Source organism: Bufo gargarizans, chromosome 1 (genome assembly GCF_014858855.1).
Source record: "Bufo gargarizans isolate SCDJY-AF-19 chromosome 1, ASM1485885v1, whole genome shotgun sequence".
NCBI classification, from domain to species: Eukaryota; Metazoa; Chordata; class Amphibia; order Anura; family Bufonidae; genus Bufo; species Bufo gargarizans.
The window spans coordinates 496,415,673-496,487,761 of record NC_058080.1 but is presented as its reverse complement, the minus strand read 5'-3'; the positions used below and the strand labels follow the sequence as shown (position 1 = coordinate 496,487,761).

At 43.3% G+C, this 72,089-nt stretch overlaps 1 pseudogene and 3 gene segments (V, D, J or C); all 4 read left to right on the top strand.

Annotated features, from left to right (window-relative positions):
* The first annotated feature begins 24,650 nt into the window (after nt 1-24,650).
* LOC122923650 lies at nt 24,651-25,216 on the top strand. The segment is given in 2 exon segments: nt 24,651-24,717; nt 24,804-25,216. Coding segments are annotated over 2 exon segments (441 nt in total).
* Nucleotides 25,217-31,804: 6,588 nt separating this feature from the next.
* LOC122928082 lies at nt 31,805-32,488 on the top strand. The segment is given in 2 exon segments: nt 31,805-32,043; nt 32,130-32,488. Coding segments are annotated over 2 exon segments (525 nt in total).
* A 30,782-nt stretch (nt 32,489-63,270) lies between these two features.
* LOC122923641 lies at nt 63,271-63,890 on the top strand. The segment is given in 2 exon segments: nt 63,271-63,370; nt 63,457-63,890. Coding segments are annotated over 2 exon segments (462 nt in total).
* A 6,419-nt stretch (nt 63,891-70,309) lies between these two features.
* On the top strand, nt 70,310-70,834 carry LOC122928074 (annotated as a pseudogene).
* The last annotated feature ends 1,255 nt before the right edge of the window (nt 70,835-72,089 follow it).

Sequence of the window (72,089 nt, the reverse complement as noted above, 5' to 3'; positions counted from 1 at the left end):
AATGTGCTTTGACGGACACTAAATAACTTTCCCAGCTACAACAGGACAGCGGTAACGAGAGATTTAGCGGGATATAAATTTGAGGCCTAGTATTTAGGCGCTGGGTGACCGGTATGGATTTAGTGACAGAATTAGACTTGGAAATGCACAGAAGCGTGTGTGTGAAGTTATTCTGAATGACCCTATGTGCACCTTGAATATTATATACCCTTTTTGGGATAGATTTCAAATAGCTCTGATATAGCAGGAACCACTAAATTATGAAATTGCTAAATTGGGAATTGTACTTCAACCCAGAACAAAAAATGTGCTTTGACGGACACTAAATAACTTTCCCAGCCACAACAGGACAGCGGTAACGAGAGATTTAGCGGGATATAAATTTGAGGCCTAGTATTTAGGCGCTGGGTGACCGGTATGGATTTAGTGACAGAATTAGACTTGGAAATGCACAGAAGCGTGTGTGTGAAGTTATTCTGAATGACCCTATGTGCACCTTGAATATTATATACCCTTTTTGGGATAGATTTCAAATAGCTCTGATATAGCAGGAACCACTAAATTATGAAATTGCTAAATTGGGAATTGTACTTCAACCCAGAACAAAAAATGTGCTTTGACGGACACTAAATAACTTTCCCAGCTACAACAGGACAGCGGTAACGAGAGATTTAGCGGGATATAAATTTGAGGCCTAGTATTTAGGCGCTGGGTGACCGGTATGGATTTAGTGACAGAATTAGACTGGGATATGCACAGTAGCGTGTGTGTGTGAAGTTATTCTGAATGACCCTATGTGCACCTTGAATATTATATACCCTTTTAGGGATAGATTTCAAATAGCTCTGATATAGCAGAAACCACTAAATTATGAAATTGCTAAATTGGGAATTGTATTTCAACCCAGAACAAAAAATGTGCTTTGACGGACACTAAATAACTTTCCCAGCCACAACAGGACAGCGGTAACGAGAGATTTAGCGGGATATAAATTTGAGGCCTAGTATTTAGGCGCTGGGTGACAGGTATGGGTTTAGTGACAGAATTAGATTTGGAAATGCACAGTAGCGGGTGTGTGAAGTTATTCTGAATGACCCTATGTGCACCTTCAATATGATCTACCCTTTTAGGGATAGATTTCAAATAGCTCTGATACAGCAGAAACCACTAAATTTTAAATTGCTAAATTGGGAATTGTATTTCAACCCAGAACAAAAAATGTGCTTTGACGGACACTAAATAACTTTCCCAGCCACAATAGGACAGCGGTAACGAGAGATTTAGCGGGATATAAATTTGAGGCCTAGTATTTAGGCGCTGGGTGACAGGTATGGGTTTAGTGACAGAATTAGATTTGGAAATGCACAGTAGCGGGTGTGTGAAGTTATTCTGAATGACCCTCTGTGCACCTTCAATATGATCTACCCTTTTAGGGATAGATTTCAAATAGCTCTGATACAGCAGAAACCACTAAATTTTTAAATTGCTAAATTGGGAATTGTATTTCAACCCAGAACAAAAAATGTGCTTTGACGGACACTAAATAACTTTCCCAGCCACAACAGGACAGCGGTAACGAGAGATTTAGCGGGATATAAATTTGAGGCCTAGTATTTAGGCGCTGGGTGACCGGTATGGATTTAGTGACAGAATTAGACTGGGATATTGCCAAAAAATAACCACACTATTGCTGGTTAAATGCACTTGGTGATGGGCGCAGCTTGCCCCTGATGTAGTATATGGCCAAAAAATGAACAGACTATTGCTGGTTAAATGCACTTGGTGTCACAGCTTGACCAACCACACTACTGAGGGTTAAATGCACTTGGTGACGGGCGCAGCTTGCCCCTGATGTAGTATATGGCCAAAAAATGAACAGACTATTGCTGGTTAAATGCACTTGGTGACGGGCGCAGCTTGCCCCTGATTTAGTATATGGCCAAAAAATGAACAGACTATTGCTGGTTAAATGCACTTGGTGTGATAGCTTGACCAACCACACTACTGAGGGTTAAATGCACTTGGTGACGGGCGCAGCTTGCCCCTGATGTAGTATATGGCCAAAAAATAAACAGACTATTGCTGGTTAAATGCACTTGGTGTGACAGCTTCACCCTGATGTAGGCTTTAGCCAAAAAACAAACGCACCATTGAGGGTTAAATGCACTTGGTGACAGGCGCAGCTTGCCCCTGATGTAGTATATGGCCAAAAAATAAACAGACTATTGCTGGTTAAATGCACTTGGTGTGACAGCTTCACCCTGATGTAGGCTTTAGCCAAAAAACAACCACACCATTGAGGGTTAAATGCACTTGGTCGCAGCTTGTGCTGGCGCACCACAAGACACAAAATGGCCGCCGATCACCCCAGAAAAATGTGACTGACAAACGGTCTGGGCAGCCTAAAAACAGTGAGCAATTGAGGATCAGCAGCTCAATGATCCACAGCTGCAGATCGATCAGTTAATCAAGTCCTTTGGAGGAGTTAATCTGCCTAATCTCGCCCTACTGTCGCAGCCGCAACCTCTCCCTACGCTAATCAGAGCAGAGTGACGGGCGGCGCTATGTGACTCCAGCTTAAATAGAGGCTGGGTCACATGGTGCTCTGGCCAATCACAGCCATGCCAATAGTAGGCATGGCTGTGATGGCCTCTTGGGGCAAGTAGTATGACGCTTGTTGATTGGCTGCTTTGCAGCCTTTCAAAAAGCGCCAAGAAAGCGTCACAAAAGCGCCAAGAAAGCGACGAACACCGAACCCGAACCCGGACTTTTACGAAAATGTCCGGGTTCGGGTCCGTGTCACGGACACCCCAAAATTCGGTACGAACCCGAACTATACAGTTCGAGTTCGCTCATCCCTAATAGTAACATGATAAATAACATAGAAGAAAAGTATTAATATAATCAGTAAATACATACTTTATCTGACAGAAGGGCTGACATATCATATAAGAGTATACAATTCCACAGCCTGTAAGGAGAAAATCTCATCTCTCCATTGATGCAGATAATTGCTAAGCAATATTGCTGTCGTCTTTGTTATTCAGAGACAGTGTCAACTCAATACTGTTCTCAAATCCACAAGGTTGACAATTTAGGATAACAAGTGTGACATGAATAATTGCTGGCTACAGACAGTTCCAGTTGATGTGCTCTTTGTGCATGTGCACTTAATATATTTCTTGAATGCCTTTCTATGACAACTGTGACTGATATTTACTGTAGCTGCCAGAGTGTCATGTAATCCTGCACTGCAAACACTTGATCAGAGGAGGTCCCAGCACAAGACCTATTTAACTTGATGTAGGGTTGCCATCTGGCCAGTGTCCTACCAGCCTGGCTAGTGTTCTTCTCAGATTGCCAGTACTGGTATTTTTTTTATTTTTTTTACCGGTCAATTGACTTGCCTGCGCTGTTTGGGAATCCCTGCTTTGACTCCAAATATGGCTTAGGAGTTCATGCCCTGTGTCAATATATGGAGTCAGTGCTTATAGGAGTCCCTGCCCTGCTCAGATATATATCTGCCCCTATATATAGTCAGTGCTATGACCCGGAAGCACTGTCAAGTATTGTAATTTGTCTGGCTGGATCCTCCCCAGGTACCATTATAGTCAAAGCAATGGCCTCTGGCAGGGAAAGGTAGTACCCGGCTATGCCAGATCCAATGAATTCCGGCAAGTTGTTCCTCTGTTCGAACAGCCTGCCAAAAGATTTTAGCGCACATGTGAAAGAAGACTACTACAGGTAAAAAAAATCTTTATACATGACTGAAAAATTGCTTCTGGAACCCATATATCATTTTCTATTTTGAGGACAGGTGTCTCTTCTGTCCTGCACAGTACAAACAGTGTACCAGAAAAATAAAATGGAGATGTCCTCACCTGGCAATCAAAGCTCACCTTGACAGGTAAAGAGCAGCACAAAAGATGCAGTACCACACTGTGAAGTAAAGATGAGCTACTAAACACGTGTTTTAATGGACAAGTGGATTGGCTGGAACTTTCGGTAAACAAAAAGTGCTACATGAATTGCCAGTAATCTGCAATAAAGGTCCAACTTGGTGTTAGAAGTTGGGGGGGGGGGGGGGGGGTGCTCCCTGCATAGTTTTCCAGTGCTATCTTTGTTTTGATTGTCAGTGTCAGCCTGGGCAGGTAAACCCCCAACTGCTAACCCCCAGTTGGACTTTTTTTTTTGGTCATCTACTGGCTAGTCATTTGTATACTTCTAGAAGAAATAATAAAGAAATTGCAAAATATTGAGTCACAAGAATAAATGCTCCTGAAATGTCACCGCAGCCACCACCAGGTAGGATCATCACTACATGGTTATCCCAGGGTTTGCTGGGAGAGGGTTGCCCCTTTGAGGACTATAACCACCCTCATCACCACCACCACCACTCCCATCTTCTCCCGCCATATGTGGGCATGCACAGCAGTCTCAACAAGGTATTTCAGTGCAGCTTTAAATGCTAACAGTGGGGAAACAGGGAGCAGTAGGGTAATAAAATGTGGCAATTTGATCTCCTTATCTGCAGAAATATCTGCCATCATCTTCAGTAAAAAGACTGATTTGCTGTCCTACTGCCTTGCACACCGCCATCCATCCATCCATCTGTCCACCATCAAGGGCACCACAGCCACCACTAGGTAGGATCTCCCATGTCCCGGGTACGCCCTTCTCATCACTGCATGCTTGGCCCAGGGAGTCCTTGGAGAGGGTTGCCACCTGAAGGCATACAACCACCCTCAGCACCGCTCCCACCCTCCCATCCTCTCCCAGCACATGTGCACATGGGCATCAATCCCAACAAAGTATTTCAGTGCAGCTTTAACCCCTTAAGGACACAGCCTTATTACACCTTAGGACCAGGCCATTTTTTGCAAATCTGACCAGTGTCACTTTAAGTGCTGATAACTTTAAAACGCTTTGACTTATCCAGGCCGTTCTGAGATTGTTTTTTTGTCACATATTGTACATCATGACACTGGTAAAATGAAGTCAAACAAATTTTTGACTTGAAAAATTTGCAAATTTCAAAGTTTCAGTTTCTCTACTTCTGTAATACATAGTATTACCCCCAAAAATTGTGATGACTTTACATTCCCCATATGTCTACTTCATGTTTAAATTATTTTGGGAATGATATTTTATTTTTTTGGGATGTTATAAGGCTTAGAAGTTTAGAAGCAAATCTTGAAATTTTTCAGAAATTTACAAAAACTCAATTTTTAGGGACCAGTTCAGGTCTGAAGTCACTTTGCGAGGCTTACATAATAGAAACCACCCAAAAATGACCCCATCTAAGAAACTACACCCCTCAAGGTATTCAAAACTGATTTTACATACGTCGTTAACCCTTTAGGTGTTGCACAAGAGTTATTGGCAAATGGGGATGAAATTTGAAAATTTATTTTTTTTGCCTTATTTTCCATTTTAACCCATTTTTTCCACTAACAAAGCAAGGGTTAACAGCCAAACAAGACTGTATATTTATTGCCCTGACTCTGCCGTTTACAGAAACACCCAATATGTGGTCGTACACTACTGTACGGCCACACAGCGGGGCGTAGAGTGAAAGGTGCGCCGTTTGGTTTTTGGAGGGCTGATTTTTATGGACCGGTTTATTTACACCGTGTCCTGTTTCAACCCCCCTGATGCACCCCTGGAGTAGAAACTCCCTAAAAGTAACCCCATCTAAGAAACTACACCCCTCAAGGTATTCAAAACTGATTTTACACATGTCGTTAACCCTTTAGGTGTCGCACAAGAGTTATTGGCAAATGGAGATGAAATTAGAAAATTTCATTTTTTTGCCTTATTTTCCATTTTAACCCATTTTTTCCACTAACAAAGCAAGAGTTAACAGCCAAACAAGACTTTATCTTTATTTCCCTGACTCTGCCGTTTACAGAAACACCCAATATGTGGTCGTACACTACTGTACGGCCACACAGCGGGGCGTAGAGTGAAAGGTGCGCCGTTTGGTTTTTGGAAGGCTGATTTTTATAGACTGGTTTATTTACACCATGTCCCATTTGAAGCCCCCCGATGCACCTATAGAGTAGAAACTCCCTAAAAGTGACCCCATCTAAGAAACTACACCCCTCAAGGTATTCAAAACTGATTTTACATACGTCGTTAACCCTTTAGGTGTTGCACAAGAGTTATTGGCAAATGGGGATGAAATTTGAAAATTTAATTTCTTTGCCTTATTTTCCATTTTAACCCATTTTTTCCACTAACAAAGCAAGGGTTAACAGCCAAACAAGACTGTATCTTTATTGCCCTGACTCTGCCGTTTACAGAAACACCCAATATGTGGTCGTACACTACTGTACGGCCACACAGCGGGGCGTAGAGTGAAAGGTGCGCCGTTTGGTTTTTGGAGGGCTGATTTTTATGGACCGGTTTATTTACACTGAGTCCTGTTTCAACCCCCCTGATGCACCCCTGGAGTAGAAACTCCCTAAAAGTGACCCCATCTAAGAAATTACACCCCTCAAGGTATTCAAAACTGATTTTACATACGTCGTTAACCCTTTAGGTGTTGCACAAGAGTTATTGGCAAATGGGGATGAAATTTGAAAATTTCATTTTTTTCCTTATTTTCCATTTTAACCCATTTTTTCCACTAACAAAGCAAGGGTTAACAGCCAAACAAGACTTTATCTTTATTGCCCTGACTCTGCCGTTTACAGAAACACCCAATATGTGGTCGTACACTACTGTACGGCCACACAGCGGGGCGTAGAGTGAAAGGTGCGCCGTTTGGTTTTTGGAGGGCTGATTTTTATGGACCGGTTTATTTACACCGTGTCCTGTTTCAACCCCCCTGATGCACCCCTGGAGTAGAAACTCCCTAAAAGTGACCCCATTTTGGAAACTACGGGATAAGGTGGCATTTTTTGGGGGACTATTTTTAGGGTAAATATGATTTTTGGTTGCTCTATATTACATTTTTGTTAGGCAAGGTTACCAAAAATTGAAATTCTGAAATTTCATTCAATTTGCCATTAACTGTTGAGGAACACCTAAAGGGTTAATAAAGTTTGTATAATCAGTTTTGAATACCTTGAGGGGTGTAGTTTCTTAGATGGGGTCACTTTTAGGGAGTTTTTACTCTAGGGGGCATCAGGGGGGGCTTCAAAAGGGATATGGTGTCAATAAAAAAGGCCATCAAAATCGGCCTTCCAGAAACCATGTCGGTCCTTTTCTTTTGCGGCCTCCCTTTTACTGATACAGCAGTTTACAACCACAAATGTGGCGTTTCTGTAAACTGCAGTATTAGGGTAATAAATTTTAACTTTTGTTTGGTTGTTAACCCTTGTTTTGTTACCGGAAAAAACGGATTGAAATAGAAAAGTGCCAAAAAATAGCGGTTTTGGCACAGTTTTTTTTTTTTTTTTTAACCGTGTTAATCTGGGGGGTTAGGTCATGGGATATTTTTATAGAGGAGATTCTTACGGACACGGCAATACCTAATAAGTCTATTTTTTTTTTTTTTAATTATTTAGGTTTTTGACAATTTTTTTTTTGGTATCTCTAAAGTCTAAGTTTCATTTTTTTTATTTTTTTATCCAATTATCTTATGTGGGGGCACATTTTTTGCAGGATGAGCGGACGGTTTTATTGGCACTATTTTGGGGCTATATGACTTTTTGATCGCTTGCTATTAAACTTTTTGTTATGTAAGGTGACAAAAAAAAAACTTTTTTTGCACCTATTATATATTTTTTTTTTGACCGTGTTAATCTGGGGGGTTGGGTCATGGGGTATTTTTATAGAGGAGATTCTTACGGACGCGACGATACCTAATAAGTCTACTTTTAATAAATTATTTTAGTTTTTTTGGTTGTCTCAAGTCTGAGAACCAGTTTTTTTTATCCGATGTCAGCGCTAAATTGGGATATAAATTTAGTACTCCATGGAAGTGTGATACTCCCTGAAGAAACCGTCAATGCAGAGGCCCAGATGATCGGGGCACGTGTCGCACTGAGTAGTCGTGTCCTTCCGTATCCCCCTCCTGCGACACACTCTGCACTTTTTTTGGGTTCGTCCCTTCTTTCCAGTATGGGGGACCACACCTGGAAAGTGTTGGCCAGGGACTATCCGGGCGCCTACAGTTTCCGAGGTACTCCGGCCTGCTCTTTCCCGGTCCGAAAAGATCAGGGCCTTGAGGACTGCCTCATAGAACTGGAGGAATGTCCCTGTGCTGCCAGCGCTTCGGGATAGTACAAAAGAGTTGTACATGGCAACCTGTACCAAGTAGACCGCAACTTTTTTGTACCATGCCCGGGTTTTGCGCATGGCGTTATATGGCTTGAGGACTTGATCCGAGAGATCAACTCCTCCCATATACCGATTGTAGTCGATGATACAATCGGGCTTGAGGACCGTTGCCGCGGTACCTCGCACAGGGACAGGGGTGATGCCGTTACCATGAATTGTGGACAGCATAAGGACATCCCTCTTGTCCTTATACCTGACCAGCAACAGGTTTCCAGTGGTAAGGTTGATTTTTCCGCGCGGTCCCACAAGCGGACGTGGATCTGGCGGCAAGGGACTGGAACAAAGGGATACTGGTATAAAAGTTATCCACGTACAGGTGGTAACCCTTATCCAGCAGTGGGTGCATAAGGTCCCACACAAATTTCCCGGTAACACCCAGAGTGGGGGGACATTCTGGGGGTTGAATCCGGGAATCTCGCCCCTCGTATACACGAAATTTGTAAGTGTACCCTGAGGTACTCTCACAAATTTTGTATAGCTTCACGCCATACCTCGCCCGCTTGGAGGGCACATACTGGCAGAAAATGAGTCTCCCCTTGAACGCAATGAGAGACTCATCAACCACGACCTCCCTTCCAGGTACATAGGCCTCCATGAATTTGGCCCCAAAGTGATCGATGACCGTCCGTATCTTATACAGACGGTCATGGGCAGGATCACCTCGGGGGGGACATGCTGCATTATCGGAATAATGCAGACATTTCCGGATGGCCTCAAACCGGGAGCGTGTCATGGCCGTACTGTAAAGTGGGGCCTGGTATAGGACGTCCCCACTCCAGTACAGCCTGGCACTGGGTTTCTTGACCAGGCCCATATGCAGCACGAGGCCCCAAAATGTCCTCATTTCGGATGCACTGACCGGCGTCCAGCCACCGGGCTTGGCCAAAAAGGAGCCCGGGTGCTGAGCAACGAACTGTTGGGCGTACAGATTTGTCTGCTCCACCATCAGATTTACCAGTGGGTCACTGAAAAAATGACAAAAAAAAGTCATATTCAGTGTAGCCCATTGTGGAAATCTGGATTCCTGATTGGCCTACAAAATCAGACCCCTGGGGGGTCTAGGGTCCCACAGCTGTGCTGTGGACCACAGACACCCTAACTTAGGGTGATGCAATCAAAGTTCACAAACTAACTTTCCCTTTTTTTTCCCTGCCTAACCCAAACTTTCCCTATGCTGTCCCTATGTACCTGATGAGGAGCGCCTGCCTCTTTTGAATCTGCTGCCGGACCGCCCACAGACCAATCAGAAAGCGATCCTGAGTGGTGATGTCACCATCACCACTCAGGATCGCTGGATGGTGATTGGTGGGGTGAAATCACACCACCATCACCATCCTGTTCCGGGTTATCGGGTCTTCAGAGACCCGAATAACCCGGAAACGCAGAAAACCGCAGGTCTGAATTGACCTGCGGTTTTCTGCGATCGCATACATGGGGGGGTCACCGGACCCCCCCGGCGCATTTGCCCCAAGTGCCTGCTCAATGATTTGAGCAGGCACGGGGTCCCGATCACCGCCCACCGCGCGGCGGTGATCGAAAATAGTCCAAGATTGGTTAACAGAGGAATCAAGGATGTTGTACATAAATGAATATACTGTGGAGGTATCTCACACACTATGGGGCACATTTATTAAGAGGCGCTGGCCTTATTGTCTTATATTTAGACCATTTGCTATGCCTAAACCCCACCCATGCCAAACCTTTTTTGAGACCTGGAGTGAGCGGGGAAGAAGTCACAGATTCTGCCGCAACATGGTGTGTGACAGAATCTGCACCAGATATACACTAGAAAAGTAGACATATGGGAAATGTTAAGTAATAACTGCTTTATGAGGTATCACTGTCTATCTTAATAGCTGAGAATTTCACATTTTCAGTACATTTTGGATTTTTTTTATAAAAAATTGTGAAAAATATCGACAACATATGTGCCACTGACATGTAGTACAATGTGTCATGAGAAAACAATCTCAGAATGGCTTGTATAAGTGTAGATTGTTTAGGTTGATACTTAAGTTAGCTTTCTTTCCAGACCTGTGGGTTGAAGACCTGGTTCCAGCCAATGCTTCAGGGCCCTCTGATTTGCTCAAGTCACATAAAAACGAATAGGAATGGTTACAGTCTAGGTTAAGTACCAAGTCACTGACTATATAGTTTTTAAAAATTAACTTAACAAATCTTTATTAGTATATCCTTTAAAAATAAATTGATGCCTTTCCATAAATAAGCCAAATCAATGCTGGGATGGATAGGTATACAGCATGCGTGCAGTATCGTAGTGCTGCCTGCTAATCCTGTTTAAATACACTCGGAATTGTGTATTTCCCTATTCCATCTCAGAAGTGATGTCCTGTGGGGCTTTAATTCCTGTATAGCCCCACTGCACTACATCACAGATAGCAATTCATTCTAGGGTCCCTATGTAGTAGTATTGTACTGTTGTTTGCCAGATCAAAAGCGGACCCTATTTACCGCTAAGCTAACATCTGGTTTGTCTATGCTAACCCTACTCTATGTGTTTCCAAGACCCTATTGCGGGCTTTTCAACAGGAGTATATTTGGGTAACACTTTAGAGATTGAGCATTTTAGCCAGACACTTGCACGTGGAGCTTGCGGCGGTATCGGCACTTGTATGGCCGTACGCACCCGCGCTTCTCTGCAGTTTAAATAGGGACCGGAGTTAGGAGGGAGGCTTGGCCGAGGTAGCAAATCAGCACACAGGGGGCGTTGTAACATGCCACGATCCATCCCAGGGGCCAAGATGCTGCCTCATCTTGTACAGTATTGCGCCCCAACCTAAAATAGAGAGGGGGGTTGAATTGGGGGGACATCAAAGTGGCTTCTTATTTACAGATATGCCAGTTAGGGATGGGGGAATTCAATAAAGCTCAGTTCGCAAGTTCCTTGCGTAATAGTTTGGTATCTAGGTCACCTCCCCTCATATGTCAGCCAGGACTGCGGTTGTGAGGGTTGTATGAAGCTGTGTACTAAGCGGTCCTTAAGATTATGGCCACATCGATATGTACTGTAATAGAAGGTGCTGACCCTATGAGGTCACCTATGTCGGGGTCAGTTGAATGCCTCAGTGGTGACTAATCAAGTCCTTTACTAATGCGTGTCCCGCATCATAGCTCCCTATGAGTCTCAGGTCCTCCTTGTCCTGGTCTCTTTGTTTGAGAACTATCAGACTATTTCTTTCCATGCAGCGGGCATGATCGCATGCATCATTGAGAACCTCTTCTGGATAGCCCCTGTTTTTAAATCTATGTTTGAGGTCGTCTGCTGTCTGTTTAAAATCAGCAGTGTTTGAACAATTGTGCTTCACTCTGTCATATATCTTCTATATGAAATAATCTTCATATAAAAGAGAGGATAAAAAATAATATAAAAATTCTATTATCCTTCAGGCGGACATAAAAACGCCTCTAAGTTCTAAATCAAGTATCTTAATTTGATTTGTGCAAGCAGTGAAACCAAGGGACAATTGTGTATGCAAAAGTATATAACCGTTTATTATAAAAACAAAGAATATAAAAACAATACAATTGCAAAAAAATTATGAAGTTACAAAATAATGCCTAAAATGTACCACACGGTGGTGTTGACACACCCCTATCTGACCAGCACAGTATGATTTAATGATTTATGACAACCAGTGTCATACTTTGAACAAACAGACTCATATACCAAGAGAAACTCAGGATCTTATGTTTATCAAACAGGCTATAGCAATAAAACACGGATTTACAGGAAAATAACTGTTATCCCTTGACTCTGTTTTCCTATGACCAATCAAAAATATATGCTATTAATATGATAAAATATACAGCTCAGCAATCAGACTAAGGAAAATAACTTTCCAAGGGTTTAGTCCTCTTTTCAAATAATGTCAGATCTTCCATTAACAATATGCATCTTTGCTAAGAGAATAATCAGCATTATGGAGGCACCTAACACTATATATTCCCACAGTATGGGAACTCTTGGCTATATACCGAGAGCAATATCTTATTAACCACCTCAGCCCCCCTAGCTTAAACACCCTTAATGACAGACCACTTTTTACAATTCTGCACTACACTACTTTCACCGTTTATTGCTCGGTCATGCAACTTACCACCCAAATGAATTTTACCTCCTTTTCTTCTCACTAATAGAGCTTTCAGTTGGTGGTATTTCATTGCTGCTGACATTTTTACTTTTTTTGTTATTAATCGAAATTTACTTTCAGTTGTAAAATTTTGCAAAAAAAACGACATCTATATATAAATTTTTCTCAAAATTTATTGTTCTACATGTCTTTGATAAAAAAAAAATGGTTTGGGTAAAAGTTATAGCGTTTACAAACTATGGTACAAAAATGTGAATTTCCGCTTTTTGAAGCAGCTCTGACTTTCTGAGCACCTGTAAGAAAATTCTAGGAACTTGCCATGCCCCTCACGGAATACCTTGGGGTGTCTTCTTTCCAAAATGGGGTCACTTGTGGGGTAGTTATACTGCCCTGGCATTTTAGGGGCCCTAATGCGTGAGAAGTCGTTTGAAATCAAAATGTGTAAAAAATGCCCTGTGAAATCCAAAAGGTGCTCTTTGGAATGTGGGCCCCTTTGCCCACCTAGGCTGCAAAAAAGTGTCACACATCTGGTATCGCCGTACTCAGGAGAAGTAGGGCAATAGAGAAATATCTCGGCAAAAGACAACTTTTCCCATTTTTTTATACAAAGTTGGCATTTGACCTAGATATTTATCTCACCCAGCATGGGTAAATGTAAAATGACCCCCCAAAACACATTGCCTAACTTCTCCTGAGTACGGCGATACCACATGTGTGACACTTTTTTGCATCCTAGGTGGGCAAAGCGGCCCACATTCCAAAGAGCACCTTTAGGATTTCACAGGGCATTTTTTACACATTTTGATTTCAAACTATTTCTCCCACATTAGGGCCCCTAAAATGCCAGGGCAGTATAACTACCCCACAAGTGACCCCATTTTGGAAAGAAGACACCCCAAGGTATTTCGTGATGGGCATAGTGAGTTCATGGAAGTTTTTATTTTTTGTCACAAGTTAGTGGAATATGAGACTTTGTAAGAAAAAAATAAAATAAATCATCACTACAAAAAAAAAACTGCTCCCTTCAGAATCGCGGCAGCGCAAAGCGATTTCCAATTCAATTCTGCCGATTTGGCTGCGTGCACAGCAGTAGTTATGATAGCGATATTATGTCCTAGCTCCCCCCCCCCCTCCACCCTGGTGTAACAATCTGAATATACAGCTGGGACATAATATCGCAATCATAACTACTGCTCTGCACACAGCCGAATCGGCAGAGCGAGACGTGGAGCCGGACACTGCTGTGCAGTATGTGCCGGTAGTATATGTCTTTGTCTTTGCTGTGGATAGTAGGGTTAGGAGGGGGAGGTGACTTGGATTGACAGCTTGGGGAAGCAGCCTTATGCTGGATGAAGGAGTGTGAGAGCGGAGGATTGTAATGACCTAGTTTATGTTAACACTGCCATCTACTGGCTTTGTTGTGTATTGCAGGTACAGTCTTTGTTTCATTCATAGCGAAGGATGAGAACTCGCGCTCCGGCAGTAACGATATGCGAAAAGAGGGAGCACTAGCGATGACACAACTGTAGCAGGAGGACCTGGCTTAGCACTTGTATACTTTATCAATTTAATTTAATGTTTGTGTGTGTCGTTAAAAGATATCGACAGTATCCCCCATAACATTGACCTCTACAGCATCCCGCCCCCTTAACAGTTAACTCCACAGCCCCCCACCTCTTAACACTAAACCCTTCACAGTTCTCTGCCTCCTTAAAATGGGATCTCCACAGCAGCCCAACCCCTTAACTTTGACCTTCACAACAGCCCACCCCTTTAACAGTGAGTTTCACAGCACCACACTCCCTTGACAGTGATCTCCTCAGAGGTCCGCCCCCTTAACAGTGACCTATACAGCACCCCGCCCCTTAACACTGACCTCTATAGGGGACCGTCCCCTTATTTGCGACCTCCACTGTTCCCTTCCCCATTAACAGAGACCTCCACAGCACCTGTCCCTTTAACAGAGACTGCCACAGTACCTGTTCCCTTAACAGTGACCTCCACAGTATCCCGCTCCCTTAACAGTGACCACACATTACCCTGCCCCCTTAATATTAACATCCACAGTGTCCGCCTCTTTAACAGTGACCTCCACAGCAGCTACCCCTTTAATAGTGGCCCCTGCCCCCTAAACAGTGAACTCCACAGCATCTGCCCCTTTAATATTGGCCCCTGTCCCCTTAACAGTGACCTCCACAGCTCCCTGCCCCTTTAAGGCTAGAGCTACGTGACGACATGTGTCGCGCAACAATTTTTATAATGATAGGCTATGGTGTCGCACTGCAACATGCGACATACTGCGACTGCAAAACGACAGTCGCAAAAAATCCATCCAAGATGGATGCATGTAGCAGTGTAGTTGTGCCCTATATGTCGTGCAACTTAGTGTGGTCGTGTAGCCCTAGCCTAAAGCTGACCTACAGCAGCAAAGAAAAATGGCTGGGTTGTTATAAAAACCTGGAGTAAAACTGTGTGTATGTGGAGACTAAGGGCCTGAGAGCTTCTATTGGCTGATAAGGGACATGTGACTGTGTGTATGGCAGTTGGGATATGAGTGAAAGACTTGCAGGCTTGTATTGGCTAATGCAGGTAATTTTTTGGGAATATCTTAGTAGAGATGGCCTTGCGGTTCGCCAGCTGGTCACGATTCGCCGAACATGCGAACATATGGCGATATTCTTTTACATTGTGAAGGATTTTGCCCATGACACATCCATCAGGTGGTACAGGACAGCCAATTGAGACGTTTCATCACATGGACATACCCTCTACCTTATAAATAAACCTCATTTGGTCGCCATTTTATATTGTGTTTTGCCAGTGTAGGGAGAGGTTGCTGTGTGGAGCAGGGACAGGCTGTTAGGGACACCAAACGCTAGCTAATAGGGCCCAAAAAGTATTTTTAAGGACTGCTATAGGTGTGATACACAGAGGGGTGCGATATACTTATAATATACTTTTAAAATGAGTCAAAAACACATAGATCTATATATTGATCACCTGGAAGTCAGGGGCCTAGGGGCTAGTGGCTTACAAGGGCCATTTTCATATAGGGTAAGGTTCCGGACTGGGTCGCTCTTATCAGGGCGGGTGGTCTGTGGTTAGGCTATCAGGGCCAGAATAGCACTCCCCTGTAGGGAAATATCAGAGACAGTTCTTTGCCCACCATGTCCTTCAATACCACATCATCATCTAGCCCAGGGATGGATGTTTTTTGGATGGATGTTTTCATGGATGTGCACTGGAACCCCCTGGATTGTGGTAGGACATATGGTTTCTGATTTAGTGCCACCGAGCACCTGATTTAGTGCCGCCGAACACTTGTTATTGCTCTGCTTTTTGGTTAACTTTAATGATTTAATTTATTTTCATTTTGAGGGATATCTTTTCCATTCACACGTCCACAAAATGGGTCTGCATCTATTCCGCAATTTTGCGGAACGGCTGCAGACCCATTCATTTTCAATGGGGCCGGAATGTGCTGTCCACATCCACATTTGCAGATCCGCACTTCTGCATCTATGCTTCCGTTTCCTCAAAAAAATTCAATTGCAGACAAGATTAGGCATTTTCTATTATAGTGTTGGCGATGTGCGGTCCTCAAAAAATGGAATGCACATTGCCGGTGTCCGTGTTTTGCAGATCCGCAAAACACTTACGGACGTGTGAATGGACCCTCATAGTAACATTATTAAAGGTTACATTTTATCTTTATGTATATTCTAATGGACTGCCTTCCTTGTACAATGTTATAATATACGTTAGAAAGTATATTATAGTGCATTTGTATTGTGCGGCAGTTGTGTGCGGTTCTGCTGTGATGCTGCAGGTATATAGAGGGACAAGTGTTATTGGAACAAATAATTTCTACAGGTGTGATATACCAGTCGCCCCCCCAAAAAACTGATTGAAGCGGGGTGTTATATACCAATATACTTTCTTTATAGTGCATTTGGGTACTGTATAGCTCATTTGCGCATGTGCGTACGCAAAAATTATATTGCCGATTTTTCGCATTGAAAAAAAGAATGAATGTAGATCGCAAATTCGAATAATACATCTGGTATGTCACTGTCCATGTTGTGGGACTATTTGTGCACTTCTAGTAATTATTTCTTGGCTGCAAATATGAGCTGAAGGTTTTTCAGCTTCGCCTGCCATTAAAATGAATGGGACCCGCCGCGCACTGTCACGGCAGATGTTCGTCCATCACTATAGCTTAGGAATGGTACGTCCTAGAGAGCTGAGACCTGTGTTCCAAATTTGGTGAAGATCGGTTCAGTTGTTTGGTCGCATAAAAAAAACTGACAGAAACTAATTTTTATATATATAAGATATATATACAGTACAGACCAAAAGTTTGGACACACCTTCTCATTCAAAGAGTTTTCTTTATTTTCATGACTATGAAAATTGTAGATTCACACTGAAGGCATCAAAACTATGAATTAACACATGTGGAATTATATACTTATCAAAAAAGTATGAAACAACTGAAAATATGTCATGTTCTAGGTTCTTCCAAGTAGCCACCTTTTGCTTTGATTACTGCTTTGCACACTCTTGGCAAGTTTCCAGGGCTGCTGAGCGGCGATGGAAAAAATCCCCTTCTATAGATCATCTCACTGCATACAAGCAATCCCTTCTCATATTCAAATCCTCACTCGCTGATGCAAAACAGGCCTACTTCTCATCTCTCATATCTTCCCTGTCACACAGCCCTAAACAACTTTTTAGCACTTTTAACTCCCTTCTCCGCCCCCCAGCGCCCCCACCCTCTCCTCTCTTCTCAGCTGAGGACTTTGCCAAATATTTCAAACAAAAGATAGTCCACATCAGAGAAACCTTTACTACACAGTCCCCACAGACCCTCTACACAACTGCTCGGTCCTCTCCCCCTAAAACCCGCTTCTCCACCATTACAGAAGAAAAACTCTCCACTCTACTCTCCAGATCACATCTCACCACCTGTGCACTTGACCCGATCCCATCCCACCTCATCCCTAACCTCACCCCAGTGTTTATCCCAGCCCTAACTCATCTCTTCAATCTATCACTAAACTCTGGTGTCTTCCCCTCTGCTTTTAAACATGCTACCATTACACCCATCCTCAAAAAGCCTTCACTTGACCCATCTTCCTTGTCCAGTTATCGCCCCATATCACTTCTTCCGTATGCCTCAAAGCTACTTGAACAACATGTCCATTCTGAACTGTCCTCCCACCTCTCCTCTTGCTCCCTCTTTGACCGCCTACAATCCGGCTTCCGAACCTACCACTCGACCGAGACTGCCCTTACCAAAGTCACCAATGACCTACTGACAGCCAAAACCAAGAAACAATACTCTGTCCTCCTTCTCCTTGACCTGTCCTCTGCCTTCGACACTGTTGACCACACCCTTCTGTTGCAAACTCTCTCATCTCTTGGCATCACTGACCTGGCTCTCTCCTGGATCACATCATACCTCACAGACCGGATGTTTAGCGTCTCCCACTCCCGCACCACCTCCTCGTCTCATGCCCTCTCTGTTGGTGTCCCGCAAGGCTCTGTCCTAGGACCCCTGCTCTTCTCAATCTACACTTTTGGCCTGGGACAGCTCATAGAGTCCCATGGCTTTCAGTATCACTCCTATGCTGATGACACACAAATCTACCTTTCTGGTCCAGACATCACCACCTTACTATCAAGAATCCCACAATGTCTATCTTCTATATCATCCTTCTTCGCCTCTCGCTTTCTTAAACTTAACATGGATAAGACAGAATTCATAATCTTTCCCCCATCTTGTTCAACCCCCCCAACAGACCTATCTATCACGATCAATGGCTGCACATTATCCCCAGTCAAAAAAGCCCGCTGCCTTGGAGTGACCTTAGATTCTGCCCTTTCCTTCCGACCGCACATCCAAGCCCTTTCCACCACCTGCCGCCTCCAACTCAAAAACATCTCCCGCATCCGTGCTTTCCTTAACTTTGAATCTGTGAAAATGCTCGTACATGCCCTCATTATCTCCCGCCTAGACTACTGCAACATTCTCCTCTGTGGCCTTCCATCTAGCACCCTCGCACCCCTCCAATCTATCCTCAACTCCGCTGCCCGACTAATCCACCTCTCACCTTATTACTCCTCTGCCTCTCCCCTCTGCCAATCCCTTCACTGGCTCCCCATTGCCCAACGAATCCACTTCAAAGTACTGACAAACGCATACAAGGCCGTCCATAACCTGTCCCCTCCCTACATCTCTGAGCTACTTTCCCGATACATCCCCACACGCACTCTCCGATCCTCACAAGACCTCCTTCTCTCCTCTCCTCTTATCGCCTCTTCCCACAATCGACTCCAAGATTTCTCCCGTGCATCCCCCATACTCTGGAACTCGCTACACCAACATATCAGACTCTCACCTACAGTGGAATCCTTCAAAAGAAACCTGAAAACCCACCTCTTCAGACAAGCCTACAACCAATGACCCTGCTGCCTCTATACCGCCATGACCAACTCAACCCGCACCTACTGTGTCCTTCTCCCATACCATGTAGATTGTAAGCCCTCACGGGCAGGGCCCTCTCTCCTTCTGTACCAGTTTGTAACTCATCTTGTTTATGATTAGTACAATTGTCTGTTATGTATGTGCACCGCTTATCATATGTACAGCGCTATGGAATGAATGGCGCTAAAATAATAAATAATAATAATAATAATTCTCTTGATGAGCTTCAAGATGTAGTCACCTGAAATGGTCTTCACTTCACAGGTGTGCCCTGTCAGATTTAATAAGTGGGATTTCTTGCCTTATAAATGGGGTTGGGACCATCAGTTGCGTTGTGGAGAAGTCAGGTGGATACACAGCTGATAGTCCTACTGAATAGACTGTTAGAATTTGTATTATGGCAAGAAAAAAGCAGCTAAGTAAAGAAAAACGAGTGGCCATCATTACTTTAAGAAATGAAGGTCAGTCAGTCCGAAAAATTGGGAAAACTTTGAAAGTGTCCCCAAGTGCAGTCACAAAAACCATCAAGCGCTACAAAGAAACTGGCTCACATGCGGACCGCCACAGGAAAGGAAGACCAAGAGTCACCTCTGCTGCGGAGGATAAGTTCATCTGAGTCACCAGCCTCAGAAATCGCATGTTAACAGCAGCTCAGATTAGAGACCAGGTCAATGCCCCATAGAGTTCTAGCAGCAGACACATCTCTAGAACAACTGTTAAGAGGAGACTGTGGGAATCAGGCCTTCATGGTAGAATATCTGCTAGGAAACCACTGCTAAGGACAGGCAACAAGCAGAAGAGACTTGTTTGGGCTAAAGAACACAAGGAATGGACATTAGACCAGTGGAAATCTGTGCTTTGGTCTGATGAGTCCAAATTTGAGATCTTTGGTTCCAACCACTGTGTCTTTGTGCGATGCAGAAAAGGTGAACGGATGGACTCTACATGCCTGGTTCCCACCGTGAAGCATGGGGGAGGAGGTGTGATGGTGTGGGGGTGCTTTGCTGGTGACACTGTTGGGGATTTATTCAAAATTGAAGGCATACTGAACCAGCATGGCTACCACAGCATCTTGCAGCGGCATGCTATTCCATCTGGTTTGCGTTTAGTTGGGCCATCATTTATTTTTCAACAGGACAATGACCCCAAACACACCTCCAGGCTGTGTAAGGGCTATTTGACCATGAAGGAGAGTGATAGGGTGCTGCTCCAGATGACCTGGCCTCCACAGTCACCGGACCTGAACCCAATGGAGATGGTTTGGGGTAAGCTGGACCGCAGAGTGAAGGCAAAAGGGCCAACAAGTGCTAAGCATCTCTGGGAACTCCTTCAAGACTGTTGGAAGACCATTTCAGGTGACTACCTCTTGAAGCTCATCAAGAGAATGCCAAGAGTGTGCAAAGCAGTAATCAAAGCAAAAGGTGGCTACTTTGAAGAACCTAGAATATGACATATTTTCAGTTGTTTCACACTTTTTTGTTATGTATATAATTCCACATGTGTTAATTTATAGTTTTGATGCCTTCAGTGTGAATCTACAATTTTCATAGTCATGAAAATAAAGAAAACTCTTTGAATGAGAAGGTGTGTCCAAACTTTTGGTCTGTACTGTATATATATATATATATATATATATATTATATCTCTTATATATATGAAAATGAATTTCTATCTGTCTGTCTGTCTGTCTAGACGTTCTTTATGCGCGACCAAACGACTGGACCGATCTTCACCAAATTTGGCACACAGGTATATCTGGTCTCCAGGAACGTTTTAGTCTCAGCTCTCTAGGACGTATCGTTCATGAGATATTCCCAACTACCATAGACACAGTTTTACTCCAGGTTTCCATAACAACCCAGCCATACTTCTTTACTGCTTAAAGGGGCGGTCACTGTGAAAGTTACGGTTAAAGGGGTGGTAACTGTGAAAATCACGGTTAAAGGGGCGGTCACAGTGAAAGTCACGGTTAAAGGGCGGTCACAGTGAAAGTCACAGTTAAAGGGGCGGTCACAGTGAAAGTCACAGTTAAAGTGGCGGTCACGGTTAAAGGGGCGGTCACAGTGAAAGTCACAGTTAAAGGGCGGTCACAGTGAAAGTCACAGTTAAAGGGGCGGTCACAGTGAAAGTCACAGTTAAAGGGGCGGTCACAGTGAAAGTCACAGTTAAAGTGGCGGTCACAGTGACAGTCACAGTTAAAGGGGTGGTCACAGTTAAAGGGGCGGTCACAGTGAAAGTCACAGTTAAAGTGGCGGTCACAGTGACAGTCACAGTTAAAGGGGTGGTCACAGTTAAAGGAGCGGTCACAGTGAAAGTCACAGTTAAAGTAGCGGTCACAGTGACAGTCACAGTTAAAGGGGCGGTCACAGTTAAAAAGGCAGTCACAGTGAAAGTCACAGTTAAAGGGGCGGTTACAGTTAAAGGGGCGGTCACAGTGAAAGTCACAGTTAAAAGGGCGGTCACTGTGAAAGTTGCAGTTAAAGGGGCGGTCACAGTGAAAGTCACAGTTAAAAGGGCGGTCACTGTGAAAGTCACAGTTAAAGGGGCGGTCACAGTGAAAGTCACAGTTAAAGTGGCGGTCACAGTGAAACTTACAGTTAAAGGGGCGGTCACAGTTAAAAGGGCAGTTACAGTGAAAGTCACAGTTAAAGGGGCGGTCACTGTGAAAGTCACAGTTAAAGGGGCGGTCACAGTGAAAGTCACAGTTAGAGGGGCGGTCACAGTGAAAGTCACAGTTAAAGGGGCGGTCATCGCGAAAGTCACAGTTAAAGGGGCGGTCACAGTGAAAGTCACAGTTAAAGGGGCGGTCAGAGTGAAAGTCACAGTTAGAGGGGCAGTCACAGTGAAAGTCACAGTTAAAGGGGCAGTTAAAGTGAAAGTCACAGTTAAAGGGGCGGTCACTGTGAAAGTCACAGTTAAAGGGGCTGCTACTGTGAAAGTCACTGTTAAAGGGGCGTCACTGTTAAAGGGCGGTCACTGTGAAAGTCACCGTTAAAGGGGCGGTCACTGTGAAAGTCACAGTTAAAGGGGCAGTCACAGTGAAAGTCACAGTTAGAGGGGCGGTGTCACGGCTGAAGATGGGGAAAATCCTCAGCCGTGCGATGCCCGGATGATGCCCGGATGATGCTCCTAGCTGCATGGGCCGACCTTTAAGGTAGGAGGACCCATGCTCAGGAACCTCGGATCCCTAACTCACCCTCCGTCCGGTCCCTGGACTAGGAGTCAGGGTAAGACGACCTACTCCTCCTAGGCACGGAGGAGCAGGAGTCTCAATGGCCAAGCTGCTGGGAAAAAGAGAACACAAACAGACTTACGGGTATGGCAGGCGAACTTAGTAGTTCCACCAACCTGCCACAGCCTTGCTGACTGGATCCCTGTGCACACAGGAATCCAGAACCGTAAGCTGCACAAAATCACAAAGGAAGGTCCCAACAGAACATCACATAGAACATCACACACAACAAGACATAAACATAATGTGACAATATCTTTATGACCACAGGGGTGGCTCTCACTGGCAGGTAGAAAACACAGGAGGCTGCTCCAGCTAAGCATGGCTGAAGCAACCCTCAGACCTGTGCTAACAGTGAGGCTTTATAGGCCAAGAAGCCACACCCCACAGTCGGACACACCCAGTGACACACACACACTGGGAAGGGAGTTAACCCTTCCAGCACCAGGGAAGGGAAAACACAACTTAAAAGGGGAAGTGTCCAAAACACGAAACACACTGTGGCTGTTGCCGCAGGCAACGACATGGGTGGCACTCATGTCCTGGGAGTCAGCCCGAAGGCCGGGACACTGCCACCACATGTACACACAACGACCAAACGTTGCCACGGGCAACCACAGTGAGGGGAAGATGTAAGTGCACACCACACATAACACAGAGTGCACACAGACATACGAAAGTGCATACAAACTCGCACACAACTCAAAGGGAACCGCACACATAGCTGTTGTCCGCGGCAACCGCACTTGAGGCCAACAACATTATGCCTTCAGCTGCGGTTGACACTACAACCCAAACCGCGGGCAACTGTATGCGGCTCCCAAGGAGTCACGGCCATGAACATGGTCGTGACAGGCAGTCACAGTGAAAGTCACAGTTAAAGGGGCGGTCACAGTGAAAGTCACAGTTAAAGGAGCAGTCACTGTGAAAGTCAATTTTAAAGGGGCGGGCATTATGGAGGTCTCTGTTAACAGGGCGGGAACTGTGAAAGTCACTGTTAAAGGGGTGGTCAATGCTAAATTGGAAGGCACTGTTAAAGGGGCGGGCACTGTGAAGATCATTGTTAAAGGGGGCGGGCACTGTGGAGGTCAATGTTAAAGGGGCGGGTGCTGTAGAGGTCACTGTTATGGGGGAAACTGTCGATATCTTTTTACGACACTCACGGCAACATAAAATAAAATAGATGAAATATACCCATGCGAAGCCGGGTCCTTCTGCTAGCATATATATATAAATTAATTTCTGTTTGTCTGTCTGCACATATTTTATGCGAGACCGAACGACTGGACCGATCTTCACCAAATTTGGCACACAGGTACATCAGGTGTCCGGGAAGGTTTTAGACCGGGTCTCAGCTATCTAGGACATACCGTTCCTGAGATAGTTCCAAAAAAAATTTCAAGTCTTTCTCTTCAAATCCTAACTGCCATAAACACAGTTTTACTCCAGGTTTCCATAACTACCCAGCCATTTTTCTTTACTGCTTAAAGGGGCGGGCACAGTGGAGGTCACTGTTAAAGGGGTGGGCACTGTGGAGGTCACTGTTATTAAAGGGGCAGGTGCTATGAAGGTGCCTGTTAAAGGGGTGGGTACTATGAAAGTCACTGTTAAAGGGGCAGTCACTGCAAATGTCACTGTTAAAGGGGCAGTTACTGTAAAAATCACTGTTAAAGGGGCGGTCACTGTGAAAGTCACTGTTAAAGGGGCATTCACTGTGAAAGTCACTTTTAAATGGACGGGCACTGTGGAAGTCACTGTTAAAGGGGCAGGCACTGTGAAGGTCACTGTTAAAGGGGCAGGCACTGTTAAAGGGGCGGGTACTGTGAAGGTCATTGTTAAAGGGGCGGGCACTGTGAAGGTCATTGTTAAAGGGGCAGGCACTGTGGAGGTCAATGTTAAAGAGGCGGCCACTGTGGAGGTCAATGTTAAAGGGGCAGACACTGTGGAGGTCAATGTTAAAGGGGCAAGTACTGTAGAGGTCACTGTTATGGGGGAAACTGTCAATATCTTTTTACGACACATGGAAACATAAAATAAAATAAATGAAATATACCCATGCGAGTATATATATATATATATATATATATACATATATATTGCACTATATTTATATTTACATTACTGAATATGCTATTATGATGCGATATAATAATTATTAATTACTTTTTGTCCAAAGACATGAAATATGAGTGCTTTAGATCTATATATTTTATTGATAAGTCTGTAAATCAATCATCACTTACAATTTCAGGCTCTCTAGCAGTCACATTCCCAACTATGACTATACACACTTTCCATTGACATATGTGTGATCATGTTATTGGTGGAACCAAGGGTTCACAAACTTTACACTGATTATTGTTTTCTTAACCAGAAAAAAAAGAATAACACAGAGCGTAATGAGGTATACGTTATCTCATAGACGGTGTAGGACTTTTATATAATAAAGCACCATATGCAAATATGGCTCTTCCTGTGTTATGTCCTACAAGTTGAAAAGCCGACCTCCATCACTGGTTGTGAACCATTGGATTTTAGGGAGGTACACAACATGTTCCTGTTCTGGTGTGTGCTGTGTGTATCTTCACTGCATGGTAAGACAGAAACCAGTAAGACACATGGACCAGGTCATAGTCACAATTTGTCTTCCTACTGATTTGTGGTCATTTCTTATTCACAGGAGTCTTGTCACAGGTTCAGCTCGTTCAACCCTCCTCAGAAATCAGGAAACCTGGAGAAAGTGTGAAGATTTCCTGTAAGACTTCTGGATTCACATTAACAGACTACTATATGCACTGGATTCAACAGGTCCCTGGAAATGGATTGAAATGGATTGGAAGGATTGACCCTGAGGATGGGGGAACAAGCTATTCCTCATCATTTAAAGGAAGATTCACAATAACAACAGACAATTCCATTACTACAGCCTATCTACAGATAGACCGCCTGAGTATGGAAGATTCAGCCACATATTACTGTGCAAGAGACACAATGATAAAAAGAGGAGATCTGTCATACAAAAACATAGAAGCAATATCATCATCTAACTGCTTGGGGGCAGCAGATAATAACATTTAGTCTGTTATAGAATGAAATAAGAGAACATGTTGGTTGAACTCATTTTCTCACCATAGTCATCGATAGGATATCTATAGGATGCAGCAGACATGTCTAATGCACTTCCACTGTAAATAACAAAATTTATTTTTGCATTATAATCTGGATTATCTGCAGAAAGAATATATCCATTATAATATAGATATTTCATATAAAGCCATGTTACTGATGAAAATACATGAGAAAAAGTAAACACAAAGAAATGGCACAGGAGCTCCTTTACCAGCACAACAGAAAGTCGCTCTAAATTACTTCATCCAACTTGAGGTCCCGCTTCCTGGGATCTTTCCCACTGCTTGAGAAAGATCCCAGGAAGCGGATCGAAGTGTTGCGTGCCTGGTAAATAAAGCCGTTATTATTTTTAACGCCTTGGATGTGCCGTGGAATTTCTTCAGTCATAATGTCATGAGATATCCCTGGGATGTGCCATGATATTGTGTATGGATCCCTTTGCTTTACTCAGGTAAAGCCACAAGGCCAGGTGGACAGGAATGTCACCATGCAGGAACATGTGACAGCTCTATTCAAGTAAGTGTAGCTTTCATCAATAAGAAGACTTCAGCTCACCCGTTCTCCTGTTTAGATTACCAAACTCACTCCAGTGCACAAAACAGGAGCGCTGGGTCCCAGATTAAAGTAAATATTGTAGCAAAATATACTTTATTTCCTCATAGACGCACTAAAAAGATTAAAGGTTAAAATCCAGATAAATGTGTCTTTGTTGCCGCCTCCTGCACAGTGGGAATAATCACTGTATCAAGACAAACTGTGAAAGTGCTGCAGCCCATTAAAGGGGTTTACCAGGAGTTAAAGGGGGTATTACCATCTGGTACCTTTTGGGCATTTCGCTATGATATGCCACCAATGTCAGTAAGTGTGGGTCCCATTTCTGGGACCCACTCCCATCTCCAGAATGGGGGCCCTAGAGTAAAGGGAGAGTATGCACGAACGTGTGACCACCCTCCATACACTGCTATGGGAGTTCCAAAAACAGCCAGATTGATCAAGCAAGCAAGCGATGAAGACTCTGCTACATGGTGGTGGGAAGCACGTTAAGACACCATCATCACAGTTCAGTACTGACATAGCAAGAATCCTGCATCATACACTGGACACCTACAGACACATGTGCCAGAGTAAAGCCATAGGGAAGGGAATCCAGAGAGAGACATTGTCAGCTAGCAAACATCTGAGTGTCATCTGCTGCCACATTTCTAGCCACCATACTTCATTATATGGGGGAAGAATTTGTTCTTTGTACAAACTATTGCTGGATGTTCTGCTATTTGCCTTTTGCACTCAGTAAAGGAAGACATACTTTGTGCTATAATCTCTGTCTGGTTCTTTTCAATTGTCTCTTTTTTCACTACACTGAACCCCAGGGAGCGACAGCCTGAAGTAGGACACCATGCCACAGCATCTCATCAGGACCACTACCACTCCCATCCTCTGCACTAGCTCTTCAGGAGCTTGCTGAATTATCAGTCTGGTTCTGAATGGAATACATGAGTGGCAATGTACAGACTTCGTTATTCTAAGAATCAGTCCAACATTATACGAAGAGTATAAGACACACTCACAAATTCTTATTACAGGGAATATGCAGTATTCTACTAGAGTGGTGAAGGGATGTATGACTATTGGTAAAGACAATATTACACAATGAGGAATGCAGGACTTAAAAAAAAATCACATTACATTTGCATAAAATCATACATGAGATAGTAGAGTACTGGATAGGCCTCCTATTTATCACTGTGTACACAACTGACTGCAACAAGTGCCATACAAAAGGTAGAGGTGTAACTTAACCAACATGCACTTTCTATAATACCAGTGTCTTCTTATGCGGCACAAGGTCTCGCCACATATGCTACATAAAAAACATTTAGAGGAGATGATGGTCCAGATACCAGAGAAGTGACAATATAATACTTCAGCAGTTATAGTATACATGCACTACAACTACATCACTGGCTCCTATACAGCAGGTACACTATAGCGCTTCAGTAGTGCTAGCACGCATGTCCTGCAATTACATCAGCAGCGCATGCATGGTCACAGAAACAGGAAGCCAGAACTACGAGCCGTTATAACTCAGCATCTGTTTGAATAGTAAAAACCACAGCAATATAGGGAGAATACATTTGACTGAAACAAGAGGCGCTGCCTTATACTGTCTTAACTAAATACCATTGAATTCTAATATTTTCAACCAAAAAAAGCTAAATTCAACATAAATGTAATACTTATTATAAAATTATTATAATTGAAGTTCATTGTGATCCATTTGTACCCATGCTTATTCTGGCACGTTAATAATTACCCAGCCTACATATAAGTAAATTTACTCTTAGGCCAGAGTCAGATGAGCAAGTTCAATGCAAGAAAGATGCTGCGTGTGTAAGCGAGATTTCCCGTTCTGACCTCTGCTCCTTTCACAGGATCGCACAGCGTTATAATGATCTACAATACTGTGTGTCCCTGACAGACCTCAAATCTACTGAATTGTTCTGACATAATGCCGTCAGTATAATTTAGTAGATTCGAGGTCTGGCAAGGACACACCATATTATAAATCATTATAACGCCGTGCGATCCTGTGAAAGGAGCAGAGGTCAGAAAGGGAAATCACACTTACACACACACAATGTTTCTTGCATTGAACTTGCTCATCTAAGACTAGCCTTAATTATCCTACATGCAAGAATGTCTTCTAGTTTCCTGCAGTTATGTCTAAAGAAATATTTGCACGCTCTGTCCAAGGGAAGGGTCCGTTACTTCATGACAATTACCTGCTTGTCAGTGGAGGAAAGGGCAGCATTTACATTCAGAAATCCCCTGCACTGTTCAGGGATGAGCAATGGCTACTGCAATCACTCATCCTCATACAGATTCAATGTTTCAGGGCAGCAGATCCCTGTTTACACATCACAATCTGCTGCCCAAATACGATGATTTAGGTGTTCACAGAAACAATGATTTCTCCTCATGAACGAGTGTTTTGCTCATTCATTGGGTGATCTCTGACACCTTTAGGCCCCTTTTACACGGGTGTTGCGGGAAAATGTGCGGGTGCGCTACAGGAACACGCGCGATTTTTCTGCGCGAGTGCAAAACATTGCAATGCGTTTTGCACTCGCGTGAAAAAAATCGCGCATGTTTGGTACCCAAACCTGAACTTCTTCACAGAAGTTCGGGCTTGGGATCGGTGTTCTGTAGATTGTTTTATTTTCCCTTATAACATGGTTATAAGGGAAAATAATAGCATTCTGAATACAGAATGCATACCCAAATAGCGGTGGAGGGGTTAAAAAAAAATACTAAATTATTTAACTCACCTTAGTCCACTTGTTCGCGTAGCCCGGCATCTCCTTCTGTCTCCTTTGCTGAACAGGACCTGGGGTGAGCATTCATTACATGGTCATGAAGAGGACCTGTGATGACGTCACTCTGGTCATCACATGGTCCGTCACATGATCTTTTACCATGGTGATGGATCATGTGATGGAACATGTGATGACCGGAGTGACGTCATCACAGGTCCTGTTCATGTAATTAATGCTCACCCCAGGTCCTGTTCAGCAAAGGAGACAGAAGGAGATGCCGGGCTACGCGAACAAGTGGACTAAGGTGAGTTAAATCATTTTTTATTTTTTTTTAACCCCTCCAAACCGCTATTTTACTATGCATTCTGTATTCAGAATGCTATTATAACCATGTTATAAGGGAAAATAATAATGATCGGATCTCAATACTACGATTATAGTGATACAAAATACATAGTTTTTTTTAAAGGCTATGTATGCCTTCAGAAGCAATTTTAGTTTATAATTGCATTTTACTCATTTTTCGCTAAAAATCATATTTTCCATTGACTTTTATTAACAATAGAGACATTCTGTCACAAAGGGTTAACTGTTTTTCTAACTGTGCGACTGGTACTTTCACTTTCACTTTGTGCCGGTCATCTAATAAACCTTATCTCTAAACTACTAAAGGTCATAATCACTTATTAAAGCCACATTCATATCAGTAAGATAAGAACTGAACTATAATGAGTGTTTATAAGGTCTGACAGCAGAGATAAGGAGCCCATCAGCTCCCCAACTGACGGAAAAAACAGAAATTCCACAGGCTGCCACTACAAGATCTCAGCTATGTACAGTTGCAAGAAAAATTATGTGAACCCTTTGGAATGGTATGGATTTCTGCACAAATTGGTCATAACATGTGATCTGATCTTCATCTAAGTCACAACAATAGACAATCAAAGTCTGCTTAAACTAATAACACACAAATAATTAAATGTTACCATGTTTTTATTGAACACACCATGTAAATATTCACAGTACAGGTGGAAAAAGTATGTGAACCCCTAGACTAATGACATCTCCAAGAGCTAATTGGAGTGAGGTGTCAGCCAACTGGAGTCCAATCAATGAGATGAGATTGGAGGTGTTGGTTACAGCTGGTCTGCCCTATAAAAAACACACACCAGTTCTGGGTTTGCTTTTCACAAGAAGCATTGCCTGATGTGAATGATGCCTCGCACAAAAGAGCTATCAGATGGCCTACGATTAAGAATTGTTGACTTGCATAAAGCTGGAAAAGGTTATAAAAGTATCCCCAAAAGCCTTGCTGTTCATCAGTCCACGGTAAGACAAATTGTCTATAAATGGAGAAAGTTCAGCACTTCTGCTACTCTCCCTAGGAGTGGTTGTCCTGTAAAGATGACTGCAAGAGCACAGCGCAGACTGTTCAATGAGGTGAAGAAGAATCCTAAAGTGTCAGCTAAAGACTTACAAAAGTCTCTGGCATATGCTAACATCCCTGTTAGCGAGGCTACGATACGTAAAACACTAAACAAGAATGGATTTCATGGGAGGATACCACAGAGGAAGCCACTGCTGTCCCAAAAAAACATTGCTGCACGTTTACAGTTTGCACAAGAGCACCTGGATGTTCCACAGCAGTACTGGCAAAATATTCTGTGGACAGATGAAACCAAAGTTGAGTTGTTTGGAAGAAACACACAACACTATGTGTGGAGAAAAAGAGGCACAACAACACTAGAGGCGCAACATACCAACATCAAAACCTCATCCCAACTGTGAAGTATGGTGGTGGGGGCATCATGGTTTCGGGCTGCTTTGCTGCGTCAGGACCTGGATGGATTGGTATCATCAAAGGAAAATTTTTAGTTTTAGCAGACTGTGATTGTCTATTGTTGTGACTTAGATGAAGATCAGATCACATTTTATGACTAATTTGTGAAGAAATCCATATAATTCCAAAGGGTTCACATACTTTTTCTTGCAACTGTACACAAAAAAAAATTCATATTTTTAATAAACAGAATGTTACCCATAGTTCAAAATCAAGGCACAGTCAAACCTGGAGTTGCCACACCTCCAGGCGTGCATGTACAAACAGAATAAAGTGGTCTTATAAGGCATAAAATGCTCAATACACCAAATGCTGTTGCACATTTCTAACCGGGGGAGCAAATCCTGCACATGTGGTCCGATGCTAACAGCAATCCCCAGCAAAAATGTATACAATGGAGGATGCCCTCAGCGGACTACATGTGTGGATGTGATTGGCTATATAAAACAGAGATTTACAAAAAATAGTGCACTACAATGATAAATGCAATTGAAAAAAATATTTTTTGCTCAAAATAAATACAATGCAATCATTTAAAACATGATTTAAAGGTGTACATAGCCTTTAAGTCTTTCTTCTTTTGACAATAAAAACCCCTTCTTTAAAAAAGAAAATGTTTTTGCATTGCCGCATCCCAAGACCCATAACTTTGTATTTTTCTTTCTATGGAGTGGATTTTTGCAGGACAACTTTTCATTGATATTATTTTGGGGCAATTAACACTTTTTGACAGCTTTTTTTAATTTCTTTGTTGGCCAATAAACAAAAAAACATCAGTTCTGGCATTGTTTATTTATTTTACGGCATTCACTGTACAGGATAAATTACATGATAATTGTGTAGGGCAGGTTCTTATGGAGTTCATGATATAAAATATGTGCAGACAACTTTTAAAACTTTTATTAACCATTTACTAGTCCCACAAGGGGACTGTAATAGGAGAGCTTTTGATTGCTTCTATATTTCTGTAATTGCTGATGCATTATACTGTCTGTGCTATACTGACAATCACCATCAGGATGCGTCAGACAGGGGAAAACTGATGGGAAATACTGCAGGCAGGACTGGAGTATTCATTATTTCCCAGACTGCCATCCACAGACATTGGCAAGCCACAATTTCATTTGTGGGTTGCCGATGGGAGACAGAGCAAGTCCGCTCCCTCTGTAGCCGCTTATATGCAACGGTTTCTATTGACCACAGCATATATGGGGTTGAAAGGCCCAGATCAGAGTTTCTGCTGCTTGTGACCATGAGAGCAAGAGTCCCTGCTGTCCACTGTACAGGAGACCCATGCAGCACTTATTCTAGGCCTAGAATAAAGCCCAACAATGGCTGCCATAGAAACACGTATCAGCAGTCATAAAGGGGTTCAATTATTTATTTATTTTCACAAACCTTACATACTGCTTTTCTTAACCAGAAAAAAAATAGAAAACAGAGCGTAACGAGCCATACATTATCTTATATGTTGAAGGACTTACATAACGAAATACCATATGCAAATACTGCTCCTCCTGTCTTATGTCAGGTTGAAAAGCCGACCTCCATCACTGGTTGTGAACCATTGGATTTCAGGGAGGTACACAACATGTTCCTGTTCTGGTGTGTGCTGTGTGTATCGTCACTGCATGGTAAGACAGAAACCAGTAACACACATGGACCAGGTCATAGTCACAATTTGTCTTCCTACTGATTTGTGGTCATTTCTCATTCACAGGAGTCTTGTCACAGGTTCAGCTCGTTCAACCCTCCTCAGAAATCAGGAAACCTGGAGAAAGTGTGAAGATTTCCTGTAAGACTTCTGGATTCACATTCACATCCTACTATATGAACTGGATTCAACAGGTCCCTGGAAATGGATTGAAGTGGATTGGAGGGATTGACCCTGCGGATGGGGAAACAAGCTATTCCTCATCATTTGAAGGAAGATTCACAATGACAACAGACAATTCCATTACTACAGCCTATCTACAGATAGACCGCCTGAGTATGGAAGATTCAGCCACATATTACTGTGCAAGACACACAATGATAAAAAGAGGAGATCTGTCATACAAAAACATAGAAGCAATATAATCATCTAACTGCTTGGGGGCAGCAGATAATAACATTTAGTCTGTTATAGAATGAAATAAGAGAACATGTTGGTTGAACTCATTTTCTCACCATAGTCATCGATAGGATATCTATAGGATGCAGCAGACATGTCTAATGCACTTCCACTGTAAATAACATAATCTATTTCTGCATTATAATCTGGATTATTTACAGAAAGAATATATCCATTATAATATAGATATTTCATAGTGCCAATATAAAGCCATGTTACTGATGAAAATACATGAGAAAAAGTAAAAGACAATGGGGGTCATTCATCAATAATGGTGTAGTTTGCGCCAAAAAATTACTAAAGTTACGAATCAAAAGTGATTTGTTTCACCTCATATATCAAAAGGTGCACACCACTTGTAAAGTGGGACTTTTTAAAATGTCAACTTGATTATCACCCTATTTCTCTTGATTTGTGACATTTTAACACCAACAGCACTAAAATGTGACTTTTTTAAACCAAAATGTGCCATTTCAGCCACTCCCCTGCCAGACTACACTTGAGACTTTTAAAACATAAATGCGACTTTTGAAGCATATTTGCGACATTTCCAGGGGTAAATTGCGACTTTTCTTTCACACTTGGTACGTTTTTGTTTTGTTTTTGTTGTATGTAAGTTTACTGACAAAACCCTGTTTAGCTCATTTTATTAGATAATATAATTGCATCCTGTTTTAAACACTTACCTGTCACTTGTTTCCACCACTAGTTGGTTTCACTTTTCATAAATGCGACTTTTCGACAAAAAAATTGCATCTTTATTCCAGAAATGCTAATTTTTACACAAACCACCACCACATAAGCTGCCTTAACTGTCTGCAACAATTTGAGCCATTTCTTCCCATAAGAGGTTGATAAATGAGGCGTAATCTATACCGGTTTGATAGCCCCACCCACTTTGACATTTATAACTCATTTCTGGCGTGATGTTTCTTTATGGTGAAAATTATCGAGAAAACAGTTGATATATTTGGTGCAAATCAAAACAAAATTCTTTTTGGTGCATTTTATGCCGTAATTCCGGTGCAACATGCTTAGTGAATCTCCTCCAATGAAATGGCATAGCAGCTCATTTACCAACACCACAGAAAGTTGCACTAAATTACTTCATCTTTTGGGGATTTAGGAGGAATATTCACATCTCATAATGTTATGACATATCCCTGGGATTTGCCGTCGAGTTGGGTGGGAGGTCTATTGATTCCAAAGAATGACGAATACTTTGGCTTTACTCAGGTAACAACACTTAGGCCAGTTGGACAGGAATGTCTGTGCAGGAACTTGTGACAGCTCTATTCAAGCAAGTGTAGCTCTAGGGCTCTTGCACATGAACATGTGCCAGCTGTGACCGTATTGCGGTCTGCAAACAGCACTTGAATGGGTCCGCAATCCAGAAGATACAGAGTTGAATAGGTCTGCATCCACCAGCGCAGGCCAAGCAGATGGTGCCCATGCATTGGGGACCACAATTTACAGTCCACAATGCATGGCATAGGTGGCACACTTCGAGTGCATAAGACCTTAATCAGGAAGTCAGGAAGTTTAGCTCACCCATCCTCCTGTTTAGATAACTAAAGTCCTTCCAGTGCACAAAAAAGCAGCGCTGGATCTCAGGTTAACGTAAATCTTGTAGTAAAATAAACTTTATTTTGGCATTGACACAATAAAAAGATTAAAGATTAAAATCCAGACAAATGTGGCTTTTTTTGCAGCCTCCTACACAGTGGGAAGCATCACTGTATCAAGTGCTGCAGCCCATTAAAGAAGTTTTCCAGGAGTAAAAAGGGTTTTCCCGTCTTGTTCCTTTTAGGCATTTTGCTATGATATGCCATCAATGGGATCAAATCCACAGGCGTAGTTTGTGCTGTTAGACAGATAGGCGCACCACAAGGTAATACCGTAAAAAACAGGTAAGTATTGATTCCAGAATAATACTCACCTTGCAAAGTTGTGCTACCTGTAGGCACAACTCTAGATAAAGCTCATCAAGATGTAAACTGGAACCCAAATGGCGGTTGGTCTGCAACCACGGATGAAGGTCTTCCTATCAGAGATGCCAGAAGTCCCCAGGAAGATGCAAACTTTCCAAAAATAAGAATCTCCTACGGCGCAAGGAAACCAACCACGGTCCAAATAGTTGAAGGTTGAGGTCTTTATTGCAGAAAGACCTCAACCTTCAACTATTTGGACCGTGGTTAGTTTCCTTGTGCCGAAGGAGAATCTGGTTTTTGGAATGCTATCAATGGGGACTCACTCCCATCTTTAGAATGGGACCTCTGAACAAAAGGGAGAGTATCCTCGAATTGTGTGACCACCCTCCATACACTGCTATGGCAGTTCTGAAAATAGCCAGATTGGTCAAGCAAGCAAGCCAAGACTCCACTGCAAGGTGGTGGGAAGTACGTTAAGATACCGTCATCACAATTTAGGACAGGCATAGCTGGAAGCCTGCATCATACAGTGGAAACCTGCAGCCACAGGTGCCAGAGTACAGCCATAGGGAAGGGAATCAGGAAAGATACATTGTCAGCTAGCAAATGTCTGCCATATTGCCAGCTACCATACCCCATTATCTGGGAGGAGAAACTGTTCTCGGTACGAACTGATGCTGGATGCGTTGCTATTTGTCTTTTGCACTCAGTAAAGGAAGATGTTCTTTGTGCTATAATCTCTGCTTGGTTCCTTTCAATCATTGCACTGAACCCTAGGGAGCGACAGCCTGAGGTAGGACACAGTGCCACAGCATCTCATTAGGACCACTACCACTGCCATCCTCTGCACTGGCTCTTCAGGAGCTTGCTGCATCAGTCTGGGTCTAAATGAAATACAATAGGGGAGGTGTATTACAGTGGCAGAATCAGTGGCAATGTACAGACTTCGTTATTCTTAGAATCAGTACAGAATTATATGAAGAGTATAAGACACACTCACAAATTGTTATTACAGGGAATATACAGTATTCTACTAGAGTGGTGAAGGGACTGTATGAATGTTGGTAAAGACAATATTACACGATGAGGCAGGGGCGGACACAGACAGCAGAGGACCCCTGTGCAAAAAATTGTGCCTGGCTCCCCCACCACCCATGCCAAATTCTCAACTTAGCCTATTCCATCCTAACATTACATACAGCAATGCAAAACATACAGAGTAAGGCTACTTTCACACCTGTGACAGTACGATCCGGCCACCTAATCCAGCAGAAAATGCAAGGAATTGGACGGACACAAACCATAGCATGCAGCGGTTTGTGTCCTGCTGATTCTCTGCATTTTTGCCAGATTGTGGCCAGATCTCTGCCAGCTGGCGGGCATTCTGTCTGCATCCAACAGTGCCGGATCCAGTGAATTCCAGCAGGCTGTTCTCAGCTGGAACAGCCTGCCAGAATCACTAACGCAGATGTGAAAGCAGCCTAATACAGCGCCACATACCTCTTACATTCAGTGACGTCTCCTTTGATGTAGATGTTTTCCTTCCAGACCAGACCACCATGATGGTTTCTTTCAGCCATCTTTCGTCTCTGCAGAATTTGAAAAACAGACATCTTAGTTTGCTACCTTTCCATCATCCTCCCACCTTCTCAACATCCCATCATGCACCCCCAATACTGAGACGCTGTGCTCCCCAAAACTATACTGCAGAAACAGATAAACCCTGTGAAAATAGTAGCTACACACAGATAGTGCCCCCTTCAATAATTATTAGAACACAATGCTCTAAAAAATAACAACATCCAGCAAATAGTGCCCCTAAAACTAATAGTGTAACTATAATGTCCCCCAAAAAGAACTATGCAAAGCGGATACTGTGCCAGGGTGCCCCACAGTAATAGCGCTCCCCTAAATCCCAACAATAGTAATAATTTGTGCCAGAATGCACTTAGTAGTAATAGTGCCCCTACAGTGCCCCCAACAGTAATTGTGTCCCAGAAGTAATAAAGCCCACCATAACACCCCTGGTAGTAATAATTCTCTTTATAATGTGTGACAGTAGAAAAATGCCCCCTTATAATGTGCACCACTACAAAAAATGCCTCGTTGTGTGGCAGTAAAAAAAAACCCTCCTCTTAGTGCCCCCAGTAGAGCCAATGTCCCCAGAGTGCCCTCATGTGTTCCAATGACTTGTACTGTGTGCCAGTAAAAACACTTTTAGTGCCCCCAGTTGAGCTTAGATACTCATAGTGCCCCCTTAATATAATACTCCTATATAGTGCCCCACATAGATGCCCCCATAATGCTCCTCTCCCACTTTCCCCATAGTGGCACCAAAATGGGTGCCAGTATTAAATGCCCCTATATAATGCCCCCATATTGCTCTTCCCCCCCACTTCTCCATAGTGCCCCCCATAATGCGTGCCAGTATATAGGGCCCCCATAGTGCTCATTCCCCCTCACTTCTCCATAGTGCCCCCCATAATGTCTGCCAGTATATAGGGCCCCCAGTAAATGCCCCCATAGTGCTCCCCCTTCTCCATAGTGCCTCCATAATGTGTGCCAGTATATAGGGCCCCTAGTAGATGCCCCAATAGTGCTCCTTTCCCTCCCACTTCTCCATAGTGCCCCCCATAATGTGTGCCAGTATATAGGGCCCCCAGTAGATGCCCCCATAGTGCTCCCCCCCACATCTCTATAGTGCTCCCCTGATGTGTGCCAGTATATAGGGCCCCTAGTAGATGCTCCCATAGTGCTCCTTTCCCTCCCACTTCTCCATAGTGCTGCCCAGGCCCGGACTGGCCCACAGGGGTACAGGGGAATCCCCCGGTGGGCCCCTGAGCAAGGTGGGATCCTAGTCTCCCACCCCCTGCACAAGTGGCACATAACACATTAGATTTAGTGCACTACATACATATATTCAATGTACAGCACCTCAACCAGCTTATGCTTCATATAAAAAACTTGTTAGATTATTTATTATATTTGAATGTATCCGTAAGGTGGGCCCCCAAAATACATTTTACTAGTGGTCCCTAGGTACCCCAGTCCGACACTGGTGCTGCCCATAATGTGTGCCAGTATATAAGGCCCCCATAGTGCCCCCCATAATATGTGCTGGCATATAGTGCCAGTGCTCCCCCCCTTCTCCATAGTGCCCCCCATAATGTGTGCCAGTATATAGGGCCTCCAGTAGATGCCCCCATAGCGCCCCCCAAAATGTGCCAGTATATAGGGCCCCCAATGTGCTCCTTCCCCCGCTTCTCCATAGTGCCCCCCCATCATGTGCCAGTATATAGGACAGCGATACAGATGAAAAAAGAGATGAGCGCTTCCACAATGGAGGTACACATGCACTACATCTACAGCAGGTACAGTATAGCGCCCCAGTAGTGCTAGCACGCATGTAGTGTTATTACATCAGCAGTGCATGAATGGTCACTGAAACGGGAAGCCAGAACAACGAGACATTATAACTCAGCATCTGTTTGAATAGCATAGCAATATAGGGAGAATACATATGACTGAAACAAGGGGCGCTGCCTTATACTGTCTTATCTAGATGCCATTATCAGCACTTCAGGGTGGTTATGAGCTAGATCCCCTGCCATGACTACACTGACACAGCGTCCTCTGATTAAGAAAAAAAGAGGGGAAAATGTGTCTGGACATATGTATGGGCAGGGGATAAAACCGGGATAAGATGGAGAAAAGCCACTGCTGAGTGGGGGCGCCCTTCTCATAGAGAGAGCTCCAGTCAAGCCGGGGAGAACAGGGGTACCGCAAAGACACTTTGGTGGAGATTTATCAAAACTGGTGTAAAGGAAAACTGGCTTAGTTGACTTTAGCAATCAGATTCCACCTTTCATTTTTCAGAGCTCCTTTGGAAAATGAAAGGTGGAATCTGATTGGTTACTATGGGCAACTAAACCAGTTTTCCGTTACACCAGTTTTGATAAATCTCCTCTTTTATGTTTAAAAGTACTGTATGTGAATTTGCTACAGACAGTCACCATTGGATTATCAAATCATGGATACCCAGATCTGCTACCAATATGCATCACTGGAAGACCTGGCTGCAACCTGACTACATGTGATTTCCCTGGAAAAGAATAACCCAGAGGGAGAAGAATACCCCTGTGCTTTTTTTGTGAAGTTTTCTGAGTCCCATTTTTATGCCAATACATACATTATATATGAGTGAAAAATCACCCAAACTCTGACTGTAGAATTTAATTTACTCAACTATCATAATACACAAGTACATCATTTTTTGCCCTCTATGCTATAACCTCACTGCTATGCAGGTTTGAACCTATTGCCTTAGTTCAGTTGTGACTGTGGTGCGAGAAACAATGGCTGCCCCACGTGATTTTCATGATAGAAAAGCAGTGGTCAGTGGTCAGTGGTCTGGTGCTGATAGTTATTGAAGACTTTGTGTACAGTGTGGAGAAAGTGTGCATGAATGGATAGAGACGTTCAAGGAAGGTCTCACAAGTGTCAGCCATGAAGAAGCAGCCGGACACCCATCCACATCCATGACTGATGACAACATTGAGGGGGCACGTGAACCGATTCTGTTGGATGGACCAGTGACAGTGGATTATGTGGCGAATCATATAGAAATCAACCATGGCTGTGCCTATGCAGTAATCCAGGCTCGCAGCTCAGCCTAAAACATTTTTTTTTATGAGAGACTCCGCAAGCTTATAGACAGATGGACAAAGTGCATAGAAAAGCAAGGAGATTAGGTGGAAAAATCATGAATTTGTCTTTCCTGACATTCTACAGAGTGCAAATAATATTTGACTCAACCTTGTACAATAAATTCATATTTTAATAGCGGTGTTATGTGCATTAATAAAGTGATTGCCACACTCAAGTACGAGAATACTCATATTACTTGCTTATGTGTAAGGTAGGTCACATTCGCGCTGTACAGTATTTTTATTATAAAGCATGTTCTACCTTTGTCTGTATTAATACCCTATATTCCTAATAATAATCATAGCAGTAATTATTCCCATTGTGCCAACACATTCCACAGAACTTTACAAATCAGAATGTACAGATAAATTCAGATATTACAGAGAAACAAACATTGATTCAATCAACAGGAATGAGGGCCTTGCTTTCAAGAGCTTACAATCTATGATATCAATGGTGAATAATATAATATATAATAATAAGTGTCGAGCAAAGCTTCCAAAGTGGAATTTGGTCAGAATTTTAGGAAAAATTTGATTATAAACTAAGCCAACTTTTTTCCCATTTTTCTTAAAATGGCAGCTGGAATTGTCTTAGAAAGAACAGAAAAATAAAATAAATACTCGCCCACCTCATCCATGTCTGATCATGTGGTGATGTCATCATCGCCATGGGATCACGGTGGGAGCGCGTGTTGACATCATCACGCTCAGCGCAGGTCCTTTGGCAGGCTTTTTCAATCATGAGAGGAGCTAACTGCGTCTGTGCGAGCAAGTGGATGAGGTGAGTGATTTTTTTTTATGCCCTAGCGTATTACCATTTTCAACGGTCGTTAGAAGGGTGCACTTTAGTCTAACTAAAAACAGTCCCATTGAATTGAGCCAATAGGGTTTTAACATAGCGATTTGGGACATTAATTAACCTCTTAAGGACTCAGCCCTATTTCACCTTAAGGACTTGGCCATTTTTTGAAAATCTCACCAGTGTCACTTTAAGTGCTCATAACTTTAAAATGCTTTGACTTACCCAGGCTGTTCTGAGATCGTTTTTTCCGTCACATATTGTACTTCATGACACTGCTAAAATTGGGTCAAAAAAGTTAATTTTTTTCACATAAAAAAATACCATATTTACCCAAAAAATTAAAAAATTAGCAAAGTTCAAAGTTTCAGTTTCTCTACTTCTGTAATACATAGTAATACCCCCAAAAATTGTGATGACTTTACATTCCCCATATGTCTACTTCATGTTTGTAGCATTTTGGGAATGATATTTTATTTTTTGGGGCTGTTACAAGGCTTAGAGGTTTAGAAGCAAATTTTGACATTTTTCAGAAATCTTCAAAATCCCACTTTTTATGGACCAGTTCAGGTTTGAAGTCATATTGTGAGGCTTAGATAATAGAAACCTCCCAAAAATGACCCCATTCTAGAAACTACACCCCTCAAGGTATTCCAAACTGTTTTTTTTTTCAAACTTTATTAACCCTTTAGGTCTTCCACAAGAGTTAATGACAGATGGAGAAACAATTTTGAAATTTCTATTTTTGGGAAAATTTTCCAATATAATCAATTTTTTCCAGGAGTAAAACTAGGGTTAACTGCCAAACAAAACTCAATATGGGTTGCCCTGATTCTGTAGTTTGCAAAAACACCCCATATGTGGTCGTAAACTACTGTTTGGCCAAACGGGAGAACATAGAAGGAGGGGAACACCATATGGGTTTTGGAAGGCAGATTTTGCAGGACTGGTTTTGTTTATACCATGTTCCATTTAAAGCCCCCTGTTGCACCCCTAGAATAGAAATTTCAAAAAAGTGACTCCATCTAAGAAAGTACACCCCTCAAGGTATTCAAAACTGGGTTTACAAACTTTGTTAACCCTTTAGGTGTTCCACAAGAGTTAATGGCAGATGGAGAAACAATTTCGAAATGTCTATTTTTTGGAAAATTTTCCATTTTAACCCTTACTTTATTACTGGAAAAAATGGGTTAACAGCCAAACAAAACTCAAAATGGGTTGCCCTGATTCTGTAGTTTGCATAAACACCCCATATGTGGTTGTAAACTACTATTTGGCTAAACGGCAGGACATAGAAGAAGGGGAACGTCATATGGTTTTTGGAAGGCAGATTTTGCTGGACTAGTTTATTTACACCATGTACCCTTTCAAGCCCCCTGATGCACCCCTAGAGTAGAAACTCCATAAAAGTGACCCCATCTAGGAAACTACGGGATAAGGTGGTTGTTGTTTTGGGACTATTTTAGGGGTAAATATGATTTTTGGTTGCTCTATATTACTCTTTTTTGAGGCAATGTAACAAAAAATTTTAATTCTAAAATTGTTTCTACACTCGCTATTTAGTTTTGTGGAACACCTAAAGGGTTAACATAGTTTGTAAAGTAACTTTTGAATACCTTGAGGGGTGTAATTTCTTAGATGGGGTCACTTTTTTGGAGTTTCTAGTCTAGGCTACATCAGGGGGGGCTTCTAATGGGACATGGTGTAAAAAAAAAAAATAAGTCCATCAAAATCTGCCTTTCAGAAACCGTATGGAGTTCCCTTCGTTCTATGCCCTGCCGTGCGGCTATATAGCCATTTGCGACCACATATGGGGTGTTTCAGCAAACTACAGAATCGGGGCAATAAATATTTAGTTTTGTTTGGCTGTTAACCCTTGCTTTATTACCGGAAAAAAGGATTCAAATGGAAATTTTGCCCAAAAATGGGTGTTTTGGCACCGTTTTTATTTTATATTTTTAACACCGTTCATCCGAGGCGTTTGTTCAAAAGTTATTTTTATAGCGACGACTTTTACGCACGCGACGATGCCCAATATGTATGGCTCTCAGACTTTGGAGACACTAAGCAGGCATCCTAAAACTGCGGCCCTCCAGATGTTGTAAAACTACAATTCCCACCATGCCCTGCTGATGGCTGTAGGTTGTCTAGGCATGCTGGGAGTTATAGTTTTACAACATCTGGAGGGCCGCAGTTTGAGGATGCCTGCACTAAAACTAATAATTGTTTCTGTGTCTCCAAAGTCTGAGAGCCATAGTTTTTTATGTTCTCTAGTGGACTGTTGGGGATTATAAAAATGTTGTACTCCATGGAAGTGTGATACTCCCTGAAGCAATCGATAACGCAGAGGCCCGGATGATCGTGGCACGTGTCGCACTGAGTGGTGGTGTCCTTCCGTATCCCCCTCCTGCGACACACTCTGCACTTTTTGGGGTTTTGTCCTTTCTTTCCAGTATGGGGGACCACACCTGGAAAGTGTTGGCCAGGGACGATCCGGGCGCCTCCAGTTCCCGAGGTACTCCGGCCTGCTCTTTCCCGGTCCAAAAAGATCAGGGCCTTGAGGACTGCCTCATAGAATTGGAGGAATGTCCCTGTGCTGCCAGCACTTCGGGATAGTACAAAAGAGTTGTACATGGCAACCTGTACCAAGTAGACCGCAACTTTTTTGTACCATGCCCGGGTTTTGCGCATGGCGTTATATGGCTTGAGGACTTGATCAGAGAGATCAACTCCTCCCATATACCGATTGTAGTCAACGATACAATCGGGCTTGAGGACCGTTGCCGCGGTACCTCGCACAGAGACGGGGGTGGTGCTGTTACCGTGGATTGTGGACAGCATAAGGACATCCCTCTTGTCCTTATACCTGGCCAGCAACAGGTTTCCTCTGGTAAGGGCACAGGTCTCACCCCTGGGGATAGGTACCTGGAGGGGGTAGCCAGGGAGGCCGCGTTCATTTTTCCGCACGGTCCCACAAGCGAACCTGGATCTGGCGGCAAGGGACCTGAACAAGGGAATGCTGGTATAAAAGTTATCCACGTACAAATGGTAACCGTTATCCAGCAGTGGGTGCATAAGGTCCCACACGAGTTTCTCGCTAACACCCAGAGTGGGGGGACATTCTGGGGGTTGAATATGGGAATCTCGCCCCTCGTACACACGAAATTTGTAAGTGTACCCTGAGAGATGGAACAAAGAAAGATTTAGATAAAAGTTATTTTTTATATTTTTTCCTAACTAACTTTTCCCTTCTTTCCCTGCCTAACGGTGCCTCTCCCTCACTGACCCTAACCTACCTGGATGGCGATAGGTGCAGGAGGGTGATGGATGCCGATTTTAGGGGGACGCAGGAGCTGGTGCTGGACGATGCAGCACGGTGAAAAAACAGCCTGTTTCAGTTTAATTGTTGTTTTCATTAAATTGAATGCTCAAAAAATGTTTTGTCTCACTCCCATTTCTTCTTGTTGCATGTTGAAGCTCTACTTGGAACCTTGTTAAGATCCAGCCATGCTAAATATGATTTTTTTGCCATTCTTCAAGTGGTCTTAAACTTTTGATCAGGACTGTATGAATATTAATGTGTCTGAAAAGTTAGCATTTTCATCCTCCTGGCATTTTTATCTACGTTATGATGAAGAGACTGAACTCTAATGTTCAACCATGGATATTACAACATAATATGTAGAGATGGCTTTGCAATTCGCCCGGCGGTCTTTTTGCGGTGAACTTTGCTCGTTCGTGATTGGCCGAACATGCAAACATATGGCGATATTTGCACACGCCATTTTTTTTGCATAGCGCAGAACTTTGACCCATGACACATCCATCAGGTGGGACAGGACAGCCAATTAAGACATTTCAGCACATGGACACACCCCCAACCCTATAACAGAACCTGATCTGGCAGCCATTTTACATTCTGTGTTTTGCCAGTGTAGGGAGAGGTTGCATTTTAGAGCAGGGACCGTTAGGGACACCAAACGCTAGCTAATAGGGCCACAAAAGTCCTTTTATGACTGGTATAGGTGTGCTATCGATAGGTGTGATATAGAGGGGTGTGATATACTTATAATATACTTTCTAACATAGAAATTATACTATAGTGTATTTGTATTGTGCAGAAGTTGTGTGCGGTTCTTCTGCGACACCGCGGCTAGATAGAGGGACAAACGCTATTGGAGTAGCTAATTGCAACGGGTGCGATATACCTTCTACCACAAAATCCTGATTGAGGGGTGCTATATATACCTGTTTTTGCAAAATACTGATTGAGAAGTGACATATACCTGTTTCCGCCAAATACTGATTGAGGGGTGCTATATACCTGTTTATGCCAAATACTGATTGAGGGGTTCTATATACCAGTCTCTGCCAAATATTGATTGAGGGGTGCTATATACCTTCTTCCACAAAATACTGATTAAGGGGTGCTATTACTATATACCTTCTTCCACCAAATACTGATTGAGGGCTGCGATACAACTGCTTCCACAAAATACTGATAAAGGGGTGCCATATACCTGTTTCCGGCAAATGCTGATTGGGGGTGCTAAATACCTGTTTTGCCAGTGTAGGGAGAGGTTGCATTTTGGAGCAGGGACTGTTAGGGACACCAAACGCTAGCTAATAGGGCCACAAAAGTCCTTTTATGGACTGGTATAGGTGTGCTATCGATAGGTGTGATATACTTATAATATACTTTCTAACATAGAAATTATATTATAGTGTATTTGTATTGTGCAGCAGTTGTGTGCGGTTCTTCTGCGACACCGCGGCTAGATAGAGGGACAAACGCTATTGGAGAAACTAATTGCAACGGGTGTGATATACCTGTTGCCCAAAAAAAAACTGCTTGAGGAGTGCGATATACCTTCTACCACAAAATCCTGATTGAGGGGTGCTATATATACCTGTTTTCGCAAAATACTGATTGAGAAGTGACATATATACCGGTTTCCGCCAAATACTGATTGAGGGGTGCTATATACCTGTTTATGCCAAATACTGATTGAGGGGTTCTACAGTCATGTGAAAAAATTAGGACACCCTTTGAAAGCATGTGGTTTTTTGTAACATTTTTAATAAAAGGTTATTTCATCTCCGTTTCAACAATACAGAGAGATTAAAGTAATCCAACTAAACAAAGAAAACTGAAGAAAAGTCTTTTCAAGATCTTCTGTAAATGTCATTCTACAAAAATGCCTATTCTAACTGAGGAAAAAGATAGGACACCCTTGCCCCTAATAGCGAGTGTTACCTCCTTTGGCTGAAATAACTGCAGTGAGACGGTTCTTGTAGCCATCTACCAGTCTTCGACATCGGTCTGAGGAAATTTTACCCCACTCCTCAATGCAGAACTTTTTCAGCTGTGAGATGTTTGAGGGGTTTCTTGCACGTACAGCCCTTTTCAAGTCACCCCACAGCATCTCAATGGGATTCAAATCTGGACTTTGACTTGGCCATTCCAGGACTCTCCATTTCTTCTTTTTCAGCCAATCTTTGGTTGATTTACTAGTATGTTTTGGGTCATTGTCATGTTGCATGGTCCAGTTCCGCTTCAGCTTTAATTTTCTAACTGATGGTCTCACATGTTCTTCAAGCACCTTCTGATACACAGTAGAATTCATCGTGGATTCTATGATGGTGAGCTGACCAGGTCCTGCTGCAGCAAAGCAGCCCCAAACCATGACACTTCCACCTCCATGCTTCACAGTTGGTATGAGGTTCTTTTCTTGGAATGCTGTGTTTGGTTTACGCCAAACATGTCCTCTGCTGTTGTGTCCAAATAATTCAATTTTGGACTCATCTGTCCAAAGAACATTATTCCAGAAGTCCTGGTCTTTGTCAACTTTATCTCTGGCAAATGTCAGTCTGGCCTCGATGTTTCTCTTGGAAAGCAAAGGTTTCCTCCTTGCACACCTCCCATGCAAGTTAAACTTGTACAGTCTCTTTCTGATTGTAGAGGCATGTACTTCTACATCAACAGTAGCCAGAGCCTGCTGTAGTTCTCGAGATGACACTTTAGGGTTTTTGGAGACCTCTTTTAGCATCTTGCGGTCTGCTCTTGGGGTGAACTTGCTGGGGCGACCAGTCCTGGGCATGTTGGCAGTTGTTTTGAAAGCCCTCCACTTGTAGACTATCTTCCGGACAGTGGAATGGCTGATTTCAAAATCTTTTGAGATCTTTTTAAATCCCTTCCCAGACTCATAGGCTGCTACAATCTTTTTTCTGAAGTCCTCTGACAGCTCTTTTGCTCTCACCATGGTGCTCACTCTCACTTCAACAGTCAGGAGCACACCAAACTAAATGTCTGAGGTTTAAATAGGGCAAGCCTCATTCAACATGCAGAGTAACGATCTACTAATTATGTGCACCTGGTGTGATATACCTGTGTGAGATCTGAGCCAATTTAAGAGGGAATACATGTGAGGGTGTCCTATCTTTTTCCTCAGTTAGAATAGGCATTTTTGTAGAATGACATTTACAGAAGATCTTGAAAAGACTTTTCTTCAGTTTTCTTTGTTTAGTTGGATTACTTTAATCTCTCTGTATTGTTGAAACGGAGATGAAATAACCTTTTATTAAAAATGTTACAAAAAACCACATGCTTTCAAAGGGTGTCCTAATTTTTTCACATGACTGTATATACCAGTTTCTGCCAAATATTGATTGAGGGGTGATATATACCTTCTTTCACAAAATACTGATTGAGGAGTGCTATTACTATATACCTTCTTCCACCAAATACTGATTGAGGGCTGCGATACAACTGCTTCCACAAAATACTGACAAAGGGGTGCCATATACCTGTTTCCGGCAAATGCTGTTCTTCTGCGACACCGCGGCTAGATAGAGGGACAAACGCTATTGGAGTAGCTAATTGCAACGGGTGCGATATACCTTCTACCACAAAATCCTGATTGAGGGGTGCTATATATACCTGTTTTCGCAAAATACTGATTGAGAAGTGACATATACCTGTTTCCGCCAAATACTGATTGAGGGGTGCTAAATACCTGTTTCTGCCAAATACCGATTGAGGGGTGCTATATACCTGTTTCTGCCAAATACTGATTGAGGGGTGTCATATACCTTCTTCCACCAAATACTGATTGAGGGCTGCGATACACCTGCTTCTACAAAATACTGATTGAGGGGTGCCAAATAATTGTTTCCGCCAAATACTGATTGAAGGGTGCTATATACCTGTTTCTGCCAAATACTGATTGAGGGGTGCTATATACCTGTTTCCGCCAAATACTGATTGAGGGGTGCTATATACCTTCTTTCACAAAATCCTGATTGAGGGGTGCTATATACCTGTTTCTGCCAAATACTGAATGAGGGGTGCTATATATCAGTTTCCGCCAAATACTGATTGAGGGGTGCTATATACCTGTTTCTGCCAAATACTGAATGAGGGGTGCTATATATCAGTTTCCGCCAAATACTGATTGAGGGGTGCTATATATCAGTTTCCGCCAAATACTGATTGAGGGGTGCTATATACTTTCTTCCACAAAATATTGATTAAGGGGTGCTATTGCTATATACTTTCCTCCACCTAATACTGATTGAGGGCTGCGATACACCTGCTTCCACAAAATACTGATTGAGGGGTGCTATATACCTGTTTCTGCCAAATACTGATTGATGGGTGCTATATACCTGTTTCTGCCAAATACTGATTAAGGGGAGCTATATACCAGTTTCCGACCCATACTTATTGAGGGGTGCTATATACCTTCTTCCACAAAATACTGAATGAGGGGTGCGATTGCTGTATAGCTTCTTCCACCAAATACTGATTGAGGGCTGCGATAAACCTGCTTCCACAAAATACTGATTGAGGGCTGCAATATACAAACTGGATTCCAAAAAAGTTGGGACACTAAACAAATTGTGAATAAAAACTGAATGCAATGATGTGGAGATGGCAAATGTCAATATTTTATTTGTAATAGAACGTAGATGACAGATCAAACGTTTAATCCGAGTAAATGTATCATTTTAAAGGAAAAATACGTTGATTCAAATTTTCACGGTGTCAACAAATCCCCAAAAAGTTGGGACAAGTAGCAATAGGAGGCTGGAAAAAGTAAATTTGAGCATAACGAAGAGCTGGAAGACCAATTAACACTAATTAGGTCAATTGGCAACATGATAGGGTATAAAAAGTGCTTCTCAGAGTGGCAGTGTCTCTCAGAAGCCAAGATGGGTAGAGGATCACCAATTCCCACAATGTTGCACAGAAAGATAGTGGAGCAATATCAGAAAGGTGTTACCCAGCGAAAAATTGCAAAGGCTTTGCATCTATCATCATCAACTGTGCATAACATCATCCAAAGATTCAGAGAATCTGGAACAATCTCTGTGCGTAAGGGTCAAGGCCGTAAAACCATACTGGATGCCCGTGATCTCCGGGCCCTTAAAAGACACTGCACCACAAACAGGAATGCTACTGTAAAGGAAATCACAGAATGGGCTCAGGAATACTTCCAGAAACCATTGTCAGTGAACACAATCCACCGTGCCATCCGCTGTTGCCAGCTGAAACTCTACAGTGCAAAGAAGAAGCCATTTCTAAGCAAGATCCACAAGCTCAGGTGTTTTCACTGGACCAGGGATCATTTAAAATGGAGTGTGGCAAAATGGAAGACTGTTCTGTGGTCAGACGAGTCACGATTCAAAGTTATTTTTGGAAATCTGGGACGCCATGTCATCCGGACCAAAGAGGACAAGGACAACCCAAGTTGTTATCAACGCTCAGCTCAGAAGCCTGCATCTCTGATGGTATGGGGTTGCATGAGTGCGTGTGGCATGGGCAGCTTGCATGTCTGGAAAGGCACCATCAATGCAGAAAAATATATTCAGGTTCTAGAACAACATATGCTCCCATCCAGACGTCATCTCTTTCAGGGAAGACCCTGCATTTTTCAACAAGATAATGCCAGACCCCATTCTGCATCAATCACAACATCATGGCTGCGTAGGAGAAGGATCCGGGTACTGAAATGGCCAGTCTGCAGCCCAGATCTTTCACTTAGGCCCCATGCACACGGCCGTGTTTCACGGCCGTGTGCGGGCTGTGGAACCGCGGCCTGGATCCCTCCTGAGAGCAGGAGCGCATGGCGTCACTGGTTGCTATGACGCCGTGCGCTCCCTGCTGCCGGCACATTACAGTAATACACTGGTATGACTGGTGAAACACGGCCGTGTGCATGGGGCCTTATAGAGAACATTTGGCGCATCATAAAGAGGAAGGTGCAACAAAGAAGGCCCAAGACGATTGAACAGTTAGAGGCCTGTATTAGACAAGAATGGGAGAGCATTCCTATTTTTAAACTTGAGAAACTGGTCTCCTCGGTCCCCAGATGTCTATTGAGTGTTGTAAGAAGAAGGGGAGATGCCACACAGTGGTGAAAATGGCCTTGTCCCAACTTTTTGGGGATTTGTTGACACCATGAAATTCTGATTCAACATATTTTTCCCTTAAAATGTGACATTTTCTCAGTTTTAACTTTTGTTCCGTGATTTATGTTCTATTCTGAATAAATTATTAGAAGTTGGCACCTCCACATCATTGCATTCAGTTTTTATTCACGATTTGTATAGTGTCCCAACTTTTTTGGAATCCGGTTTGTACCTTCTTCCACAAATGCTGCTCTTCTCTACGGACTTAGGCAAAGGGTAATTTAGAAAATGATAGGCAGAGGAAGAGGAAGATCATTCCGCAGGGATGGTAGGGATCAGGCAGGTGCACCAGGCCAGAGCCTTAGTGTTAAGTTGGAGAAGGTACGTGCAATAACTTCAAAGGGCACACCAGAGTTGGTTGAGTGGCTCACTCAGCCTTCTGCTTCTGCACCCTCCTCATCCTCTGTATCTGCACCCTCCTCACTCTCTGCTGTGTGCCCCCCAAAAGACACCACCACCACCACCACCATAGCCCCTCCACTCGAGTCAGAGGAATTATTTTCCCATTCATTCCCAGACCTTACCGATGCGCAGCTATTCTTGGCATTGGATGAGGAAGAGGAGGTGGCAACGTCCGCCACCCAGCTGTCTGACGACAGTACCCAGATCAGCCCAAGTAGGGTGCCACCCGTTGTTGCTGCCTACTCCGAGATCTCTAATGTCAGTGGTGGTGAAGGTGACGGTGATGACGTGTCGATGGATGTCACGTGGGTGCCCACAAGAGAGGAAGAGGAGAGGAGTTCAGAGGGCGAGACAGAGCAGCAGATAGGGAGGAGAAGCAGGCAGAACTCGCAGTGCAGCTGGACGTATCTGGACGCCGGCACATGGCTCCGCAGTGTGTTTTTTTTTTTATGTGTCAGCTGCTGATAATAGTGTTGCCATCTGCAACCTGTGCTGTCAACTAGTGTTGAGCGCGAATATTCGAATATCGAATTTTTTTAGCGAATATCGGCACTTCGCTAATTCGCGAATATTTCGAATATAGTGCTATAAATTTGATATTTCGAATATTAGTTGTTTTTTTTTTTGTTATATTTTATTCTTTCCCACTTCCCTAAAGTTGTTCTTACCTGTCCTTAGGATTCCTGGCTTCCTGGCTGCTCCAGTCAGTGCCGTTGTCGCTTCTGCCAACTTCCGTGCTCATGGAGCGTCCCCATCACCATGGGAATATCGAATGTATTTGTCATATTCCACAAAACGAAGATAACGAAGTATTCTGCATCTTCGTTTTAGCTCCCTATTCATCAACTTGGCTAATTCTAGCAATCATATAGGAAAGTTTACTATAGAGACAGCTAAGTTTAATTCGCTATGCGATTATATTACTTAGCTTTTTTTTTTAAATAAATAGAATAATTATAATAATCAGGTATAATTATTCTATTTCTCCCAGAAGGGCATACCTGAACTATATGGCCACATTCAGCGGCAAGTTAATATATCTCTGGCACACAGTGTCGGTGCCAAGATACATCTGACCACAGACACGTGGTCTAGCAAACATGGGCAGGGAAGGTACATAACTTTTACTGCCCACTGGGTGAACCTTCTGACGGCCATCAAGCAGGTAACACCTCCACTGAATGACCAGCCAACTGTCGGGAGGAAATGCTACCTTCTAAACCATCTGCTATTTAAACAGGATCCTGCTGCAGATGAGTAAATTCAATGCAAGAAACATTGTGTGTGTGTAAACGTAATTTCCCTTTCTGACCTCTGCTCCTTTCACAGGAGCGCACAGCGTTATAATGATCTACAATACTGTGTGTCCCTGCCAGACCTCAAATCTACTGAATTGTACTGATGGCATCCTGTAAAAGGAGCAGAGGTCAGAATGGGAAATCTCGCTTACACACACAGCATCTTTCTTGCATTGAACTTGCTCATCTGAGTCTGGTTTAAGAGTAAATTTACTTATATGTAGGCTGGGTAATTATTAACGTGCCAGAATGAGCATGGGTACAAATGGATCACTTGTTTCAAGTAAATGAACTTTGATTCTTATTTTGAGCATTACATTTTTGTTGAATTTAGCTTTTTCATGGGTATGATGAATATAATATATAGTAATCTACGTATAATATATAGATGAATACAATGTATAAAAATATTTATTGATTACTATAATATATATTACATGAGATACCTATTGTATGTGTTTCGAGAACACATTCGCGGCGGGCCCCATTCACTTTAATGGCAGGTGAACCTGAAAAATCTTCAGGTCATAATTGCAGCCAGCAAACACTTACTAGAAGTACAGAAATAGTCCCACAACATGGACAGTGATATACCAGAGGGGGATCATTGGCAAAAATTCCCACAAAAAATATGTATTTTAATCAGGCACCATTTTTATGCGCCTTAAAGGGAAACTCTCAAGAAAAAGATCTTACATGGCCACGGCTCGCCTTGCTGACGTTCAGCTGTGACACCACTTGCCCGTCAGACATCTTGATTTGTGACTGCCCGACGCGCAGGAACTGCACCTTGTATATGCTTGATAGGCTGCTCCAGCTGAAACATGCCGTTAACGACTACAGTACCTGTACGAACTCTTATGCAGGACAGGTTCGGGGAAGCTTTTTTTTTTTCACCGCGCCAGTGGCGGCTCATGCGCAACGCATGCAGACTTCTGCGGCCATTTGATGTATTGTGTTGTGTTATAGATCAAGCCGTCGAGGAGCAGGAGCTGGAAGATGAGGAAGTTGCAATGCTGAATGAAATCCTATGGGGAGGCTACTCCATCTGAGACAAGCCAGCAGGAGTCTGAAGAGGAGTCAGAGGAGGATGGTGGTTGGGTGGAGGAGGAGGAGCAAGAAGAGCAGGCTTTAAACTTTTTTGTGGATCCCTGGTGTTGTCCGTGGCTGGGGGGAGGAGACCAAGGATGACATTCTCCTGGGTGATGTGCAGTAGCCAGCGCGCTCCACCGCTTTCAATTTAGTGCAAATGGGGGCCTTAATACTCCAGTGTTTGAAGAGGGACACCCGTATAAAAAGCATAAAGGTCAAGGACCTGTACCGGGTGGCAACGTACTTAGACCCCCGGTACAAACACAAAATGGCGGACATATTACCAGCATCACAGAGGGCTGTCAGAATGCAACATTTCCAGGCCTTACTGTGAGAGATGCTGCATTCTGCTGTTGCGGGCACTGGCAGAGGAATTTCCACCCACGGCGAAACAGGTGTGGGTACCAATCCTACCGTGCCTGCAAAAAGAGGGCGGTTTCAATATGTGTTTGTCACTTTGGATATGAGATCATTCTTGTAGTCAACCCATCGACAGACGCCCTCTGGATCCAGCCTCAGGGAACGCCTAGACCGACAGGTGTCCGACTACATCGGGTTAATGGCCGATTTGGGCGCTCTGAGAAGCAAGGAACTCCTTGACTTCTGGGTGTGCAGGCTTGACTTCTGGCCTGGTTTTTAAAAATTAATGAGGCATGGATCTTGGAGGATGTTAACACCTGTGATTACGTGTAATTGAATTTCCTCATGCCAGCCCACACATATCCGCCACTACTAAGAACAAAGAATGGTCCTTGCCATACATGTATATACAGCAGCATAAAAGGCCTTTTCTGTCAGGTGAATGCCTAATTTTTGGGGCCGACAGTTACATATTTATTCTGTGACCGCTTAATGTACCTCCAGCCACAGAATCCAAAGTTCTTTAGTTCTTTGCTGTCAGGTGAACGCCTATTGGCTAATTTTTGGGGCCTGTACTGGCCGACAGGTACATTTTTATCCTGTGACCACCTAATGTACCTCCAGCCACAGAATCCAAAGTTCTTTGCTGTCAGGTGAATGCCTATTGCCTAATTTTTTGGACCTGTACTGGCTCACAGTTAATTTGTTTATCTGTAGCCACATAATCACACCCCTGTCTCACTGCTCTGCCTCTCATTATGGTGGCGTATGAACCGCATTCACCATAAGGACCTTCTAATGTCACAAGGTCATGTGACTGTGCCCCCCACCCCGTACTGTGCCCCTCACCCCGTACTGTGCCCCTTTATACCCTGCATTGTGCCCTCTTACCACACCCTGTGCAGTGCCCCTAGTTATTCCCTGTACTGTGCTCTCTTATAACCTTTTATCCAATTACGGTATGGCAATGTTATCCGGTCACTGTACAGAGGGGTTATCTGGTCAATGTATGGCTGTGGTATCAAATAACTGGATGGCCATAACTGTATCCCTTTCCCTGCCCACGCCATACTTTTTTAGACCTGGCATGAGCGGGAAAGATATGCAGATTGTGGTGCTAAGGACCTTTGCGCCACAGTCTGTCAGAAATACGCCTAACATAAATGTATTTCTATATAATAAATGGCCACCTAATTGTATTATTATTCGGGGGTAGGGCTAATATCTTTATATTATTTAGATTCTAGTGTATTATACTGTGCCCTGTATTTCCCAGTAGAAAATGATCCTTGGGAAACACAGTTCTTATCACTGACCACCAGGACCAGGTAGCGCTCTGTCAGTACATGGCGGCCTCCCCTCTCCGCCACGCTGCTCCGCTGTGTACTGGTGCTTATTATTTTGTATCCTGCAGAGTCCATTTAAAAAAATGCATATGTTAATGTGAAAAATAAAATTCTACCATGGAACTGTATGGTGAATGGGCTCTGCAGGATACAAAAACGTGGAGTGCTACACATTTGTATACATCAAACCGATAGGAAATTAGATCCTCCTAGGCTCCGGCAGGGCAGGTTTTTGAGAGTTTCCCTTTAAGACGCCTAAAAATGGTGCCTGATTAAAATACATATTTTTTGTGGGAATTCTTGCCAATGATCCCCCTCTGGTATGTCACTGTCCATGTTGTGGGACTATTTTTGTACTTCTAGTAAGTGTTTTCTGGCTGCAAATATGACCTGAAGTTTTTTCAGGTTCACCTGCCATTAAAGTGAATGGGGCCCGCCGCGAACGCGCAGTTCGCGTTCCCGAATCGTCCCGGCCGATGTACGTCCATCACTAGTAATATGTATGGAAACAATACAATAGGTATCTCATGTAATAAATATTATAGTAATCATTAAATATTTTTATACATTGTATTCATCCATATATTATATGTAGAATACGATATATTATATTCATCATACCCATGAAAAAGCTAAATTCAACAAAAATGTAATGCTCAAAATAATAATCAAAGTTCATTTACTTGAAACAAGAGATCCATTTGTACCCATGCTCATTCTGGCATGTTAGTAATTAACCAGCCTACATATAAGTAAATTTACTCTTCAGCCAGACTCAGATAAGAAAGTTCAATGCAAGTAAGATGCTGCGTGTGTAAGCGAGATTTCCCATTCTGACCTCTGCTCCTTTTACAGGATGCCATCAGTACAATTCAGTAGATTTGAGGTCTGGCAGGGACACACAGTATTGTAAATCATTATAACGCTGTGCGCTCCTGTGAAAGGAGCAGAGGTCAGAAAGGGAAATGACGTTTACACACACAGAATGTTTCTTGCATTGAATTTACTCATCTGCAGCAGGTCCCTGTTTACATAGCAGATGGTTGGGAAGGAAGCATTCCCTCCCGACAGTTGGCTGGTCATTCAGTGGAGGTGAAGCACTGTATTTAAATGCAGCAATCACGTCCACGGTATGAGGATGAGCATTCGCTATCACGATCACTCATCCTCATACATTTGCAGTTTCTGGCCAGATCACTGTTTAGACAGCACAAACTGCTGCCCAGAAACTATAATTTTAGATATGCGTTCGGGAGGTGGTTGCTTTACTCCTCCTGGACGCATATACGCGTCATCTCGCGAGACGCGAGATTTCCTGTGAACGCGCGCACACAGGCGCGCGCGCTCACAGGAACGGAAGGTAAGCGAGTGGATCTCCAGCCTGCCAGCGGCGATCGCTCGCTGGCAGGCTGGAGATCCGAATTTTTTAACCCCTAACAGGTATATTAGACGCTGTTTTCATAACAGCGTCTAATATACCTCCTACCTGGTCCTCTGGTGGTCCCTTTTGTTAGGATCGACCACCAGAGGACACAGGTAGGTCAGTAAAGTCGCACCAAACACCACACTACACTACACCCCCCCCCCCCGTCACTTATTAACCCCTTATAAACCCCTGATCACCCATGATCACCCCATATAAACTCCCTGATCACCCCCCTGTCATTGATCACCGCCCTGTCACTGATCACCCCCCCTGTAAGGCTCCGTTCAGACGTCCGCATGATTTTTACGGATCCATGGATACATGGATCGGATCCGCAAAACACATGCGGACGTCTGAATGGAGCCTTACAGGGGGTGATCAATGACAGGCGGGTGATCACCCATATAAACTCCCTGATCACCCCCCTGTCATTGATCACCGCCCTGTCATTGATCACCCCCCTGTCAGGCTCCGTTCAGACGTCCGTATGATTTTTACGGATCCACGGATACATGGATCGGATCCGCAAAAAGCATACGGACGTCTGAATGGAGCCTTGCAGGGGGGTGATCAATGACAGGCGGGTGATCACCCATATACACTCCCTGATCACCCCCTGTCATTGATCACCGCCCTGTCACTGATCACCCCCCCTGTAAGGCTCCATTCAGACGTCCGCATGATTTTTACGGATCCATGGATACATGGATCGGATCCGCAAAACACATGCGGACGTCTGAATGGAGCCTTACAGGGGGTGATCAATGACAGGCGGGTGATCACCCATATACACTCCCTGATCACCCCCTGTCATTGATCACCGCCCTGTCATTGATCACCCCCCTGTCAGGCTCCGTTCAGACGTCCGTATGATTTTTACGGATCCACGGATACATGGATCGGATCCGCAAAAAGCATACGGACGTCTGAATGGAGCCTTGCAGGGGGGTGATCAATGACAGGCGGGTGATCACCCATATACACTCCCTGATCACCCCCTGTCATTGATCACCGCCCTGTCACTGATCACCCCCCCTGTAAGGCTCCATTCAGACGTCCGCATGATTTTTACGGATCCATGGATACATGGATCGGATCCGCAAAACACATGCGGACGTCTGAATGGAGCCTTACAGGGGGTGATCAATGACAGGCGGGTGATCACCCATATACACACCCTGATCACCCCCTGTCATTGATCACCGCCCTGTCACTGATCACCCCCCCTGTAAGGCTCCGTTCAGACGTCCGTATGATTTTTACGGATCCACGGATACATGGATCGGATCCGCAAAAAGCATACGGACGTCTGAATGGAGCCTTGCAGGGGGGTGATCAATGACAGGCGGGTGATCACCCATATACACTCCCTGATCACCGCCCTGTCATTGATCACCCCCCTGTCATTGATCACCCCCCTGTAAGGCTCCATTCAGACGTCCGCATGTGTTTTGTGGATCCGATCCATGTATCCATGGATCCGTAAAAAATCATGCGGATGTCTGAATGGAGCCTTACAGGGGGGTGATCACTCTGATCACCCTGATCACCCCCTGTCATTGATGACCCCCCTGTAAGGCTCCATTCAGACGTCCGCATGTGTTTTGTGGATCCGATCCATGTATCCATGGATCCGTAAAAAATCATGCGGATGTCTGAATGGAACCTTACAGGGGGGGTGATCATTGACAGGGGGGTGATCAGGGAGTCTATATGGGTGATCACCCCCCTGTCATTGATCACCCCCCTGTCATTGATCACCCCCCTGTCATTGATCACCCCCCCCTGGTAAGGCTCCATTCAGACATTTTTTTTGGCACAAGTTAGCGGAAATTTTTTGTTTGTTTTTGTTTTTTCTTACAAAGTCTCATATTCTACTTACTTGTGTCAAAAAATAAAATCTCACATGAACTCACCATACCCCTCACGGAATCCAAATGCGTAAACATTTTTAGACATTTATATTCCAGACTTCTTCTCACGCTTTAGGGCCCCTAAAAAGCCAGGGCAGTATAAATACCCCACATGTGACCCCATTTCGGAAAGAAGACACCCCAAGGTATTCAGTGAGGGGCATATTGAGTCCATGAAAGATTGACATTTTTGTCCTAAGTTAGCGGAAAGTGAGACTTTGTGAGAAAAAAAACAAAAAAAAATCAATATCCGCTAACTTATGCAAAAAAAAAAAACATTCTAGGAACTCGCCATGCCCCTCATTGAATACCTTGGGGTGTCTTCTTTCCAAAGTGGGGTCACATGTGGGGTATTTATACTGCCCTGGCTTTTTAGGGGCCCGAAAGTGTGAGAAGAAGTCTGGGATCCAAATGTCTAAAAATGCCCTCCTAAAAGGAATTTGGGCCCCTTTGCGCATCTAGGCTGCAAAAAAGTGTCACACATCTGGTATCGCTGTACTCAGGAGAAGCTGGGCAATGTGTTTTGGGGTGTCATTTTACATATACCCATGCTGGGTGAGAAAAATATCTTGGTCAAATGCCAACTTTGTATAAAAAAATGGGAAAAGTTGTCATTTGCCAAGATATTTCTCTCACCCAGCATGGGTATATGTAAAATGACACCCCAAAACACATTGCCCAACTTCTCCTGAGTACGGCGATACCAGATGTGTGACACTTTTTTGCAGCCAAGGTGGGCAAAGGGGCACATATTCCAAAGTGCACCTTTCGGATTTTGCAGGCCATTTTTTACACATTTTGATTGCAAGTTACTTCTTACACATTTGGGCCCCTAAATTGCCAGGGCAGTATAACTACGCCACAAGTGACCCCATTTTGGAAAGAAGACACCCCAAGGTATTCCGTGAGGGGCACGGCGAGTTCCTAGAATTTTTTATTTTTTGTCACAAGTTAGCGGAAAATTATGATTTTTCTTTTTTTTTCTTTTTTCCTTACAAAGTCTCATATTCCACTAACTTGCGACAAAAAATAAAAAATTCTAGGAACTCGCCATGCCCCTCACGGAATACCTTGGGGTGTCTTCTTTCCAAAATGGGGTCACTTGTGGCGTAGTTATACTGCCCTGGCAATTTAGGGGCCCAAATGTGTGAGAAGAACTTTGCAATCAAAATGTGTAAAAAATGCCCTGCAAAATCCGAAAGGTGCACTTTGGAATATGTGCCCCTTTGCCCACCTTGGCAGCAAAAAAGTGTGACACATCTGGTATCGCCGTACTCAGGAGAAGTTGGGGAATGTGTTTTGGGGTGTCATTTTACATATACCCATGCTGGGTGAGAAAAATATCTTGGTCAAATGCCAACTTTGTATAAAAAAATGGGAAAAGTTGTCTTTTGCCAAGATATTTCTCTCACCCAGCATGGGTATATGTAAAATGACACCCCAAAACACATTGCCCAACTTCTCCTGAGTACGGCGATACCAGATGTGTGACACTTTTTTGCAGCCAAGGTGGGCAAAGGGGCACATATTCCAAAGTGCACCTTTCGGATTTCGCAGGCCATTTTTTACACATTTTGATTGCAAGTTACTTCTTACACATTTGGGCCCCTAAATTGCCAGGGCAGTATAACTACGCCACAAGTGACCCCATTTTGGAAAGAAGACACCCCAAGGTATTCCGTGAGGGGCACGGCGAGTTCCTAGAATTTTTTATTTTTTGTCACAAGTTAGCGGAAAATTATGATTTTTCTTTTTTTTTCTTTTTTCCTTACAAAGTCTCATATTCCACTAACTTGCGACAAAAAATAAAAAATTCTAGGAACTCGCCATGCCCCTCACGGAATACCTTGGGGTGTCTTCTTTCCAAAATGGGGTCACTTGTGGCGTAGTTATACTGCCCTGGCAATTTAGGGGCCCAAATGTGTGAGAAGAACTTTGCAATCAAAATGTGTAAAAAATGCCCTGCAAAATCCGAAAGGTGCACTTTGAAATATGTGCCCCTTTGCCCACCTTGGCAGCAAAAAAGTGTGACACATCTGGTATCGCCGTACTCAGGAGAAGTTGGGGAATGTGTTTTGGGGTGTCATTTTACATATACCCATGCTGGGTGAGAAAAATATCTTGGTCAAATGCCAACTTTGTATAAAAAAATGGGAAAAGTTGTCTTTTGCCAAGATATTTCTCTCACCCAGCATGGGTATATGTAAAATGACACCCCAAAACACATTGCCCAACTTCTCCTGAGTACGGCGATACCAGATGTGTGACGCTTTTTTGCAGCCAAGGTGGGCAAAGGGGCACATATTCCAAAGTGCACCTTTCGGATTTCGCAGGCCATTTTTTACACATTTTGATTGCAAGTTACTTCTTACACATTTGGGCCCCTAAATTGCCAGGGCAGTATAACTACGCCACAAGTGACCCCATTTTGGAAAGAAGACACCCCAAGGTATTCCGTGAGGGGCACGGCGAGTTCCTAGAATTTTTTATTTTTTGTCACAAGTTAGCGGAAAATGATGATTTTTCTTTTTTTTTCTTTTTTCCTTACAAAGTCTCATATTCCACTAACTTGCGACAAAAAATAAAAAATTCTAGGAACTCGCCATGCCCCTCACGGAATACCTTGGGGTGTCTTCTTTCCAAAATGGGGTCACTTGTGGCGTAGTTATACTGCCCTGGCAATTTAGGGGCCCAAATGTGTGAGAAGAACTTTGCAATCAAAATGTGTAAAAAATGACCGGTGCAAATCCGAAAGGTGCACTTTGGAATATGTGCCCCTTTGCCCACCTTGGCAGCAAAAAAGTGTGACACATCTGGTATCGCCGTACTCAGGAGAAGTTGGGGAATGTGTTTTGGGGTGTCATTTTACATATACCCATGCTGGGTGAGAAAAATATCTTGGTCAAATGCCAACTTTGTATAAAAAAATGGGAAAAGTTGTCTTTTGCCAAGATATTTCTCTCACCCAGCATGGGTATATGTAAAATGACACCCCAAAACACATTCCCCAACTTCTCCTGAGTACGGCGATACCACATGTGTGACACTTTTTTGATGCCAAGGTGGGCAAAGGGGCACATATTCCAAAGTGCACCTTTCGGATTTCACCGGTCATTTTTTACACATTTTGATTGCAAAGTACTTCTCACACATTTGGGCCCCTAAATTGCCAGGGCAGTATAACTACGCCACAAGTGACCCCATTTTGGAAAGAAGACACCCCAAGGTATTCCGTGAGGGGCATGGTGAGTTCCTAGAATTTTTTATTTTTTGTCGCAAGTTAGTGGAATATGAGACTTTGTAAGGAAAAAAGAGAAAAAAAAAAAAATCATCATTTTCCGCTAACTTGTGACAAAAAATAAAAAATTCTAGGAACTCGCCATGCCCCTCACGGAATACCTTGGGGTGTCTTCTTTCCAAAATGGGGTCACTTGTGGCGTAGTTATACTGCCCTGGCAAGTTAGGGGCCCAAATGTGTGAGAAGTACCTTGCAATCAAAATGTGTAAAAAATGGCCTGCAAAATCTGAAAGGTGCACTTTGGAATGTGTGCCCCTTTGCCCACCTTGGCAGCAAAAAAGTGTGACACATCTGGTATCGCCGTACTCAGGAGAAGTTGGGGAATGTGTTTTGGGGTGTCATTTTACATATGCAAAAAAATTCAAGTGGAAGGGGTATATATATAAAGATATCACTTTATTCTCAAATAATAATTACGGAAAAAGACAGGATGGAAAACAGTATTCAGAGAGCCATAGGGACGTACACAAAAATGGAATCATGTACAATCATGCAATTGAGCATGGATAATCTACAGGTGCAGATAATATTGGCACATGGATGATCGGAATCCTGTGTACTAGCACATGGGAAGCGGCACCCAAGTGAGTATGCAGCCCACCATAAGACTGCATCCCATATTACAATAACAAGGGGACTACCGATCATACATGGACCTCACATAAGCAAGGAAGACATAATAATATATACACTTGCAAGGATTCAGTATGGGTAATATAATAAATAGGATCACTATGTATCACTATAAAATCCCCCCACAACTAGTATTGTGGATCTAGTGTGGATGCCAACTGAAACCAAAACGTGAGTACGCCCAGTGATATACTACTAAGCGAAAACTGTACCTGAGGACATGGTGACCATGATTGTGAGCCCCTAGAGCGCAACCCTCGACGCGCGTTTCGCCTGAGCGGCTTCGTCATTTTACATATACCCATGCTGGGTGAGATAAATATCTTGGCAAAAGACAACTTTTCCCATTTTTTTATACAAAGTTGGCATTTGACCAAGATATTTTTCTCACCCAGCATGGGTATATGTAAAATGACACCCTAAAACACATTCCCCAACTTCTCCTGAGTACGTCGATACCAGATGTGTCACACTTTTTTGCTGCCAAGGTGGGCAAAGGGGCACATATTCCAAAGTGCACCTTTTGGATTTCACCGGTCATTTTTTACACATTTTGATTGCAAAGTTCTTCTCACACATTTGGGCCCCTAAATTGCCAGGGCAGTATAACTACGCCACAAGTGACCCCATTTTGGAAAGAAGACACCCCAAGGTATTCCGTGAGGGGCATGGCGAGTTCCTAGAATTTTTTATTTTTTGTCGCAAGTTAGTGGAATATGAGACTTTGTAAGAAAAAATAAAAATAAAAAATCATCATCATTTTCCGCTAACTTGTGACAAAAAATAAAAAGTTCTATGAACTCACTATGCCCATCAGCGAATACCTTAGGGTGTCTACTTTCCGAAATGGGGTCATTTGTGGGGGTTTTCTACTGTTTGGGCATTGTAGAACCTCAGGAATCATGACAGGTGCTCAGAAAGTCAGAGCTGTATCAAAAAGCGGAAATTCACATTTTTGTACCATAGTTTGTAAATGCTATAACTTTTACCCAAACCATTTTATTTTTGCCCAAACATTTTTTTTTTATCAAAGACATGTAGAACAATAAATTTGGCTGAAAAATTTATATATGGATGTCGTTTTTTTTGCAAAATTTTACAGCTGAAAGTGAAAAATGTCATTTTTTTGCAAAAAAATCGTTACATTTTGATTAATAACAAAAAAAGTAAAAATGTCAGCAGCAATAAATACCACCAAATGAAAGCTCTATTAGTTAGAAGAAAAGGAGGTAAAATTCATTTGGGTGGTAAGTTGCATGACCGAGCGATAAACGGTGAAAGTAGTGTAGTGCCGAAGTGTAAAAAGTGCTCTGGTCATGAAGGGGGTTTCACCTAGCGGGGCTGAAGTGGTTAATACTGTACACAGTTTGTAAAAACAGGGGTAAATGGTTTTCCAGATGGAGCTTTCTCCCTTTGTTGGCCCACAGTGAACTCTGACACACGATGTCATGTTGTAAACTATTGATTTGCTTAAAGATACAGTGAAATATGTTAGATCTATACAATTTATTGATGATCCTGCAAATCATTGATCCCAGGCTCTCTTACTATGGCCACTATGGCTATGTACACTTTTCATTGACATACTTTACGTTATTATTGGAGTAATAAAGGGTACACAAACTTTACATACATTTTCATCTCTAACAGGAGCTAGACAATCCTGTTTTCTAAGGCGTCATGCATACAATGTTTCCATATTTCAGTCCACAAACAGATCTGCAAAATATGGCATGCCTTCCGTGTGACATTCCACATTTTCATCACTCCCATCATTAGCAAGGACAATACTCGTCAGCAATATGGATAGGAATGGGACATGTTCTATAATTTGGGTTTTTATGCCACATGGATCTGTAAAAACTACAGATGTATTCATGGACTGTGTGATATCTACAAAAAATGCCGAACACGCATACAAAGTACAGTTGAGAGCACAATACCTAAACCATGTAAAACTAGAACAGAGCACTTTCAGGTACACAAATCTTATAGATGGCGTAGAACTGTTATATAATAAAGCACCATATGCAAATATGGCTCTTCCCGTCTCATGTCCTGCAGGTTGAAAAGCCGACCTCCATCACTGGTTGAGAACCATTGGATCTCAGGGAGGTACACAACATGTTCCTGTTCTGGTGTGTGCTGTGTGTATCTTCACTGCATGGTAAGACAGAAACCAGTAAGACACATGGACCAGGTCATAGTCACAATTTGTCTTCCTACTGATTTGTGGTCATTTCTCATTCACAGGAGTCTTGTCACAGGTTCAGCTCGTTCAACCCTCCTCAGAAATCAGGAAACCTGGAGAAAGTGTGAAGATTTCCTGTAAGACTTCTGGATTCACCTTCACAGACTACTATATGAACTGGATTCAACAGGTTCCTGGAAAAGGATTGAAATGGATTGGAAGGATTGACCCTGAGGATGGGGGAACAAGCTATTCCTCATCATATGAAGGAAGATTTACAATGACAACAGACAATTCCATTACTACAGCCTATCTACAGATAGACCGCCTGAGTATGGAAGATTCAGCCACATATTACTGTGCAAGACACACAATGATAAAAAGAGGAGATCTGTCATACAAAAACATAGAAGCAATATCATCATCTAACTGCTTGGGGGCAGCAGATAATAACATTCAGCCTCTGTCTCTGATAACATAAAGGAAAACATACAATCACACACTAAAGGCAGACACTTTATTAAAAGCTACAAGATGGAAGAGCTTCCCCAACCTGACCATAGACATTTTTGGAATATTCATAGGATGCAATAGAAATATCTATTCTAATTCTCCTTTAAATAAGATCTATTTAATATTTCTGAATTACAATCTACAACATTTACGGCAAACGCATCCATTTCTAAGTGAGATATTTTAAAATGTCAATATCCAGCCCTTTTACTGATGAATAAAACGATAATAAATGCTGACAAACAATGAACTGACATAGGAGCTCATTTACTGACATTACAGCCTGTTCCACACAGCCAGCATAGTTCCAGCATGCTATTGAAGCAGAGAACAGCCTGCTGGAGATACCTGGGGCCGGCATTACCGGATGTTACCGGAAATTCCAGTCGGCCTCATTGACTATAATGGTGTCGGATGGAGATCTAGCTGCTACCTAGCAAATACATCCTTAGGCCTCTTTCACACTACCGTTTTTTTTTTTCCGTTTTGCGGTCCGTTTTTTGCGTTCCGTATACGGTCCGTATACGGAACCATTCATTTCAATGGTTCCGCAAAAAAAACGGAATGTGTTCCGTATGTATTCCGTTTCCGTATTTCCGTTTTTCCGTTCGGTTGAAAGATAGAACATGTCCTATATTTGGCCGCAAATCACGGTCCGTGGCTCCATTCAAGTCAATGGGTCCGCAAAAAAAACGGAACACATACGGAAATGCATCCGTATGTCTTCCGTTTCCGTTCCGTTTTTTCGGAACCATCTATTGAAAATGTTATGCCCAGCCCAATTTTTTCAAGGTAATTACTGTATACTGTATATGCCATACGGAAAAACGGAACGGAACAATGGAACGGAAACAGAACCACAACGGAAGCAAAAAACGGAACAACGGATCCGTGAAAAACGGACCGCAAAACACTGAAATGGACATACTGTAGTGTGAAAGAGGCCTTATGCAAATGCGTCGTTTAGTGCACTGAGGGCGGGGACAAGCCACTCTGTGCACCCTTGCTGCTCCTGCCAGTCCCTCCCTCCCCTCCCTGATTGATAGGGCCAAGCAAGATCACTATGCAGGAAACCTGGCCCTGTCATTTTCTCCAGGATGAAGCATTGTGCCCTACTATGCCATGGATCTGTATATAATTGCACAGCTCTGTTTAAGCAATTAGGACTATTTTGCAGTTCATTGCACATCAGGGAGATCAGCAGGGGCACCACTGTGCAGAAAACACTGGGAAAGTGCCTTGGCCCCTTCATTCTAAGTACTGATGAGGACCCCCTAGTGTCATCAGTAAGTGATGTCATTTACCATGGTGGGAGACCCCATTAGTGGGAAACTCCTGTCTATGGCCATATTAGGCATAACATAGAGGGAGGTCTTGGGACCCTCATATATCATTCAGCCAGAGCAGAGAGCTGCTTCAAAGGGGACTCAGCAAAACCATTTACAACATGGTTAGATATTTATTTGAATGGAGATTTCACTTGAATGGAGGCTGAGCTGCAGTACATTGAAATAGCCAATAGGCTGTAAATGGAGGCTCAGCTGCAGTACATTGAAATAGCCAATAGGTTGTAAATGGAGGCTGAGCTGCAGTACATTGAAATAGCCAATACTCTGTGAATGGAGGCTGAGCTGCAGTACATTGAAATAGCCAATACGCTGTGAATGGAGGCTGAGCTGCAGTACATTGAAATAGCCAATACTCTGTGAATGGAGGCTGAGCTGCAGTACATTGAAATAGCCAATACGCTGTGAATGGAGGCTGAGCTGCAGTACATTGAAATAGCCAATACGCTGTGAATGGAGGCTGAGCTGCAGTACATTGAAATAGCCAATACTCTGTGAATGGAGGCTGAGCTGCAGTACATTGAAATAGCCAATACGCTGTGAATGGAGGCTGAGCTGCAGTACATTGAAATAGCCAATACGCTGTGAATGGAGGCTGAGCTGCTAATCTACTGTTTTGTTTCCGGTGTCACCACATGCCAAAAACAGCTGATAAGTGAGGTGTCAGACTCCCACAAATTTGATATTGATGATCTATCCTGAAAATAAATCATTAATATCTATATTCTGGAAAACCTCTTCAACTCCTTCCCACATTTTTATCATATGGCCATTTCAGCAGCCCCTTACTGCAAACCTTCATGCAGTGATGTCCATCGGTAAGTACAGGTACAGGAGCTGTGCCCACGCCATCTACAGCACGTGCTGGCTGTAATATGTTGTAAACCCCTCAAATATTCATATGGCCCAATGTTTGGGCCAAGTATCACGAACAAATGCTCCTACGACTCTTTCCCGATAATCTGCTAATCTAAAGGTGCCGCAGATCACCCGATGAACGAGCAAAAGTTTGTTCATTGGGTGAAATGGTCAGAGGTGTGGACACCTCTGCTTCTGGACAATCTGAATGCGCCTTATGGTGGTCTTGATGATTGCTGTGGCAGCAGTAGCCTTACAAAAGCCCTTAGGGCTTGCACACACGAATGTGTGAAGCCCATGTGCGTGCTGTAAACCGCGTGCTGTGGCCCAGCCGCATGGGGATCGCGAACCCATTCACTTGAATGGGTCCGCGATCCGTCCGTTCCGCAAAAAGATAGAGCATGTTCTATCTTTTCGCGGTGCGGAGGCACGGAACGGAACCCCAGGAAGCACTCCGTAGTGCTTCCGTAGTGTTCCGTTCCATGCTTCCGTTCCGCATCTCCAGAATTGTGGACCCATTGAAGTGAATCGGTCCGCATCTGTAATGCGGAATGCACGCGGAACGGTGCTCGTGTATTGTGGATCCGCAACGGGCAGCACATGTTCGTGTGAATGAGCCCTTAGGCCAATGGTTTTGCCTAACAGGTTGTTGGGTTACTGCAGCTCGGGGAGCTAAGCTGTAGATACCTGGCTTGGCCACTATACTTTGAATGGCGCTGTGCGTCCAACTCTGCTCAAAGTGCTATTTCCAGTGGCTGCAGGGAACTGCTGATCTGTGGAGGTTTCGGACCCTCATTGATTGGAATTGATAGCCTATCCTGAGGATAGATCATTAATATTGGGAGACTGGAAAACCCTGTAACTCATATTTACTTCACAGCTAATCATGTAGAAATGAAACATAATAACCCCTTCCCAACCAGCACCATACATGTACAGCGGTGTGCAGACTTTAAATATTGGCCCACTTACACGTGCAGCGGGCACCACAAAGTTCTGTGCTTCGCGTACTGTAAAATACGTACGGTCGCGTGCATGAGCCCTAAGGGAGATTAATTTCTAGGCAAAATGGGAACCTAACCCAAAAGTTATCATAGGACATTTCACTGATAGTTTTTCGCATTTTCTTTTTTTTTTTGTACTGACCTATTTTGTTAGAAGTGGGGACATATTGCATCCAGTGGAAAAGGTTAATTTTAGCCTAAAAACTATTTATAAAAAAAATACCTTAGTCTCTGTTGATATCAGGCTTATTCTTTAGGTTGGAGCATAAGATGGGAATGCATAAACTGGGAGAATCTCCTGACGTATGCACCATTCAATGGCATATATTAGCCACAAGCTACGATAGAAATGAATGGGTCAATATACTCCACAAAAAATATGAATAGCACATGGATGAAAAATACATTTGTGTGCATGGAGCCTAAAACAACATTGCTTAAGAAAAAAAAAGGACAAGTCTCTGACACACGCAGGCAGATATCCCTGTGGTAGAAAATACCAAAAAAGTAGGACAGAATCAAAAACACATAGTGGGCAATTTACCATGAGGAGAATATTTGAAGTCAGTTTTTCTGTGTTGGTGTACTTTGTGCCATATTTACCAAATGTCACAGGTTGTTTGATAAATTTGGCTTGTTCTTAAACCTAACACTTTTGTCTGGAGAAGCTCCTCCGGTTTTTCTACTCTTGGAGTGAGATTGCAACTTCTTTGCGACTTTGTTAAAACTTTGCAATGATAAATCTGGAGTGAAACTCATTAACATAGCAAACCACACCCACTTTTCCACCCACATCACAAAACTGGAGTGAGTGGTGTAAAAAAGAAAAAAGTCGCAAAATGCTAAATTTTGCCCTATTTTGCGACTTTTTGACATCAAAAGGTATGATATATCAGGGCCCTAGTGGAGAATTTATCAGGAGGGAAATATTTTAAGTCAGTTTTGCTTGAGTCTGCATTGTCCATAACACTTTTGTCTACAAGTACTCCAGTTTTCTTCACCAAATGATAAATCAGGAGTGAAACTGCAGAGCTAGCCATGTCCACTTTCCCACCCACTTTTCAAAACTGAAGCGAATGGTGAAAAAATGCAAAAGTCAGAAAATGTTTGCGCAACCGAGTCCAAGACATTACATAGCGTTATTTTGACACCAGAATTCTGTAGTGCAGCGGCCCAAAATTCGAATACTTGCACAATGTTCATTATACCACATGCTATATATCAGGGGTCAGCAACCTTTTACACACCGAGTGCCATTTTTGAAACCATCAGACAACCGGGTGCCAGTGAACAACAGCGCTCCATAGTGTTAGTTAGATTTTCATTTTTATACTTTTTATACAGTACAAGTACATAGTTGTACTGCTAATAGTAAGTTAAACTCACTAATTAATTAAAGGTGTTTACCTTGCCATTAGCAGCACAGCTATAAGTGAAAAAATTTAATAACTGGTGCACACACAAAACATGTTCATTTTTACATGTGCTGAAAAGTAAACAGGACTTACAGTTTTCTTGGGTAGGGTCTCACTTTTTGCGGGATGAGATGACGGTTTGATTGGCACTATTTTGGCGTACATGCGACTTTTTTGATCACTTTTATTACCTTTTTTGGGAAGTAAGGTTGGCAAAATTTCAATTTTCTCATAGTTTTTATTTTTTTATTTTTATGGCGTTCACCGTGCGGGGAAAGTAACATGACCGTTTTATAGATCAGGTCGTTACGGACGCGGCGATACCAAACATGTGTAGGGAATTTTATTTTTTTCATTTTTAATCAGTGATAAATGTGTTTTTTCATTTTTACTTCTTTTTCACTTTTTTGACTTTTTTTTTTACCCAGACCCACTTGGTTCTTGAAGATCCAGTGGGTCTGATGTCTGTATAATACAGTACTGTACAATATATTTTGTACTGTATTTTACTTACCACTTTGTCTGAACAGATCTCTGCCTTCAGCACAGATCTGTTCAGCACCATGGACAGCAGGATGCATGAGACGGCGTCCTGTTGTCATGGGAACCTTCCCCGTCTGCTCAGTAGTGGTCAGAACTGCGCAGACGGGGAAGGGTAAGGACGGGGCTGTCTGGGAGCTCTCTCCCTCTCCCATCGGGGGGCTGCAAAGTCACAGCAGCCCCCCGATGGGAGAGGGAGGGAGCCGCATCTTACTGTTAACTCTTTCCATACAGCGGTCCGTACGGACCGCTGTATGGAAAAGGTTTAAACGGCTGACATCCATTCACAGATGTCAGCCGTTTATACCAGGGTGTCAGCAATGTGCTGACACCCTGGTATACCCACTAGAAGCCAACGATTATTAGGCGGGAGGCGGGCGGGGGATCGCGATCCCGCCTGCCGCACCGCCCGCCTCCCGCATCGCCCGCAACACCCCCCCTGCACCTCCCACCGGGCTAAAATCATTCAGAGGTGCAGGGGGGTGATACATATATATTTAAAGAGGCAGGCAGAGCGGGGCTCAGAGCGGCCGCCATCAGGGGGCCCCCTCCTCTCCATTAGTCCGGACCGCGCGCCGCCCGGGACTCCATGCTCAGCTAGGAAACTTAGCAGCGCCGCCAGGTCAGAAAGAATTCTAGAATAGTATTGCGGGCCGGCGCTGGGGGCCCCTAAGGACTCGGGGGCAATTGCCCCCCTTGCCTCTATGGAAGCGCCGGCCCTGCATACAGCATGGAACACATAAAGTAAAATTGGGCAGCATACAGACAGCATGCAGAAAGCATGGGGCACATACTGTAAACCTGCAGGGTGATCCTTCAGCTCTCTCCACTGCGCTCTGGCTCCTGATGAAACTGGGCAGGGAACAATTTCTGCTGCTGTACGAGGGAACCGCCAGGCACTGCAGGCGGGAGATCGGGCAGACCGCTGAGAGCCTCCTCAGCGCGCCTTTGCAAGCCAATGAAATGCGGCAATGTCAGAGGTGGGTGGGCGAATCACGTAATTGACAGCCGCTCACACGTGCCAGCAGAGACAGACTCGCATGCCATGCCGGGCACGCGTGCCGGGGGTTGCCGACCCCTGCTATATATCCTTAAAATGATAACATGTACAACATAAATCTTGAGGTGGAATGAAATGTGCTGTCCTGATATAATGAATCAGTGAGGATGCAAATAATATTCAAATGACTCTTCTCATACGTGAATATTAGGCCTGGGTGGCATCCCTGGTACATTTATGGCATCTACAATACCTTTGTTCACCACCAGTATGACTCTGTCCTTGATCCTGATGTGTTTCTTGTTCTTGACACCAGGTAAGTGTGTAGTTCCTTAGTCATTTCTCTCTAATATAGGATGAGAAAGATAATCATACTAACAATATTATAATAATTCTATTCTGTATTCCAGGCGTACAATCTGAAGAGGTCCTTACTCAGACAGAATCACAAATATATAAAAAGCCAAATGAGTCTTTCAAACTGACATGTCGAGGGTCTGGATTTGATTTCAGCCAGTATGGAATGCACTGGATTCGCCAAGACTCAGGAAAAAGGCTCGAGTGGCTGGGTGTGATCTGGTATGACTGCCAGTAAAACAGTATATGCCTCATCTGTGGAAGGACGGGTGATAATAACAAGGGACAATAAGAACAGTGTAACCTTCCTGGAACTGAAGAGTCTGGTTACTGCAGATTCTGCCACCTATTTCTGTGCAAGAGCCACAGTGACAAACACTGTGCAAGAGTCAGACAATATCTTATGAGCATTAGAGTGTAAAATCTGGAAATCCTCCAGGAAGACAGATGTTTTGTAGATGTTTTTAAGAAAGTCTCCAATCCAATCCTACCCCCCCCCCCCCCCAAAAAAAATATATACCCACATTAGTTGCTTATATGTAAGTTGCCAGTCACACTGCTGTATTTTACTTCCCCGTTTCAAATTGTAGCATGTTGTACCGTGTCTATACTGATACATAAACATAAAACCCTTTTAAAACATTGGGACCACAGTTGCTCTTGCATCTGTCACAACTAGGGATGAGCAAAATTGTGTTTTTTAAGTTTGGGTCCAGGTTATGTAAGAATTCCATTATGGATTTCGTTACGACAAACTATTGCGTACTTCTATGATGGACTGCACCACTGAAGCATTTTTATGAGGCATTCCGTCATAATAGAAGTCTCCTGCAGAACGGAAACCATTTGGATCCGTTATGATGCCAATAGACTTCTATTATGACGGAATGCAAAACCGATGCCTCTTAAAGGCCATCATAGAAGTACGTTATAGTTCGTGGTAACGGAAATCTTACATACTCGAATATTGAACCCGAACTTGAAGTTCGCTGATCCATAGTCACAACCCTTCCACCCATATACAATGACCATTTATTATGTGGAAAAATGGGTCTTTGGGCCACCACAGGCACAGAAATACAGTGTTATGCCAGCAGCTGGTGCCTGCCGTTGTCCTGCTATTTTGGGCAGCCATGGGCTCCGCTTTACCTCACCTTCGTCTGTACTACTGCAAGAGTTAATACCCTCTTTGGCTCTGTGTGCTGCTGCCAGGCTATTTCCAATTTGCTTCTGCCATATATGCTGTGTTGTTTGACTCATTCTCTGCATGAGCCATAGCTTCACTAGTCTGCTAGTTCCTGCTAAGGTGTGCCGATTGTCTGCCATGTACCGACTTCTGCCCAATTCTTGGATTCTGATTCTCCGCTGCCTAACCTGACCTGTGCCTGTTTATCGTACTTACCCTGTGATGAGAGCCACGATCTTTGGACTGTTTCACTAATTCGCACAAACTCTGCTTTTGTTGACGAGGACATGTTACAAATAATTTGTCTGATCTCTCAGTCCTTAGCACCAGTGTCTCTGACCTCTCTGGGTCAGCTACCAACCACACAGAAACTACTCCAAGAGGTAGTGGTCTGATGGCTCCACTGCAGAAAAGTCTGCACCCTGTATAAGAGTGGGGGGAATATCAAGGGCCTGACAGGATAAAGCCCTTAGGTT